The sequence below is a fragment of the Podarcis filfolensis genome, assembly GCF_964270895.1.
Source record: "Podarcis filfolensis genome assembly, chromosome: 11".
NCBI classification, from domain to species: Eukaryota; Metazoa; Chordata; class Lepidosauria; order Squamata; family Lacertidae; genus Podarcis; species Podarcis filfolensis.
The window spans coordinates 20778757-20850845 of NC_139613.1; the positions used below are offsets into that span (position 1 = coordinate 20778757).

Sequence of the window (72089 nt, forward strand, 5' to 3'; positions counted from 1 at the left end):
AGACTTATTTACAAAAATATTGTAATCTGGCTGAGTGCTGAATAGGATGCCAGTGCAGACAATTGTCTACCATTAAAATAGATTTAAAGTTGAATTATATGTCAAACCAAATTAAGATTATTAATTAAGATGAGTTAAATGATAATTTGCTTGAAAATAATTTAATAATGATGTAAGTGTATGCGGGAGGTGTGGGGGAGTCCCATGTAACAATTGAAAGATGTTAAATGGACAACGATAAGTGCTTATTTGATATATGTTTTATTTGAAAACTTTAATAAATATATTATAAAAAAAAAAAAGAAATGTAGTCAAATCATTGGGTGGCATTCAACTCAGTTTCACTCAGAGTGGACTTCTTGAAATTAACGGCCCAAACTAAGTCGTGTTAATTAATTTAAATGGGTTTACTCTGAGTAAAACGTAGTTGAATACCATCCATTGTCTGCATGTCACTAGGACAAAATTTAAAATCTCTGCCCCATTCAGGGAATGTAGATGGTGCTCTTTCACAGTCGTTTACCAAAGTAAGTTTAACAGTAAAGACCACATATTTTCTTTTCCTTTTTTTAATGAAAAGTCTAAATTCCAGTTTTGGACTTGTGAGGCAGCTTTTAGGACTTTATTCAGAAGAAATGATTGCTTCTTTTATGCTATTGTAACAGACATTGCTTCATGAATATTTTGTTAAAACTAGGGGGAAACTACATACTTCAAAGCTTCAAATAATCTTGAAATACCTTTTTCATTTTTAATTCAAATTCAGCAGCAGCGTTTTAATAAAGTGAAGTAGTTCCTCCCCTCCTCCTCCTTCAAGACAAGGAGCATTTGTACTATGTAGCAGAGCCAATGATAATAATGCCTGCTAAATGTTATGTGGAATAAGTTCACTATAAAAGGGCAACTGGATTAAATCACATTGATGTGGTCTATTCAGTAAAGACCTAACTAGGCATTACATGGCGCTTTAGGGGTGTTGTGGGAGCTCGACTGAGCTTGGCTGAGATACGAACCCTGGGGACTCAGGATACCTACCGCAAAATGAGAACATGAAGACATAGGAAACTGTCTTATACTGAGTCACAAAATCATAGAGTTGGAAGAGACCCTATCTAGCCCAATTCCCTGCAGTGCAGGAATCTCAACAAAAGCATCCATGATAGATGGCCATCCAGCATCTGCTTAAAAACTTCCAGTGAAGAGCTCAGTATTGTCCACACTGATAAGGCTTGCCATGCCATAAGGAAAATTCCTGACATATACTGGTTTTGGGGTGTAAAAATTGTATCGGGGAGAATTCTGCCGAATACATTTTGTGGTCTTCCTAAATACTTTTTGAAATATGACAACCCTAACCCTGATTGGCAGTGGCCCTTCAGCATTTTAGACAGAGGATGTTCCCAGCCCTGCTTAGAGATGTTGGAGATTAAACCTGGGTAAAGCTGTACCACTGTCCTACATCCTTTCCCATTATCTCCTAGCTCCCAAACTCTAAGCACCCTAGAAAGCAAAGCACCGGCCCTTCTGCCTGTCTCCACTACCAACACCAAGTCGGCAAGCCATAGCTACTCTCTTCAACCTCCCTGTAATCCTAAGATTTTTGCTCACTGAATTGAATAGGATTTACACTCTGGTATGTTCCTGATTATTCTCAGATGATGATGATGATGATGATTCTCACCTTTCCCCCTGGCAGGGACTCAAGGCAGCAACACAGCTAACATTTTATTTCATTCCATTTATCTGTGGAAGGTGTTGCACATGATCCCTTCCCTTGCACATTTTTTCTTTACAACAATCCTGTGAGGTAGATTGGCAGAGAGTCGTAATTGGCTCAAGGTGACCCAGGGTAGATGTGCAGATGACGTCTATGTGTGTGGTGAGATCAAATGTGGGAGAAGCTTCCTGGCGTAGACTAGGATGTCCCTATTTTCATTGGAGAAATGTTGGAGGGTATGGGATCTGCCTGGCTGTGGGTCCACTTACTTCTGCTCTAACATTTCCCAGTGGGCAGCAGCCACCGCTGAAGCCATTAAAACATCCAACTAAAATAAACACAAAACATCTGTCTTGGGTGCTTTCTGAGATTCCTGCATTGCAAGGGCTTGGACTAGAATTAGATGAACCTCGGGGTCTCTTCCAACTCTACAATCTATGATTCTACAAGCATCATCTGTGTTCCAAATGCAACCGTTATGCCAGCAGGCTTCTTTGCTCCCAGATACCCATTTCCTCTGCCATACCTGTACACCGTCCAGAATCCATCCATCAGTTTACTTATCGTGTGACTCCAGTGGTGCACCTGTCTCCAACTGCCCCTAAGCCCCATTGACTTTGGTGAGACTTAAACATGTGTATCTGGGTGCCAGATTGCTACCTAAATGAATTATTTACTGTTTAATTATTGTCTTGACCAGATTCATTGCAAGGTGGATTGGCCGCCTGAAACAGGATGCGTAGGGGGCGCTCAATTATTAATATGCACTTTGGGACAAGAGAAACAAAACCAAAGAACAACAACAACAAAAGCCCTGCAGATTTGAATAAGTTAGAAACAGCCTAACAGCAGAAGGGAACATCTGAATAATGTTCTTAACAAACCGAGCACATTCTATGGCCCTTCACAGGAGCCTGTGACCCAAGCCTGCTCATTATCACCTCATCTCTGCTATGCGCTCCCAACCCATTCATTTGAAGTGACCATTATCTGCAATGTGCTAACTACTCATTGTGTGAACTCCAGTCCCTGGCACCTCTAGGCCTTGTCTCTAACAATCCTATTCATGTCAAGTAGCTACTCCCATCGGCTCTTATCGGCTTGCCCCTGCCTTTATCAAGCCTATCAGTTTGGCCTAGCATCTAAGCTGACTGGCCAGAATGAACAGGGTGATCCTGCTCCACACATCAGGCAGCTCAGCAGATGAAGCAGCCCAATATTACAACTCTTTGTAGTCTGATGTCAGAAGAGAAGACCTCCTTGGATGTCTGGCCTTGTAAACTATTTTCATCCATGTTGGGGAAATTCACCTGAAAATTAGGCTGTAATCCTCTGTTCACTTACCTGACAGTAAGTGCTGTTGAAAACTTCCACTTTTTTTTGTTTTGTTTTTAAAGCAAGTATTTCTGTAATTATGAGGGAAAGTGCATGCACAGAGCTACCCATTTTGAAAGGAAGGAAGGACAAAAGAACAACCTTGCTGGATCACACCAAAGACCCATCTAGTCCAGGATTCTGTTTTCACTGTGACCAACCTACATGAATATAGGGAGCCTGAAAACAAGATCTGAATGCAACGTCACTCTTCTCACTCGTGCTTCCCAGTACCTGGCATTCAGAAACAATAGTACAAAACTGAAATTTCTCACATTTGGCACAATGACTAAGGGATTAAGCTACAAATGAGAAAATCTCTGGTTCAGATCTTGTCTCTGTCATGGGCTAAGTAAGTGGCCTTAATCAAGGCTCTCTTGGCACACAATCAGTGGCGTAGCGTGGGTTGTCAGCACCCGGGGCAAGGCAAGTAATTTGCACCCCCTAACCCGTGGATTTGCGCCCCCTAACCCATGGATTTGCACCCCCTAACCCTAACCCCCAGATGTTGCGCCCGGTGTGGCCGGCCCCCCCTGCACCCCCACACTACGCCACTGCACACAATATAACCTACCTGCCATTGTTCCATAAACTTAAAAATACCTCTCTCTCTCCACCATCTCGCTCTCCCTCAGCCCTCCCCCCCCCCCGATGCAGTATGGGGAGGATAACAGTGACCTACCTTACAAGGTTGTTGTATGGATCACAACCAAGTTTGTGTGTGTGGAGTGCTCCGAACACTCACCAATGTGACATTAATGTCAAGGATTATTATTGTTTGAAATATTGTCCTTGTGTTGCTTTTGTTCTATATAAAACTGAGCAGGTTAGAATGTGTGCAAGTGAACAGCGGCTCCTGAATGAGACAGGAGGGGCAGAAGAGTGAGAAAGGAGATATTGTCATCAGTCTGTTGTTGCCTTGCCAACAATGAATCTCCACAATTTTCCACCACCTTAAAGTTACTGTAGTCTACCTTTTGTCTGTGAACATAATGATGGGGTTTTTTTCTCCTTCTTTTGAAAAAGAAGTCTCTTTGTAAAAGCCTGTAATTAATCAGTTAAGGAACTGATTAACTACACTGGTGTAATTTGCTAACAGTTACATACAGTACTTTGAAACTGAAGCATTAATTACACTGTACAATGAAGCAGGCAGTGATACGCATATCAGCTGGATTGTATATTAAAACGAATCTGTCTTATTCTTTTACTCATTGTTCATTACAGTCAGTCAAATATATTTTCAGCCCTACAGGTGCAGGGCAATTCTAACCATGCTCCTTCAGAATTAAGAGTCCCTAACGACAATGGGGCTTACTTTCAGGTAAGTGTTCATTGGGCTACCTTCTGAAGTTGTTGAACTGCAGCCCCATCATCTCTGACCATCATCCAAGCTTCATGAGGCTGATGGAAGTCCACACCCACAAACTTCTGGTCACCACTTTCCCTAAATTACAGCCCTAAATACTACTACTACTACTACTACTAATAATAATAATAATAATAATAATAATTTCTTATTTATACCCCGCCCATCTGGCTGGGTTTCTCCAGCCACTCTGGGTGGCTCCCAGCAGAATATTCCAACATTAAAAAGTTCCCTAAACAGGGCTGCCTTCAGATGTCCTCTAAAAGCCAGATAGTTGTTTATTTCCTTGACATCTGGTGGGAAGGCGTTCCTCAGGGTGTGTGCCACCACCAAGAAGGCCCTCTGCCTTCATAACCCAGCTGAGCTGAAATACTTGGATTTTAAAATATTCCTGCAACTAAAGATTACTTCAATAGGTCGCCTATTTTTTTCCCCCAAGTGGCAAAACCAGCTGATGATGCTGTTAAGTTGAAGCTCCTGTATTTCACCCAATTAGACAAATCTTCTCATTGTTGGTTTGAGCCTTACTCAATCATTCTAGATGGCAACCTTTGGGCATTCCTGGACTGAAACTCCATATGAAAGTCTAGTTGTTGAGGACGGTCTCGAACACTTTTCACTCTGGGTGCTTCTAGAAGAGGGATTAATTTACAAACGGGTTGTTGAGATACCACAAACAGCTCACTGGCAAAAGGTTTGTGTTGTTGTTTACTCATCAGTTTTCTCCCCAAAGGGTAACTCTGCATTTTTGTTGTTTAGTGATCTATAGACCATTTCTAGTCTGCTTAATATATAAAATAATATATAAAATAAAACAAAATATTGCAAAGATATACATTAAAACCATCATCTCAAACTACTAAGAACAGCAATAAAAAGTACTGAAATGCAATAAAGCAGAAGACAGAGTCCCACTTCAACAATCAGAGAAAGCCTGGAAAACAAGGTGTGTCTTCAAAAGATAACTGAAGCAGGTAACTGGTAGCAAAAATAGAGGCAGCATCATGCTATGCATTGTTTTGGGTTTTTTAAAGAACAGTTTATTAGTATTTTCCATATCAAAGAAAGACAAGCAAAGACACAATAAAAACACAGAGCACAGGCAGCTATAAATTTAATTACAGCACACTTAAGAGTAGTCAACAGAAAATCTCCCACAAATATGCAATCCACAGTGTTTATTCATTTGTGTGCTAAGTGTTAACCAGAAGCAGCTGCTTAGTAGATCAGATACAGAGGACAATGATCTGAACCTTTAGCAATGAAGAGAATGAAAACAGTTTCTGAAGCTGTGGACCAAGAACGAGGGTTTCTCTTCATCTTGTTTCTTCCCAAAAATTGAAACATGAGGATTGACTAAGGCTGGTTAAGTAGAGTGGCAAGGCGAAAAAATGGAAACAATTAAATGGTAAAGTAATACATTTTGTTTAATATTTTGTTTCGCAGAAAGGCTAGATGATTAAGGGGTTAAGACCACAGAGCTCTGTTCCTAAACCATGCCCCCTCCTGTCCAGGAGGGAGAAGTGAAGCTGATTCTCTTCTCTCCCTTTCTGTCATTCTCTTTTCACCATGTAATTGACCAAGACAGATGTGTCTGAATTTGCTTCAAGTTTAGATTGCATGTTTGAAGCTATATGCTGTATTTTGCACCCAAGAGTAATCTGTCTGTGTTCTCCTTGCTGCTGCATGGAATAACACATGAACCAGGCCTTTGGATTTAGTAAGTAAATCACTTTAAACTTACTTAACAATATGTGGTCTGTTCATTGCTAGAGGTGTAGGTGGGCAAGTATTTTTAGGTAGACTAAACAGGATATGCAAAATGATTTATTTTTTTGCTGAGGGCCCTTTTCCACTAGAAAGAGTGCAAAATCCTGTGATTTGAAACTAGATGTCCAGCCAAGTCTTTGGTTAATACCCCACACATGGGTCAGATCTATTTTCCAACTCCCACACTTATGTTCCCATGACATCACAGCAACTCAACCAATAGGTACAGACAACTTCCAGCATAAAAGGCAACAGCCAGTCATATGTGTTTACCTTCACTTTTTCTCAAATTCCTTGTGGTTTTTTTAATAGACATGTAATTAGGAAAATTGCTATTGTTCCCAAGAGGCACCATATTATGGATGCTCTAGCCATAACTTGATAAACATTTAGATATCCCTGTATATTTCAATCACAGTTAAAATCCTTTCCTAGTTTATATATGCCTGCCCATTTTAGATGACAGCCACACATAGGAGTCTAGAACACTTACATGTTTCTAATTAGCCACATGCCAGCCCTTCTTAATCAAAGCAAATCTCTCCTACGCACAGCTTCATTGTCTTATTTTAAACTTCTTTCCATTCTGTATCTTCTAATTGTTGCTGCTCTTCTATCTCATTTATAGGTGTAACAGAATGAATGGGGCTGGCATTACAAAGAACTGCAATTAACATTTATGAAATATTTTTCAGTTTGCAGATTTTCATTTTATTAAGGATATTGACCTGGATTTCCTGACCCCCTCTTAAATGGAATTTATGCCCTTAACTTGATCAGTTTTGGCTTGCATTAAGCATGTCTTTCAAAACTGCACATCTTTCGTAAGATACAGTTTGAAGCTATCAAGAGCTAAAGTTGAAAGTATGTAGCAGTGACGGCATAATGCTTTGGAATGTGGAAAATTAATTTTAAAAATGTGTGGTGCTTTACGTTTCCTAAGGTAAATTCACACATGCATGTTCATTACTAGATGTGATTTCAGTACATTAAGACTTGGCTTGTGAAACACACATTGCAGATCAAGTGCTTCTCATACTTTAACAGCCAATGTGTTGTCAGACTGGATAAACCGAGGTTCAAATACCTACTCAGCTATGAAGGACGCTGGTTGACCTTGAGCCATTCACTCTCTATCAACATACCTTTTTTATATTTATTGTTAACAAAGGTGCATTTTGCATAATGCCAAGGTTGACTAGAGCCAAAGAGTAAACAACTAAAAGCCTGCAATCCCTGTTTATATTTTTATGTGTATTAGATCCTATATCAGTTCAGGGATGGCTAGTGATATGCTGAAACCTGTCCTGCAATTTCTCAAAAGATTTCTTGCCTTGGGAGGAGGAAAGAGGTTTATATAAGGTTACCAGATTTTTTTCAATGAATCCAGGGACACGTTAATTAATTAATTAAATACTACACATTTGGGATGTTGATGCTGCAGCGATGGCAGTGGCCGGGGGCGGCCACCGCCTTGACCTCAACCACCATGTTTCCCCTTCCTCCGCGGCTTCTACCTCCTTTCTCCATGAGCCTGGGCATCCCCTGAGTTGTTGGTTCTTCAGTGGTGGTGGTGGGGAAGCGGTGTACGGTCAGTCAGGCATGGAAGGTGGAGAAGGAGGACCGAGAGCGGTGGCGGCAGTGAGGCTCAGGTAGCGCGATGCCTCCCTTCCCATCAGAGCAGCCCCAATCCCATTCCTACTTGCGTGCAAGTAGGAATCCCTCAGCTGGGAAGGGAGGCTTCACACTGCCTTTCGGAGCAGCCCCATCCCAACTCTTACTTGCGTGCAAGCAGGAGAGGGAGGGGATCCCTCAGCTGGGAAGGGAGGCTTCCCGTTGCCTAACTGAGAGATCCCTGCCCCCTCCTGCTTGCACACAAGCTCCGATAGGCAGCGTGAAGCCTCCCTTCCCAGCTGAGAGATCCCCGCCCCACTCCTGCTTGGACACAAGTAGGAGTTGGGAGGCTGCTCCGATAGGCAGCATGTAGCCTCCCTTCACAGCTTAGTTGCTGGGGTCAGGGAAGGTGGAGGTCAGCCCGGAAGCTGCATCTTAGAGCCCCTGCACCACCATCATATGGGGACTTCCGAGCAGTTCCTGAAGCCAGCCAGAGCCAGCTGCTCTGGGCTGCTGAAATTGCTGCTGCTGCATTTCCCGGGGACATCAGATGAAATCCGGGGACATTCCAGGGATGGAATTTGCCTGGGACTTATTCACAAATCCAGGGACTGTCCCTGGGAAACAGGGACGTCTGGTAACCCTAGGCTTATATGTTTGTCCCTTAAGCTTAGAAGTTAAGAATAGCTTCCGAATTTTGGTTACAGCACCTGCTGTGGCTGCAGAGGAGAGATATGTTTTGTTGCAGCTGGGGCAGGTGAAGGTGTCTAGTTGTGCTGCACCTGGTGCACCAAGGCATTTCTTCTCTCTGTGCTCCTCCCAGTGGTCATCTCTTCTCTTGTCTCCTCTGGAAGAGCTCTGAAACACTCAGCTCCTGCTTGTGGGCTACCCATTTGCTTCTGGTTGGCCTTTGTGAGAACAAGATGCGGGCCTTTGGTTTGATCCAGTGGAGCTTTTTTATGTAGGGCAACAATCAATCAATCAATCAATCAATCAATGCTGTTGCCTTTGACACTTTTTTCTATCTCTAAAACCAGCAATGCAATCCTGTGCAAGTTGAATCAGAACTAAATCCCATTGTGTTCAATGGCTTTTGCTCTCTTGAAAGTGTGCTTAGGACTGCAGGCTACAACTGTGTACAGCTATGTTAGAATGGCACCCTTAGGTATTTGACTGAATTTACATTGATTTATGTTTAAATTTAATAAATGCATAGCCTGGGTTTTTTAATAAAAAAAAAATCTGCATGAAACAGCATGCAGATCAAATCAATAAAATACAAGGCAAATGCAATTTAAAGTATCTTTTTAAACATGCCGTTCATAATACTTAGAAGAAAGTCCCCACAAAACCAGAATAAACTAATTGTATTGTATGCAAGTCACCGTCAGTTGGAGCCAAGCCAGCCCTATTTTTTTTCTCTTGGTCATCTTAGAACATGACAAAATGCTGGGAACAGAAATAAAGTTTATTTCTATCACCCTTTGAGGGGGGGATGCAAAGTATTTCAAATAATTATATGAGGGAAAGTATGCCCCATTTCCCTCCGTAACATTATGTATTCCATGCTCAAGAACAAACTTGATTTCACCCCACCCATCCCCCACGTCCAGCTGAATTCTCATAGTAGACCAACTGAACTTAACGGACCTAAATCAGGTATATCCATTAATTTTAATGACTTTGCTCTGAGGAGAACTTAGTTGGATACAGTCATATGTTTTTATTTGCCTTCTCCAACTGGTGCCTTCTGACTGTTTTGGACTACAACTCCCATCAACCCCTGGGACTTGTAGTCACATCAACTGCAGGGTGCCTGGTTGGGGAATACAGTGGTACCTCTGTTTACGAACTTAATTTGTTCCGGAGGTCCGTTCTTAACCTGAAACCGTTCTTAACCTGAGGTACCACTTTAGCTAATGGGGCCTCCTGCTGCCTGTGATTTCTGTTCTCATCCTGGGGCAAAGTTCTTAACCCAAGGTACTACTTTCAGGCTAGTGAAAAGTGTTTGTAACCCAAAGTGTTTGTAACCCGAGGTAGCACTGTACTGATCTAGTCAGCTATTTGTTTCCATGCAGCTTGTATCTTCATTAGTGGTCAATAGCAGTCGCCAGGCTAGGTGGTGCTGGCAGTCGTGTCACTTTTCATGCATCCACCACAGTCTCATATAAACGAAGGGGAAGCTTACTTCAAGAGTACCAGAAGCAGATCAGCAAGGCTCATCATCACTGACTCTACTTTCCCACAGTGTATTCCTCCAAATATTTATCTCTGTTTCTGAGAATTGTAATGGAGAAGAAGAAGAGAAAGCAGAGAACTTGAGGGAGGTACTGCAAGTTTAGGGGTTGGGAGGCATTTGGTGCTCTTATGGCTGCAAACACACTTTACATTTAAAGCACATGGTTTATTCTAAAAGATCCCTGGTAACTGCAGTTTGACCCTTGCAGAACTACAATTCCCAGCACCATTAGCAAACTATAGTTCCCGGGGTTCCATTGGGGGGGTGCTATAAATGTATAGTGTGTAAAGAGTCTATAAAAATAAGCCCAATGCTCAACCCACCCCCTACACACACACACACACACACACACACACACTTTACTTGTTCTTCGAGGAAGCATAACAGTTAATAGCTACTTTGTGGGACCCTCTTCTTTTGTTAAATGTGTCCTGTTCTATTTGAAACGGTTTTACTTGTTTTATTGTTGTAACAGTTTTATCTCTTTTTATAAGTGCGTATTACAGCACTGCAACTATGGTGAATGGAAAGTAAGAAATCTTATAAATAAATAAACTTTGCTCTCCATGAATTTGTCTAATTGTTATTTAAAACCATCAAGGCTGGTAGCAATCAGTACATCATGTACCAGCAACTTCTATAAACCAAAACAACTTATTTTTGTCTGCCCATCTCCCACCAGTGGGTTTCACTAAATGGTCCTAGGTTCTAGCATTATGATAAAGGGGGTGGAATAAGTCTCTCTTTTCTTTCTCTGCTCCACCTGTCTCCAACTGGTGGATCGGATCCGCTAGTGAGTCGCAGCCTGATCAAAAGTGGGTCACAACAGCGGCACTACATCCATGGAAATATATGGCAAAAGATTAAGCAATGAGTCCCCAAAGGCAGGTTTGGATTGAATGTAGGTTCTGGGTCTGAAAAAGCTGAGCACTACTGGTCCAGACCATGCCTACTTTTATAATTCATAACTAAGGTATTAGGCATCATCAAATCCTGTTTGGCCCTCTGCTACCTGCCTTGCCGAAGGAAGAAGTTCATTGTTTTGATAGTACAGTGGTACCTTGGGTTAAGTACTTAACTCGTTCCAGAGGTCTGTTCTTAACCTGAAACTGTTCTTAACCTGAAGCACCACTTTAGCTAATGGGGCCTCCTGCTGCCGCTGCACCGCCGGAGCAGTTCTTAACCCAAGGTACTATTTCTGGGTTAGTGGAGTCTGTAACCTGAAGCGTATGTAACCTGAAGCATATGTAACCCGAGGTACCACTGTAGTTTGACTGTTTACCTACCCAGATATGGATAAAAGGGTGAGTTAGCACGCAGCAAGCAGCAATGTGAATTCAGGGTGTGTCTAAACATACACAATTTTAGTAGTGATCCAGCTCCAAAAGTGCTTTCACCACATTTTTAGTTGATGCACAAGCTTCTCCTCTGAATTCTCTTCCGATTCTTCTCATTTGCAGCCAAAGGGACTGCAAATCCCTTTACACCTGGAATCTTACATCAGCTAATTCTCACATTAACACTCTCCTATCAAGTGCAAGCTTCCTGCCATTTAAATTACCCACAAGATCCACAAGTTAGTGCTGCTCCAAGCATTGTGGGAAATTTAAATGGCTCCCAGAGCAGCCTTCCAGTGCAGATCACAAGTGCACCAGGGATGTACCTAGGGGTTGCTGAGGTTGGACCCTGCCAAGGTGCAGCCTCAGGGGAGCACTAAAATTGCACCTCTCCACTCTAACTCAAAGGTCATGGGTGGTGCTGTGGGTTAAACCACAGAGCCTAGGACTTGCCGATCAGAAGGTCAGCAGTTTGAATCCCCATGACAGGGTGAGCTCCCGTTGCTCGGTCCCTGCTCCTGCCAACCTAGCAGTTCGGAAGCACGTCAAAGTGCAAGTAGATAAATAGGTACCACTCTGGCGGGAAGGTAAACGCCGTTTCCGTGCGCTGCTCTGGTTCACCAGAAGTGGCTTAGTCATGCTGGCCACATGACCCGGAAGCTGTACGCCAGCTCCCTCGGCCAATAAAGCGAGATAAGTTCCGCAACCCCAGAGTCAGCCACGACTGGACCTAATGGTCAGGGGTCCCTTTACCTTACTCTAACTCAGAGTGGCTAGGAGCCCATCTGCCCACCTGCTCCCTAGGCCACTCTTTCACTGCTCCAGGTGACTGGGCAAGATGCACAGGCTTTTCTGTGCATGAGTTGATCATCCAGTGGGGCTCCAAGAGTACAAAGACAGGGGCTGCCAATACAGCTCCTTGCCAAGGGTGCCTAAGCCACCTCTGGCCACCACTGCTAGCCAGTCAAGGGGGGTGCAGCAATTTAGATAGGGTACCACCAGAAGGCTGTTTACTAGGGACCCACCTCAGCCCTTAGAGCCATCACTGCTTGGAGTTGTTCAGTGTAAGCAGAGTGGGGCCAGACCTAGCCATAAGAAATGTGTGCACAGGAGATATTAATGGAGAGTGAGGCTCTACACACATTTTGTGGGCTGGATAGTGGTCTCGTAGATTAGGTGCATTACTAAGCAATGGAGGCTGGTCCTTTGGGCAAGTTGAACAACTGGCCCTCCTGCCTGCCTTTTTTTCACTCATTCATTACAAGGAGCTCAAGGTGGCACACATAGTTTCCCCCTCCCCATTTTTATCACCACAACAACCCTGTGAGGTAGGCTAGGTTGAAAGACAGTGACTGTGCCCAAGGTCACCCAGTGTGTTTCATGCCTGAACAGCGATTTGAACCCTGGGCACTGTGGGTTAAACCACAGAGCCTAGGACTTGCTGATCAGAAGGTCGGCGGTTCGAATCCCCACGATGGGGTGAGCTCCCGTTGCTCGGTCCCTGCTCCTGCCAACCTAGCAGTTCAAAAGCACGTCAGAGTGCAAGTAGATAAATAGGTACTACTCCAGCGGGAAGGTAAACGGCGTTTCCGTGCGCTGCTCTGGTTCGCCAGAAGCGGCTTAGTCATGTTGGCTACATGACCCAGAAGCTGTACACCGGCTCCCTTGGCCATTAAAGTGAGATGAGCGCCACAACCCCAGAGTCAGCCACGACTGGACCTAATGGTCAAGGGTCCCTTTACCTTTACCTCCCAGGCCCTCCTCCAGCACTCTAACCACTACACTACCCTGGTTGTTACTTCTGGCCAGTCCAGAGCAAGTGCACTGCCTATCGACTTCTGCCTGCTTAGTCTCAGAGTTGCCTTTGTAGAGCTCCTCAGCAGGGAGAAAGAGGGCAGGGGGATTAGACTCTGCTTGCCATGGGTTCTGACTTCGCCCACTATTGGTTTCCCTGCTTTACGCCCTGCCAGTCCCGATGGGCACCAGCTACTGTTGGCGATCGGGGAAGCACACCAGGAGTTGGGTGTGGGAAAGCTGGTCTGCCCTCCTTTCTCCCCCTGGGTTCTCCCTCAACCCAAAGAAATCAAGGTTCCTCCTAGCAAGGGCACGTGCCGGCTGCGTTTGCGCTTTGCACAAGTTTCTGCCGCCCTGAAGCAGCAAAGCGATTCACGCCAGCGATATTGTCGCATACCGCACGCGTAGAGCACCTCGGCAGAGGTCCAGAGATCTGGCGCCGATCCTGCGCGCTTCTGAACATTCAAACATCCCCCAGTGCGCGGAGATTAGAGGGAACGCGCATCTCCAGAGCGTCAGAGCGCGACCTAAGGCATTTCCTAATTGATTTCTACCTCGAAATTATAGAAAATTTCAAGCAGGCAAAGTGAGCCGCTTTCCTCCTTCCTTTCCCTTTCTGCACTTTTGTTCTCGTGGTCGGAGCATCAGCAGCAGGCAGAGAGATCCGCGACGCGACGCTGCAAAAGAGATCTGAGGAGGATCTTTTCGAACCTTGGAGGGAGAAGTTCGGATGCGTTGGCCAGAACGGTTCTGCGGCAACTCGCCACTCCAAAGGCATTAAAAATGTCAGTCTCGATCCGATGTTCATAATGTATACTGACCGTTGCCTAAATTGGGACTCTGAAGAGGGTAGGGTGGATCTCTGCGTCAAGTTGCGAATTTGTTCTATAAAGAATGACAAGTAAAGAAAGCACTTATTATGCCCACAAGTTGTATATAGATAAATCTAACAAAAATAAAAGCATAATAATATCTCTCTCTCTCCCCCCCCCTCTCTCTCTCTATATATATATAGAGAGAGAGAGAGAGAGAAACACACACACACCTTTCCCTACCATTTTTTTCACCCCGAGCCGAAACACAGTTACCAGAAAAGAAGTCCAAGTGAGGCTGCATTCCTCCCTTACCTGGGAGGAAGTCCTACTGAATTCAATGGGACCTACTGTTACGTAGTCGTGCACAGGATTGCAGTGTAAATTGTTTAGGATGCCAGCTTCGATTTAAACGCAATCCCGCGTCAGATTCAACACCGTTTGGTCCGCGACGAATATCAATCTAATCATCTGAAATAAACATATTTTAAAGAAGAAGGAGGAGGAGAAATGACCCAGGAGTCAAAACATATCTCTGGACAATTGTTGCCTGCAAAGCCCCTTTCAGAATTGTTCCCCTTTCTTGGTTTGGTTCCTGTCCCAGACGCGCTGTTTACTCTTCCTTGAGTTCAGAATGAAATAGTTCGCTTTTCAAAAGAAATGAAATCTGTTTTCAAGCGCAACGTTCCTTCCCTCGTCATCAGAGACGCGCCTACAAGTTGCAGACCTCTCGACGCGGAGAGAAAGAGAGGGTCTGGGGAAGAGAGAGGGTTAACCTGGCTTCTCTTTCCCTCCCCCCCCCCCCACCAAATGCGGAGACTCACACCAGGCGCGCGCCGGCGCGCGTACACGCACACACATACTCCCACCGCGCACTCCAGAGCACGATTTAAAGAGAGAGCCGGAGAATCTATATTGGTCTGTTGCCCCCCCCCCCGCCCATATAGGTGTAAAAGCTGCACTCTTCCCTTTACACCGGAGAAGCCTATCGGGCTTCGGTGGCACTACTTCTAAGTAAAGGACTTCTGGCTGTTCTCTCCCTCCGAGTCTCCCTTACGCCATCCAGGAAAAAGGCAGATGGGTTTCCAGCCGAGTCTCCGCGTTGCCCGTCGTTCAATTTTCTCCAGAGTCTTCTGTGTCATAAACAAGAAATCTTTTCATTTGCTCTAAATGTAATTCTCTCTTCCACCCCCACCTCTTTTACCTTAACATTGACAGCGGCTGTGTTTTCCGTTCCGTTCCCTTTTTTAAAAAATAAAGAAATAAATAAATAGAAACCTCCTTTCCGCTGCGCCTTTTGGCAAACAGACAGATCGGTAGCAGAGGAAAAGGGGAGGTTTGAGGAAAATCCCTGCCTAGATGCCAAAAAAAGGAAAGACCTCCTTTTTCCTTCCTCGCCCCAGTTTGGTGGGGCGGAGACAGGTCCTTGCACATCACTGAAGAAGCAGCCACCCACCCACCCTCTCCAGTATTTAAACATACAGAAATAAAAAAAAGGAGGGAGGGGGGCAGAGAGGAAAATTAAAGCAGACAGGGTAATTTTCTAACAACGGGGATAGGCTGGAAAAGTCAGCAATAGTCTCCTGGCTGTATAATTCCCATCGAGGTTGGTTAAGCCAGAAAGAATGCAGACATTTCGGGGCAAGAAAAGGGGGGGATCACAAGGGATTTGCAGAGAAATAGCCCATCTATTCAAATCTTTTAACCCCCGTCGATTTTTATATTATGATCGGGCGTCTTATAAAAGTTATACGAGTTTCCCCCCTTCTTTGCTGCACATAAAAGCCTTCCATTCATGTGGCCCACGAGGGAACCTCATTAGTCTAGAGCGCTTAATTATGTTTGGAGAAACGGGAAGTAAAAGGCCACCAGGATTAGGCTGGGGTGCTCTGACATGACACCGGGCGGGGCGTTCCGCATTCGGGCACGAGGGGTCGCTGTTGCGATCGCGTCGGAGCAACGAGCAACCCCGCCGTCCCTCCGCTCGCTTCATCAGCATCGAATGCGCTCCGAGTGGATGCATATTGCTGGTGTGCCTACACACACTGCAAATGTCTAGAATGGGGATAGGAAAGGAGCAATCCAGAGCCATTTAAACCAGGGGGTGTTCTGCAACTGATTAAAGGGCATGCGGACTGGAACCTTTAAAAAATCCATGTAGAACCAATATGTGAGGTGTATGTACTGGTTGTTTTTTTGGGGGGGGGTTTGAATTATTATTATTATTATTATTATTATTATTATTATTATTATTATTATTATTATTATTACAAAGAATGGGATGAAAGAAAGAGTCGTCACACGTCTGAAAACCAGTATTTAATGCAGTTTTATTAAAGGAGGAAAATTTGTTAGTCACAACACGGAAATTCGTGTCCAGATTAAGATTTCTTTTAGGAAACCATGCCAAATTTATACCTTACGCCTTGCCCCAATTATATATTATAAATGGGGTGGGAGCATTTATTCCATTTTCCTGCAAGTCTGGGAATCTCTAGCCAGCTTCCACCGACCCGGAGGAGTTTCCCGGATTTGTGCTTACGGAATTTCGCCTTTTGCATTCTGCTGGTCAGGGGCGACGAGAAACCGAGGCTCTCTTCCCCTCCGCGTGCTCTGACCGAGACAGGTCTTTGGGTGGGATCTCTTCTTCTCGTCAAATTATCTACTGGGAGAGAGAAGCCCTCCTTTCCCGGTGGCATGCCAGCCTGCTCGATTTGGCATCTCTCTCCAGAGCAATTATTCCTGGTAATTGCTTATTGGTGTACAGAGCTAAACACTGTAGATGGAGAGGAGGGTTGCTTCTCTCTCTCTCTCTTTCTTTCGGATTCCACCAAATTTCAAATGCTTCCCTCCATCCATCTGCTCCAGTGAAACGTGAAGTATATCAGTCCTGTCTGTTTACAAACCCAAGTCTGCCTTCTGATCTTATCAGGAGATCTTTTTTCGAGACATCCAATTGAGTTATCTCCCCGGGAACGTTAAAAAAAATAATGCGATATATTTATTTACTTGCTGTAAACTGGAAAGTGTATATTTGCCTCTGCTCCTTGCACATCCCAAATACTACTTCTTCATAACAACAATAACTTTCTGTTTCGTCCTTCAACGCCCCCGGTTTGTTTTTGTTTGTTTTCTAGTGTGTTTAGAAATCTGTGTGTATTTTCCCCTTAATTCAGGGGCGTCGGTAACCAACCGTTGAATTCCAAAGTCATTAAGGCTTATTATTTATCGTGCTCATGGTGACTCCGCTGAAGGGCTTTGAATGGGCGGGGGGGGGGGGAGGTTATCTTCTAAATACACTTCGGATCTTTTTATTTCCAAATGTTAGGAGTAAAATAGAAGCGTCCCGCCTCCCGTCAATCATGCTGGGATCCTGGCACATCGTTTGAGGAAGGAAATGCCGCTTCCTATCTAAAGGCGCAGCCCTCCTTCCCCCCCCCCACCCCACAGCAGCAATCTCTGCTGAAGTGAATGAGCGAGGGGAGGGGGGGCAGAGTGAGCTGGTGTAGCAGCCCACAACCCTTGTGCCTGGGAGCTGAAGGAAGCCTGAAACTGCAAACACGGACTAGGTGATTCTGCCGTGCCATAATACACAGTGAACTGCTAAACAGGAGGATGTTGCCCCGTTGAGGTCAATAGATGCGTGGTCCTTTTATATTTTGGAAGAGGGCCGTTTTACATGGGGGTTTCAAACAGGCTTTGCTTTGACTCTGAGGAAGCCAAGCTAACTTTGGCGCAATCAAGAATTAGACGAATGCTCTATTTCTCTTCCTTACTATCTGCCTATTGCCTGATCCGCAACTCGAGTTATCTTCGCTTTCTTGCTGCTTGAACTCCGAAGAAATCACGACAGGCGTCTTTTCCATCAATGGGGTTTACTCCCAAGTGAATGTCCTGAGGAGGAGGTGACAGCCATGTTAGCGTAAAAACTGAGGGTAAAGTCAAAGATTTCGGGCTCCCGCTACTTTTGTAGGCACCCAGAGGCCTTGCAATGCCTTTCCGTCTGTCCAGAATGAAAAAAAAACTAGCAGAAACTTTCACGGGAACTGGCAGCTTGAAAGTGCTTTTCAGTTTCTAGTGGTGGCAGTTAGAGGAAATGTTATTACTACTACGAGTGGTGCGGTGGTAGTGATTACATTTTCGTTACTCTTTCTCTAGCGATTTCACAGCAGAGTGATAGTGGTGATTAGATTCCACCTCCAACTCTTTCTCCACAGAAAGTCATGGCAGCATCATAAAGAAGCAGCTATCAGTTTTATTTTCCATATACCACAGAGGAACACTAGCAGTTTCCAAACTCCTTTGCTACTACGGCTTACACAGAAACTCCACTGAGCCGTAACTTCGGAGTAAAGCGCTTGCAGCGTCCTCCTACCCGTCTGGTGAGAACTACATCCCCTTGAATTCAGTGTGGCTTACTCCCAGGTAACTGAGCGCAGTACCGAAGCTCTAAGATCGCAGTGGCCCTCTATTGCTAAACTCCTGCAAGCGCTTTGCAGTCAATAGTTCTCCGAGAATATATGTCACGAATTTGTCGGGGGGTGGAGCGGGAGAAGAGGGGACACAAACAATTCTTTTCGAGTGGGGGGAGGGAATGTAGAGAGCCTTTATAGACAGCTCCTACCCGAGGTCAACGCCTCCATCAACAGAAGCCTCGCTGGCGCTTCGATTCACCGTCTGAGAGAATAATTATATAAAAAAAAGTACAGCTTGCGAAATCTATCAGCAGCTAAGCCTTTATTGCCCCCCTTTTGGCGGCATAACACAGATTTGCATGGCTTTTAATCCATCCCTCCTCCCCCCCCCACTCCCCCAATATTTGACCGCATGCCTGATCAATTTCCTTTTTCCGTGGGGGCGGGGGGAATAGTTAAGAGAAACCAACGTTTCAGTTCTTCCTCTTTCTTTCTTTTAAAAAAGGGAGGTTAAAAATCACTAAAACCAGAGAGCGCTGAAAGACAGCTGCCTGCCTTAGGGTACCAAAAGAAGGGGAGGAGTGTGGAACCGAAGATGCAAAGGGAGAGTTATAAGTAGGAGGGGGGAGGAAATCAAATGAGGAGTGTAAAAGTTGCCTCTGATTCTCTCTCCAAGTCCAGCTTTTTAAAAAATAAAATAATAAAAAAATTCTGGCTCTGCCCGGGTTTTCTCCAAGCACCCCCTCCCTCTCCTCTCAGCAAAGGCTACAGCAGCCACTGAAATATGATAATCAGAACAGCTGCTTCTGTGTTCCCTGCGTCCAATCAGAGGCGAGCTGGTTTGACGTCCCCGAGGCCTACGTCGACCAATGGCGATGGAGCTGAGTTGGAGCAGAGAAGTTTGAGTAAGAGATAAGGAAGAGGCTGGCGGCCGCTGCGCGCTGAGTCCCGAACACTGCAGCGCCTCTGCCACTCGCTTCCCGATCCGGTGTTGGCCTGTGCGGGTGCGCGGAGCGTTTTCTGCTCTCTCGCTCTCTCTCTTTTCCCTTCTATCTCTGTCTCTCGCTCCCCGACCCCGACTTTTTTTCTTTTAAAAGGCTCCTCATCAACATCACCCTAGTAATAAAGGAACCAATTTGATCCCAGCTCCTTGGACTGATTCTCAGAGCGACTGATCAAGCAGCCTCTCTCTTCCTTTCCATTTGACAGCATCTCCCGCTTTCCAAGAAGGCGCAGCTTGTCTCCTTTTTGTTTTGTTTTTTTCCTGTGTGTTTGTGTTTTGTTTTTTACCTCTGGGAAGCTCCATCGCAACCGTGCACCATTTCACTGTGGACATTATACCCTCTTACAGATATGGGAGATATGGGAGACCCACCGAAAAGTAAGGAAGACGTTATTCGTTATTCTTGAGCAGTGGTCATATGGCAAGCGGGAGGACGAGCTCTTTCTTCCCACGGTGGCAGGCGGGAGCGGTGGAGGACGCAGCCTCTGGCGGGCTGTCGCTTCGCCTGGTGGGGCGTCGGAGCCTCCGGAGCGAGCTCGGTGGCTTGGGAGAAGAGCCTCCGGCTTAAAAGTCGTGAAGGAAGAGGCGAGAGTGTGGAAAAGGAGGGTGGGGGGGTAGCTGACATGGACGGGGGTTGGGCTTCAGAGGCAGCGGTAGATGACTCCCGTTCAGGGCGACCGCTCCGGTGCTAAAATCCTGGACACATTTGCTGGAAGTCGGTTTCCCTTAAAATAAAAAACAAACCCCCAAACAATAGGATTGGATTTCCTTTAAATGTATTGAGGAATCGCAGAGGGGGGGGGTGCGGCTGGGGGCCAGGAGTGCAACTGGATCCATTCATACTCCCGTAGCAGATGATTTAAAGCGTGGGAAGTGTGGGTTGCTACCCTTTAAATAAGCGCGCTGCTTTGGAAAGGAATGGGTTTCTTAGCTCGGCGGGGTTCCCTCCCAAGCAAATAATGCTTCCGATGGAGGTAAGCACCCAGCGCTCCAGGTCTGCCTTTAGGACCCCCGCCCTACAGAAGTGAACAAACCTTTTAGCGAAAGAGGGATTGAAATTGACAAAAGGAATGGAATTGACAAACCGAAGCCTGCCGGTTGCATCAAACTCCTAAGAGCAGAGCAGAGAGAGAAAGCGTCACCGGCGTGTTCTGTTTCCCAGTCCACTAGCTTCCCTCTTTTTCTCCTATTCAGAATCTGGAGGTACAAAATTAATAACACCACACACATGCCTTCATTCCACCACCACCACCACCACCCTCCAAAAGAACAAATTGTCAAAACGGAATGTTTTGATTGCGTTGGAAGGTGCGTAAAATGTGCGCGTTCTAGAATTCTGCCAGCCTTCATTTGAATGTGCGTTCCGCCTCCTCTCTAAATGAGGGAAGCCTTTGATGGCACACACTCCAATTACCATCCTAAAATGCTACACACTCTCTATCTTTCTCACACTCTCTGCGATCATTCTCTTCCTCCCCCCCCCCCCATATAACGCCACAACAACAGCAGCAGCAGCAACAGCAGCAGCAACCCGCTCCCAAAGAGTAGCAGCCCTACGCGGGTGATCGACACTAATAAAGTGTGTTTATCGCCGTAGGAGAGCAAACGGTCAGTCAATCATGTCTTTTATTATTTGCCTTTCAGAAAAACGGCTGATTTCCCTATGCGTCGGTTGCGGCAATCAAATCCACGATCAGTATATTCTGCGAGTTTCCCCGGATTTGGAATGGCACGCGGCCTGCTTGAAGTGCGCGGAATGCAACCAATATTTGGACGAGACTTGTACGTGCTTTGTTAGGGATGGGAAAACCTACTGTAAGAGAGACTATATCAGGTACGGAGTTTGCCTTTTCCTCTCCTCCGCCCCTTCGGTCGCGTTGCAGTTAGAGACGGTTCCAGTTGAGCCTTGTTTATTTTCTATCTGTATAAGGTTTGGGAGAGTAAAAACAAAAACAAAAACCCCAATTCTTTAAATTCCTCTTCCCCGTTTAAAAGAAATTAAACCGCGATCTCCTAAACACGCTTACCTGGAGGTAAGTGTGTGTTTTTTCCTATTAGTGCCAAGAAAATGTGTTCAGGGGTTAGATTATTTAGGCTTGTGTACAAGCGCCTAGTTCCGTTCCTATCGAGTGTCAAGCCCTACTGAGCTCAGTGGGAAATTAACTAGGATTGTAGCGCAAGCTCACTGGGGGGGGGGAATGATAATTGCGTCTTATCACTGAGTACATACAGTTGAGAGGTAAATTCTTCTGCCCCTCCAGAAAAAAAAAAAATTCAACTCTCTCTTTTTTTCCTAAGTAAGTTTGGGCTGACACTTGTGAGCAAATGTGTAAAATAAATAGTCTGCGAGGGTGCAAATCTAAAGTACCGGTAATTTGAAAAACGGGTTTCCTTATCAGATAGACTTGCTTTTAAGGAAAGGTATACAGGGTCGTGGGACTTTTCAGATCCATACTGGCAAATTACTTGCAAGATTTCTCAGTAATCCGCCGATCTGACCTCCAGGTAAAGATCTTAGAAGCTGGGTGCCCCTCGGCGGTAAGGGCTGTTGAAATTAGTGGTAGTGCGTGTGAGATCTAGGTGTGAGTACCTTCTTCGATTGTTGGAAATGTGGTAATGTGTGTAATTTATTTTTTTTTTTTTGCGGGGGAGGGGAGCCGCAGCGACAATATGTTGCCATTTAAGATGGCTCAAACTGCCTTTCTCTAAACTAAGCGCCCCCAACGCTTCCTTCATTCAACTCTAACTAATAGCAGTATAATTGAAATTAAGTGGTGGTGTTCAGGCCTGCTTGCTTCCCAGCTGCATGACTGCGTGTACGATTTACATATAGATTTAAATTTACATTTATATATATATTTTAAAAAAAACTATGTTACAACAGGAAAATAGCAACACGGGCTCAGTTAAAACAGGCCATTCCTACTCCTCCTCTCACGCCAGCCCATGGCTCCTTAAAGCATGGTAAACAAATGTGATGATGATTATTAGTGGTAATAATAATTAATAGTCCCCTTCTGTTTCCTGAATGCAGGGCGGTTTCTTCGACTGGGGGGCTTTACAAAAACAAAAACAAACCCTAAACATGACATTTAATCTTTTAAAATATTAACCCTTTGGGCGCGCTCGGACTGACTCTCTTTCCTTATCTTATCTGCCTTGATGAATTGGACAGAGGAGATCAAATTGCCCCTCATCTGTGGGCGAACAATCGGTACATTTAGATAATGGAGCGGCTTCCTACCTAGCATGAAAATCTGAGAGCTGATTACACACACACACACACACACACGTGTGTGTGTGGGGGGGTACAATTGGCCATTGCTGACATTATAAGGAAACCTTTATTTCTTTTTAAAGAGGGGGGAGCAAAGGGGAGGGGCTACTTTTTTGAACAGCTTTTTTTTTAGGGAGTCTGACTTAGACGGCGCTATGCTACTGTGTCCTTTTTGCTGCATTTGATCTTTGCAGAGAGGGCAAAGGTTGGGCAACCCTAAGCCCGGGTGAAGGGGTAAGGGGAGAGAGAGGATCCACCTGGAAATTCTCCTGCGTAAGGTCCCTTGGCAAGGAAATGGCAAGAGAAGTTTCCGCGCGGCTTTAGGCGAACTCAGCAGCAGCAGCAATTTCTTGGGCAGTCTCTTTTCACTCAGCCAGAAAGATCCTTGTGAAGCCCTCCGCGGTTCTCAAAGTGCAGCTTCCTAGTCGGAGGCCAGTCCTCCTGAAATCCGTGGGGCTTCCTGGCTGAGGAGACAGAGTTGCCCGGCTGCAATCCTGAGAGCCCGCCCCACTCCCGGGAAAGTCTGGCAACGAGGCGAGACCTAGTTTCTTGCTGCTTTGAATTCGCCTTTGTCCAGCAGACCCGGCTGTTCAGCTGGCTTCGGTCTAGAGGCGGGATCCCTTGGCAAACCTGATTCCCAGCTCCCCGAGAATCAGGTGCTCGGAAGTGAAAGCATGGTGAAAGATCCCTCTGATCCCATGCTCCCTCCCCCTCTCTCAATATATATATAGAGAGAGAGGGGGGGAACGCTAGGACCACCATGGTACTAATACATAATACTAATACTAATAATAAGAATTTATATTATATATTATTTGTTCACGCGGTGATCCCTGCACCCCGACTGTAAACCACTGCGTTACTCAGAAGTAACCGCCATTGTCTCGACACTGGGGCTTTAGTTCCCCAGAACGTGTGTTTAGGATGGCAACTTTAGATAGAGTAACTTGGAAAGCAAATCCCATTGATGGGCATCAGGGCTTCCTTTCATGCAAGTCCGTATGCTAAGGGATCTCAGCCTTTTGCTGCTCGCCGTCTTTCAAACAGGATTTACTTGCCTTGGCTCAGAAGAAACGCTTTCCCGACTGGCGCCTGAGTTGGCCCTTCGTGTCCTTGTCTAGCTGGGGCAGAAGCGAGTTCCGGGGTGTGTGTGCTTTGATTCTTTAGCTAGATCTTGAGATACTAATAGAGAAGCGGGTAGAATTGTGGAATCATAGACTCAGGGTAGAGCTGAGCTTTTAAAACTGAGCATTTTCCTCCTGCTATTTCCGCGCCGCCACCTCTGTAGTCTTCTTTTAAGAGGAGGGACTTACACATCAACAACATATGTACATTGTCTGTATGTGTACATATGGGTCCAATGTGAAGCCATATCAAAGCCTAGCCGTAGACTCTGTCTTTATAAACTCTGAATTCTACAGAAAAGCGACCTCCTATTCGTGGTCTGCGGGAGCTTTTCAGCGCTACTGAGAGTTCTCTGTTGATTTGTTGTTGGTGATTCTGGAACAGAAGGCGGACGTCGCCCTTAGGCTGCAATCCTGCACACATTTCCACGGAAGTAAGTCCCACTGAACTCGATTGGACTTGCTTCTGGGTAGATGTGCATAGATAGGCTCGCTCTGCCCCAGTCTTACTTTGGGAAACTTACTATTCTGAAGCAATTTCTCACTGATATCAAGATGGCTCTTTCAAAGATCACCAGGAGTTGCTGGCAGCTAAGATTATTGGGGGGGCGGTTATATGGGGAAGGGGCGGGTAAAACAGCTGCTCAAGCGGTCCAAATAAAACCATTTAGAGCTGCGGGTTTATTCGCGGCCACGCGCCTGTTCCTTCCCGGGAAAATTTCGTCTCTGGGAAAAGCCTTTGCAGTGCCTAGTAGCGATCTGGGAGAGTGTCCCCTTGAACTTGACTTACACCCAAGTAAACTGGCAGAGCCGGGAGCGTAAAGGTGCGGAAGCAAAGGCAGGCCGAAGGTTTTGCCTCTGAATATTGCCAGTGGGCTTAGGATATTGGTGGCCGCGATTCACTGACTCCAGATCCACTGTTTTACTCCTGAGTTTTGTATTTGATTGTTTATATTTTAAGAGTCGAGTTTAGCCTTTTCCTTCCTTTTTGATGAGCGGTTTTTGGAGGGCAGGGTTGGTTCCAGCATTGCATTTTAGCCCCCAATAAACTCCCAATAAAAGTGGACGCCCCCGGAATAAGTTTCCCTAAGCGTCACGATTCCTCCTCTTTTCATTGTATAAAAGGGTAAGCTGCCATTTTCTCTTTGGGAATATTTGGTTCTGTTTTTGATGTGACGAGACACAGAAGCGGCTTTTTAAAAACTGCAATCTTTTAAAGACTCTTTTAAAAGGAAGGGAGTCAGTGGGATTTTCTCCAAAGTCACCCTGTCCAGGACCGGGATGGGTTGCGTTATTATTTATCTCAGAAGTATATATAAAAAAGTGACTCCAATGCTGGAGGCGTTTACTCGGAAGTAAGCACCGTTGCACTCCACGGGGCGAACTCGCGGGATTGCAGCCCCCGTTGTTCATTGACCCCCCCCCCCACATCTTGCTGTTCTAATTAGACTTTCCCCTTTTCTAACCTGGTTTTTAAAGGTTGCTGTGAAGTTTCAGCCACCCTCGTTTCTTCCATTCTGTGCATAGGGTAGATTTTCTCCCCTCCCCCTCCAAAAGAGACCGCGAAAGAGAACAAACAGAAAAAGCCCCACCCTTCCAATAATAATAATAATAATAATAATAAACCAATCAACACCCAAATGCATGTACGGTTATTTGTTTTTTAAAACACTTCCCCTTCGCTGCTGCAAGGTCCGAGCGCGTACACGGTACAATTTCAGAAGCCACTAGGATTGGGAAGTCGGTAGGAACCGAATTCGCTCCGATTTCTATTTTCGCGAGCTTCTGGTTTGCCAGAGGTAGACCGGGCGACCTGGAAGGCCCGCTGGGCTTGCTGTCTAACGTGGGAGGCTGGAACGTGAATGAAAGAATGACTGGCTTGATTCGACGGGGCTGCCGGAGTGAAATCTTTCTCTCTTTCTCTCTCTCTTTCTCTTCCTTCCTCACCCCACCTCCGTATTCTTTTCTTTTCTCCCCCCCCCTTTATCCCCAATCCCACCCCGCACCACCCCTTTCCTCGTCGGGGCCTGGGCTCAGGCTATACGGCATCAAGTGCGCCAAGTGCAACATCGGCTTCAGCAAGAACGACTTCGTGATGCGCGCCCGCTCCAAAGTGTACCACATCGAGTGCTTCCGTTGCGTGGCCTGCAGCCGGCAGCTCATCCCCGGGGACGAGTTCGCGCTGCGGGAGGACGGCCTCTTCTGCCGGGCGGACCACGACGTAGTGGAAAGGGCCAGCCTCGGAGCTGGGGACCCCCTCAGCCCCTTGCACCCCGCCAGGCCGCTGCAGATGGCAGGTACTTCCTGGTCCCCCCTCCCAGAGACTTCGAGGAGGGCAGGGGAGGGCAAGGGAGGGAGGGTCCCTCCGGGCCTTTGTTCCATATATGTGTTTTCTCTCCCACTCCAAGCTCTTCTGCCGTTGCCTCCCCACCCGCGGTTCCCGGCCATCAGTGGCTAATAATACCTCCTAGATGTGCCCAGCCCCGTATTCATTTTGATACCAGCTTCGCAGAGGTTAGTTTTGTTTTTTTGCAGAGGTGAGAGAGTTTTGGAGAAAAGGCTCACGAGATCCCCATGCTTCCGATGGCAAAATGACACTAAGAAGCAGAACCACACACACACACACATGCTCAAAATCTGCAGACCTCTGAACACTTTACTCCCGAGCAAACATATAAGAGGATGCCGCTTGCGGGGTATCTTACACCCACTTACCTAGGGGTAAGCCCCATTGAACTCGGGGGAGAACTTACTTCTGAGCAGACGTGTAAAGGATTGCACTCTTCCTGACTATCTCCACCAAGCGCAGCTCAGCAACAGAGATGAGCCCTTCGTTGAAATAAAAGGAAAGGAGTTTGCTTAAATTTGCTGGGAGATGATGCCCAAACCGGTAGCGAGCTTGTCGGAAGTAAACTCCCTGTAGCGCAATGAGACTTCCTGCCAGGATCCTAAGAATGTTTGCTCAAGGTTTGCTTACTTTTTTCTCTAGTAGGCACGCTTAGGATTGCAGCTTCCCACCTCTTTAACTTCCCCTTGATTGCAGCCATTAACTCGCATGGTCCAAAGGGTTTCAGTGAAACTCACTTGCTTAGAATCTCCTTTAAAATACCCCCAAAACTCTACTTTTGCAAACATCCATTGGTAAAACAACTTTGCACCCTGATCCCTAAACCTTGGCATGCAGCTCAGATTTATCCATGTTCATTCAAAAGGGTTCCACTAATTTTAATGGAACAGATTTCCAAGTAAATATGCATAGGAATTCAATCTTAGTAGGAACTTCCATTGATATCAATGGAGCTTGTGTATTTAGGTCCAAGACATGAGTGTTGTCAAGAGCAAAAGCAGATGAGTGAATCCAATCAAGGCTCTTGCCCTAAACCCCTTCCTTGAAATGCATAGAGCAATCCTCTGCATTTCTATCCTGAACTAAGTCCCACTGAATTCCATAGGATTGACTTCTGAGCAGACATGTTTGGCACCGTTAGGCTGCAATACTACACACTTGAAGTGTGCATAGGGTTGCATCTTTAGGGAACAATCCTATAGTGGGACCCTCTGAGATGGGTGGGGTTAGGATCCAGGGGTTCCCCAGCTGTGCCAGTGTAAGGCCTGAAAAGGGGGCATTCCAGAAGGGGGTGGGACCAGAAAAAGGGGATTTAGAATGGACCCTATACCCATCAAGCTCAGTCACATGACCTGGCAGCCTGGTGTAAATTAAACCAGCAAAAAGGGTGGTTTAACCCATACTTTATTGTTTTCCCTCTGCCAGCTTTAGGGCCATCTCGGCCAACATTAGCCCCACTCCTGAATGAAGTTTGGCTCTGGTGTATTTTATCCTAGCTTAATTCACACTGGCTGGCTTTATGCCAGTTTCTTGTGTATAGGATTGCTCCTTTAGTACCATTAAACTGTGTGGGGTATTTGTTTGTTTTTTACTTCTAAGTAAACATGCTTGGGATTATATTGTTAGGCCGTCCTCCTATGCCCACTTATTGGAGAGCAAACTTTGTTATAATCAGTGGAAGTAAGCTGGTGTATGGGCAGTGGCGTAGCGTGGGGGGTGCAGGGGGGGCGGGCCGCACCGGGCGCAACATCTGGGGTTAGGGCAAATCCATGGGTTAGGGGGCGCAAATCCACGGGTTAGGGGGCGCAAATCCACGGGTTAGGGGGCGCAAATTACTTGCCTTGCCCCGGGTGCTGACAACCCACGCTACGCCACTGTGTATGGGACCACGTTGTTTTATGGGAGATAATTCCTCCTCTCCTTTGATCTGAAAAAGATATGAAGTCTGCCACAGTACAGAGGGCAGGCAGAGTAGTGTGCTCTACTACTACTGAATTGCCAAAGAAGTAATATACTTTCAGTCTCCTGGTGGCTTAATATAAATAAGAAATATTTATGTATATGTTGTGTATGTAGCTTTCACTGTCAGGTATGTGCGCTGGGTAATGACAGCAATCTATCTTTCCAAAGCAAGAGGAAGGAGCAGACAGAGAAGTACACAAAGATCACAACAGTAGAGGTGGGGGGAAAGAGAAGATAACAGCAGTGTACCTTGCGTTGCAAGGAACTTTTACAGAGGGCACAATTGATTCAGATGTTGTGTCCTTTTGTTGCACTTAGGTCTTTATTCTAAGTAAAGATGCTTATGATCCTGCTGCCCCGTTAGAAATGTCCTGAGAAAATATGGAAAGCAAGATAATTAATGTGGGAAAGAGGAAATAAAAAAAAAATAGGGCAGGGGAGAGCAAAGAGGCAGCAATGCGTCCCCCTATCCAGTTGAGGCAATGCTATTCAATGAGTTTAGGCTCTTCCCAGCAAGGCATATTCTGAATGAAACATGGGATGGGGGGGTGGTTATGCAGTGTGGAGGGGGAGCCAGCTTCCAAAAAGAGAGACTAATAACTACAGGCACCACTTCAAGCTGTAATTTAAAACTGTCAACAAGCTAATCTTCAGTAATTGGCCTTCTAAGGGATTCGGCCTTCTCCTCCTGAAGCTTTCTGTGGTTTGGGTGAGAATTTCAAGCCGAAAACTTTAGTGTCGACCCATGAGCTGGCTTTACTTTTTCATTAGGATTACTTTTGACTTGAAACATTGCAGGACCACTTCTTTGCTGCCTGCCCTGTCTAGGCTTCTGGGAATGGGCCTTATTTGTTTTTCCACCCTATCAGGGCAAACAAAACAAGACAGGCTTGGAGAATTCCCAGTCAAGAGCTTGTAACTTTTAAGTCTTTCTGCTCTTCTCTCCCTTCTGCCCTATCATGGGAGTGGGGACAGCAGGAACACTATTTACAGTGCCAGTCTTTAGTAACTTAATCCAGGGTAGTCTTTTTAATAAGAGGTTTAAGCATCATCGTTGGACTCCTAATTCAGAGTCCATTGTTGCACTTTACTTGGAAGCAAGTCCCATAGTCTTAACTAGATTTCAAAAACATTTCCTTCCAAGTAATAGATGAGAATGAGCAGTAAGGGCTTAACAAGTTGATGTCTTGTGTGCCTCCAAATCTGAAATCACACTTCTTGTAGAGTCTTCCTTGCTATACCAAATACAAAACAGTGACTAATTTGAAAGGGGAGAAAGTGTTATGAAAAAAGCAAGTCAAAAATGTGGAGCACAATGAAACCATCAGATTATCTCTGCCCTCCCCAGTAACTCTGCATTTCTAGATACAATCCCATAGAATTCATTCTAAAAATATTAGCTCAAGTGTTTTGTTTGATACATGGTTGCATTTTTTGTATTTTGAATTGTGTCTTTTTATATGTGTTGTCTGATATTGAGGCAAAAAAAGAGATGGGGGATGTTGAAATTATTTCAACATATAAATGTTCAGAAGGAAGTTCTACTAATTTCAGTGGCACCTGCTTCCAAGAAAGCAAACTTCAGAATGCTGCATTAGAGTACATTTTTCTCAACACATTTATTTGGACTTTTCTGCAAAGGAAGTAGCTCAGGTTGCAATCTACTGTGTACTTACCTGAGAGTAAACTCCATTCACCAATGAATGGCACTGCAACCTTCCTTCCAATGAGAGAGTGTTTTTTAGAGCAACCTCTTTGGCTGTTTACTTGGAAGAAAGTTTGACTGTCTTCAGTGATGTTCAATCTCTGTTCATAGCATTGTAGCCTTAAGAGTGTCAGTTGCATTTTTTAAAGGAGAAACTGTTGGAACATTTATTTTGCTCTGGATTTTCTAGCGGTGTGTTCTTTTGACAGCGTTCACAGACTCACCCACTTTAAAACTATATAATTCAGCTAACTCACTTTCCCCGTCACTGCTTATTAGTACACACGTTTATTAGTTCTCATTTTAAAATTCGATATAAAACCCCACCGTTTCACATTTTAGGCTGCAGTTTTGTGTCCATTTAGATCTGGATAAGCAAGCCCCATTGGCTATAGTGAGGTTTCCTTCCTTCCACCTAAACATGCCTAGAATCGGGCTGTTAAAAGCAGGCTTTTATGCAGCTAAATTGGGGGGGGGGGGAGGCGTTGAAAGTCCGGAGCTGTAGAAAGAAAGCCTGTGTAATGGTGCATGGGACAGGAGGAGAATCCAGGAGGTGCTAATAGCAATAGATAAACAGGACCTGGGGGAGAGTTTTCGACGGAGGCAATTGGGTTGTTTGCTGTGGCTTGCATTGTTGTATCCATTAACCCGGAAGTGGCAGGTGGTTCAGGGTAGGTGAGGGACTAGGTGGCCAATTGATCCGTTTGAGCTTTAAGATTCTAGTGAGTGGCGCCAGAGAGGGAGGGAGGGAGGTCTTGGTGGTAGCCGCCTCCGCGCTCCTTCCAAAGCCCTGGTGATTCTTCCTCGAGAATTGCGAAATGGCGCCCCCAGATTATATGACTATCTGCTTCCTTTCCACAATCCAAAAATATATTGAAGTGGAAAAATCGACGCCACTGATTTTTTTCCCCAGCTGAATTTCCTTCCCCCGTGCACGTTTGAGAGCTCAGCCATCCTTTGCGCGCTGAGGAAAGACCCTTAGAAGCAGTATGGGGAACGCGGGGTGGACAGGGAGAGAAACTACCGGGTTGCGCAGGTGTTCCCGGTGAGGTGGGCCGGCAAGACGTCCCACCGAAACTGGACGACTGGCGATTTCCTCCAGTCAACAAAATAGAATGAGTATTGCTCCCTCACCTCCGAGATCCGAAGGCTTGAGGGTCCCAATCGTCGCCGCTCATTAGAGAGCGCCATATAGAGTACCTTGGACAGCAGCTCCTCCGCTGACAGTCCCCTGTCCGCGAGGAGCTTCCAATCGAGACAATGGGGAGAACAAGAGAGGCGCTTGTGAGAATGTGGAGGATTAAGGGGATCCATAAAAAGTGGAGGGGCTTGACAGAGAGGTGTCCCCGATTCCCATTGTTTGCAATGGAAAGCGTTGGTTCCTGGAAAAAGGTGGATGGATGGATGGGCGTCCAGGTAGTGATGATCCCTGCGGGGTTGGCCCCCCAGGAAGTTGCGTGTCAGCATCTTCTCGCCCTCCCCCGCCACTTACGGGATTCCTGTTCCTTCCTCTTTTTCCTCCCCCCACCCACCCCCCACAGCAGAACCTATCTCTGCCAGGCAACCGGCTCTGAGGCCACACGTCCATAAGCAGCCGGAGAAGACCACCCGCGTCCGGACCGTCCTCAACGAGAAGCAGCTCCACACCTTGCGGACCTGCTACGCCGCCAACCCCAGGCCCGACGCCCTCATGAAGGAGCAGCTGGTGGAAATGACGGGCCTCAGCCCCAGGGTCATCCGGGTCTGGTTTCAAAACAAGCGCTGCAAGGACAAAAAGAGGAGCATTATGATGAAGCAGCTCCAGCAGCAGCAGCCCAACGACAAGACGGTGAGTGGCTGCCGCGGTCTTTCCTCCTGGCCTCTAGGTGGCGCCAGTTCCCGAAGGAAAAACTTTCTTGGTTAGTGGGCGTGCCTTGGCTGTTCTCTTGCCTTGATGCTTTTGATTTGCTTGGGGTTCGTGCGCATGTGTGTATTACTGTCCAATGAGTGTGTCTGTCAAGAACGCCAATTAGCGGGGCTCCCTGTAGCCAGCAGAAAAACAGAAGGTCCCCATTCTTCTGTGCCTTTCACAGCAATCGAACAGAGAGATAAGGGGACGCTTCACCTGTTGAATGCTGGCCTGTGGAAGTAGCACGCTTCTAGAAAGGGATCTGGGTTTTATTGGGGCAGGGCTTCAATAGCTTGCTGGGTTTAGGGAACTGGCCCGTGAACTCTTGATTGTGCGCGTTTATTTACTTTTTGTTGCCAAATAAATCGTCCAATTGTAGGGAGAAATCCCACAACAACATCTCGATATTCCACAGCACCCCCGTTTTAATTTTTTTAAGTACATGTTACAATGACTTTACAAACTGCCTTACTCTAGAGTAGTTCTACTGAAGACGCTGGGGCTGTTCCAGAGACAGATATCAGTCTGTGGGTAATTCCTACATTCTTGTGGTCTAAGATACATAACAGCAATGTGGGGGTGGTGGGTAAAGGTCGAAGGAGGGACGGCATAGATCCCTTTTTTAAAAGGCTCTCAACTGACTTGCCGGATGTAAGACGATTCGAATAGGTGTACTGAAATCAATAGAGTGGGCTTCTATAGTCCTACCTAGTTATTGTCGAGTTCTGGCAAGCAGATTTCAAAGAAAAATGAGATGAAGACCAATTGAATTCAATCGAACTTCGCAGTGAACTCCTACGTATATTTTACTCGAAAGTAAATCCCTCCTACCTTCAATTATTACCTAGTAAGTGTGTGCATGTCAAAACGCCATAGTGGTGCACTCGATGGAATTAAAGCTTGCTCGGGAGTAGGTCCAACTGGAACCCCCTGAGGCTTACAGCTTAGTCCTAATTATGACTACTTAGAAGGAACCCCTGTTGAATTCAGTTTGGCTTACTCTTAATATTAACATTAAGGTTAATATTACAGCCATACTCGGGGTAACTGTGTGTAGGATTGACCTATTTTGTTGCCACACTTTTTGGTTCTAGACCGGAAAGTCGGGCGGACCAATCCTATACATGGTTTACTCGTAAGAAAGAAAATTCTGCTGCTAGTTGCCTAGGCAGTTATGTGTCCTTCCCAACTACCGGATTTCACCCAGATACTCACGTAAGGCTCCAATCCTACGCATGCTCACAACACTGCCCAATACATGTCTACTCGGAAGCAAGTCTTACGGCATTCAGTAGGGCTTACTCCTAGGTAAGTGGATCTAGGATGAAGTCTAGCTGGGCGGAACGAGAATTACTTGCGAGGAAACAGACTTAAGGTCTGGTTTTTAAAATCCAATGAGATCGAACTTTAGCACTAGCGGCACAACAGAGTTTCGGCAGATGAGAATGACGAGGGAGCAGATATTCCAAAACAACCGCTCTCACCCCATCCGTTGCCTTTTAGGCCTTGATGATGCCGAGGCCATTGTTGTGTTGCTTAAAGGAACAGCTATTAATGTTTGTTAAGACTGCTTATCTGCTTAAGTGGAAGTTTAAAGCGTTGCGTATTACCGCGGTGGAATGTAATAAACCCCAGTTTGAAGTGTTTTAAGTTGCTCCGACTTAGGAAGTTATTTTGGACACAAAGCCTTTAAAATACCTGCAGAGTTTATTTCTCCCCACCCGATTCGTTGCCACAAAGTATAGTGGTGGTTAGCCAGGAAAGGGTGAGCTCAGTCAAACCTAAATAAGCAGGGATCCTTGGAAATGATCCTCGTTCCGGATCACGTTTTCCTGGAAAGTTCAATCTCACTGGAAGACCATTTCAATGTCTTGTCGATGCCGGGGCGAAAAGTGAGGCGAATCTCCCGAACTTTCTCAAGAGGCTACAGTTCTGTGAAATGGTTGGACTGGGACCTAAACCAGTTGTGTCCTTAGGAAGCGAGTGGAACTGAATCGGCTTCTGTCCCAATTCTTCTGCTCAACTGGCCTAGGGATCCCGGTGAACGATTGCAGTCGCACCTAAACTTAGAGGATCAATGGTGCCTAGGCATGATGTTTACTTGAAAGAAAATGCCAACTCCGGATCATGGGCTTACTCCGAAATAAGGTCCGCTTGAAATCTGCGACGTTGTAGAGCAACTCGGCTTGACTTTTGTCAACCTCCAGGAGTTACTTCCCTTAACCACGAGGAAAATACCTGGAGTGTATATCACCACTACTAACTATTCACAGGAAAGGGTTCAGTCCTAACCCCACTTACCTGGGAGTAAGCTCCATAGCGCTCAAAGGGACCTGAGCAACCCTCGGTGGCATTTTCTCACGCGTTAAGGCAGGCTTCGACGCAGGCGTGTGTGTAAGTAACTCCCCTTTCAGTCAGCGAGACTTACCCCTGGGTAAATATGAGTGGTGTGTATGTAGTCCCACCCACACTGTGATCCTGAAGGCCGTCAAGCTGCTGGCTCTAGAGTTGTCCCATGCTCTAGTCTAGGGCTCCTATCTCGTGCTCGGATCTCCAGCTTTTGCGCTCCGGACGTGAATTCCAGCGCTTAAGCAATCGGGGGAAGAAGTGTGTTATTCAGTGTGGCGGCGTTAGGAGGGATCAATAAATAGATGTGGAATAAGTCGTTGAAGGTGGGGTACCAGTAATGTAATTAGCAGTTGGGGGGGCGTGCTATTTGTCCGGGGTTGTTCGCCTCCTGTCCTCCTCTGTGGCGTTCCCACGGAGTTACCCGCCTCTTCCTCATTGGAAACCTTCAAGATAACAAGGACAATCCAAAATGTCTTGACTCAAAAACCCCACTAAGATCACTGGGCTTTGCTGCCTGAGAGAGAAGCAACCTAACATGGAGTCCTAGTATGCACCTTTCCTACTTGGAAATAGACATGTTTCCCCTGCGTGCGGGAGGTACACATATATATATATTAAAAACCCTTGATCAGGACTGGAAACGGATCCTAATCTACTTTGCCTAATCGACTCGGCAAAGAGAGGTGTGGGTGGTGGTTTTTTTTGTTGTTGTTTAGTTTTTAAGAATGATAACACACGAAATTCCGCGAAGGGCAGATTAACAAAGTCAATAGAGTCGAGCGTTTGATAAGCCCGAGAAGGAGTTTATTGACTCTCTGCGCCGCGAGACAATCGCGGTTTGTGCGGCGCGGCCCCTCACCGCCTCTGCCTGCCTTGTTTACAGAACATCCAAGGGATGACGGGCACTCCCATGGTGGCGGCCAGCCCGGAGAGACACGACGGGGGCTTGCAGGCGAACCCGGTGGAGGTGCAGAGTTACCAGCCGCCCTGGAAAGTCCTCAGCGACTTCGCCTTGCAGAGTGACATAGATCAACCGGCTTTTCAGCAACTCGTAAGTGTCAGTTCCCGGCTGCGATGAATGGGCCACTGTGCGCGCAAAGGCAAGCGCGACGCTCCTCTAGATTATTCCTGCAAAGTTTTTGTACCCCCGCGCCCCCCTTTCTCTCCCAGCCCCAAAGTTTAAAACACCTGGAGGTCAACTCACGTCCCCACCAGAGATCCTTCCACTTCGATGCTTTTAGGCTGCAAACCCTAAAACCACATCCACTCGGGAGTTAAATCCTGCTGGATTCAGTCTGGGTTTACTCCCGGGTAAGTGGGGTTCGGGTTGCAGCTTGAGGCTTTGTATGAGATAGCAGTGCCCATAGATTACCCCTATCTGAAGCCCCTAGACGTGTACCCATGTGCTGGAAGGAGTCAGGAGGGAGCCACAGACGGCGATTTGTGCTAGCCTCACAGTTATCTTTAAGCGCAGAGCTGCTTGCTCTGTGGACATTTGCTAAGAATCATACATATTGATGATCTGGCTGGCTATTATCAGTAGCAGTGGTATTAGCAGCAGTAGCTATATTGGACAATTTAAAAAATCAAGGTAAAAGCAGTTTTTGATACTGCAAGTGAGGTATACCCAATTACTTGGGAGGGAAAATGTCCCCTTAGCTTTAACTCATTTCAAAGCAGGTTGCAGGCATCCCTGCGAAGAGGCTTCCTCCCTTCTGTCACGCATGAACAATGGATGAAATGCCTATTTTAAGATGGCCTATCCTGTGACAGAAGCACACATTATCTAAAAAATAAAAATGGAAGTATGCTTTCCGTCCCTTCAAAAAAGCAGTACTTTATTCACAGCCATATTTGCAGGACATATGTTATAATTTAGTAAGAAATCATAGGATGAATTTGTCCTAAAGGCTCCTAGTAATTTTAATGACTAGGGCTTTATAAACCTTAGCTGCCATCCTACTCACAGTTAGGAGACTTGTATTCCACTGTTGCCAGTGGCATTTAAGCAGTCTAGCTGTGTGGTGGTTTGCAACCTCTTTTCCACAGTACACAAAGTGCTTTCCAATATTCATCTAATTTTTAGTCTGCGTTAGAGTGAGAAGGCACAGGGAAGCCTCCCTCTCTCCCACTTTTGACCTTTATGACCAGCTAGGCTTCCTTTATGGCCTGGGTTTCCCATAACCAAATTCAGCCATTTAACCACAATGTCAAACGCCAAGTTTATGCCCAAGATCCTTAAAATGCTTAAGTTTATTGGCATTTAAACCAGCATCTGCAAGTTGTCACCAAATTATTATTATTATTATTATCATCATCCTAACAATTAGACTAAACTGAGTGAATAGGATCCTGGTACTGGGTGTGTTGCTTCTACTGGGTTGTACATTGGGGCTGAAATATGGTGGTGAGAGTCTAATAAATTGAAAAAGTTATTTGAAGTATTGTTTGGAGGGTAGCAGTGTTTAAAATGAACACGCCTTTCTAAATATGTACACTTCTATAAAATATTACAAAGGTTAGCCCCTGCTTTTTCCTGTGAAATGCACATTTCCTATTTACATAAATTATTTTTGCATATTGTAATGTTAGCCTTTAGCACGGTTTGTGCAAATGTATATTTTAGCCCGATTGTCTGCATTTTCTTTTTCTTTTTACATGCCATGGCTAGCATATATTTCTGAACTTCCATGGATCCTTTTGTCTTGTTTTCATGATTTTAAAAAATGTGGTTATATAATAACGTGCAACAGTTGCATAGTATTAATGGGCTGGCTTTCACCAAAAAGCCAACAGGAATTTACCAATCAATTCTGTTCTTAACTCACTTCCTTATGCCTACATCATTTGGCAGCTCATATGGGACCATATCATCTGCAATACTTAAGCCCAACCAGGTGATTTAAGGACAGAAGTTCAACCTTAACTCAATTTCCTGGCCTAAGTGTGTTAAAACCAGATCTTAAAAATAATAAGGTATGTTATGAATGGTTTTTCAGTGATTAAACTTCGTAGTACCGATGATAGAACATCTAATGATTGGGTGCACAAAGTGTCTCCCAAAAATATAACAGTTTAAATATTTGTTTTGGAAAATATATGTTGCAAAGTCCTTCTTTTTTTTTTAAAAAACGACAGCTTTAACTCTTCTAGAACAATGCCCAAAACAATTCCACCAAGAATCCTTGGGTCACAATTTATGCCATAACTCATTTGGTAATAGTCCAGCCTGAGTATCACTGAAATTGGGGAAGTTTACTTCTGAGTAAATGCCTTTAGAGATCTCCAGACTTTCTTGTTCTTGAAAGAGAAAATACAATGGTGGTAAAAATTGATTAAATCCAATAGTGATCAGTGTGCTGTGACCATGCCACCTTGGATGGGCTACTTAATTCTGATTTAGGGGCTGTTTTCTTTTCCTGCTTTGTTCTGGGTGTTGCCTGGTACTCAGGCAGAATTATCCTGCTTTAAACCATTCAGTGCAGCTTTTAACAATAGAGGAGATGGGTAGACTTTGTGGGAGGAAACGAGTCTAGGGAGATACAATGGAAGATTCTAGGACATGATACGGTGTGGAAAAAAAATTACGTCAGTATGACAAAGATGGGTAAAAGCGTAGGGTGGAGAGAAAATTGCATTTGGAATGATTTTTATCAGGCATCTGCTAAAGGAACTGAAATGAAGTCTGGAGGCATTTTATGTCCCCATGCAGGGCCTCAATACAGAGCCTAAAATCTTATTATTACCAATATTGAGCTTTACAGACAGAAACACCTAACTGGGCTACACAAGCAATTGCTTGGAGTAGCAACATTATTAGGGGTGCTAAGCAAGCGGTCTGTGATGAGAGAGGTGACCCCCCACACACACCCAGAATCCCTTACAGTGCTGCAGAGGATTCTGGGACATGACTCTCAGAATGTGAGCAGCTGCAGTGTTGCAAGGGATTGTGGGACATTCCTTTTGGATTGCATGGTGCAGCTGCTTAGAAGATGAAAATGTATTAGGCTGGCCCTGATCCTCACACCCGATAGAAACCATCAATTCTTCTTAATTCCCACTGTGGGGTGTTGGCTTGCTGAAGTTTGATAGGAGGTAGATTGCAGTCTGTTTTTAAGAGAATAGAAAGCAATTTGAAACTGTAATTCTCATAAGCAGGCTTTTGTAGTGTTCAAACCAGAGGTGAAAATGGGACAAAAGAAATACTTGTACATAGTACCCCATTGAAAGCCATGCTTCTTGTTCCTTCTTTTTCTCAGATTCAGTGATTACTCACAGGCAAAGGATTAGTTCCATCCATAATAATATTCCAGTTTCACTGAGCAGAGAGGACGTCTATCCATGTGCAAAGAGCCTCCTCATTCACTTCAGTGTATAGGGAAGCCCATTCTCACAGGAGCTCTGTGTGATTAGTGGAGCACACACAAACAGAGGACTCTGAGTCTGAACACTGTGCAGAAATAAAGTCTGTTGAGTTTAATAGGATTTACTTCTAAACTATGTGTTTACTACTGGGGTGCAAAGTAGAAATCTACTGCAACACACCTTAAATAATCAGTAACACATTGGGAAGAATTAGCCAGCATCTAGGATGAAAATCTGTGGAAGAACTCATATTGGATTTAATGGGTTTGGACTCCAGCCAATGTGGAAAATCTTAACCAAAAGAAGATAGCAGTTTCATTAGGAACCTAACTGGGACCCAGCCCACAGATGAGGGTTACTTGGATTTAAACTAGTATGCACATTTTCTTGGAAGTTAGCCCTATAGAATCTAATGGGGCTTATTCCTTGGAAAACAGGGATTGCAATCCCTACAATTATCTGTGCTCAAGCATTTAGGGCCGTAGTTCAGTGGTGGAACATCTGCTTTGCAGAAGGTTCCTGGCACCTCCAAATAGGGCTAGGAATGTCCTATGTCTGATTGGCAGCGGTTCTTCAGAGGTTCAATGTAGACAGCACTGAACTTGGTGGACCAATGGTTTGACTAATTATAAGGCACTTTCCTTTTGTTCCTGTATTTCTTAGCACTAAATTCTGCAGGCGTCAAGGAGATTCAATTTCAGTTTGGATCAGGGCATTGAACTGGAAGAATTTACCTTGACTGGGATCCTTACTTTTTGCTTTATGAAGGGAAGGGGCTTCTTCTTCATGGAAAGCCAGTTCTGGGCATGGAAGACCATGGGGCAAAAAGTGAGGCTCCAGTCCATTGATTTTAATGGCATTTCCAATTTGCGTGCCTCTTTGAAATCATAGAACAAAGTGTCCAGACTTTTCCTAGTTGTATCTGAGCATTTTTACTATTTTGTTTGGTTGCGGCAACCCAGTCAGTTGGGCAGCATGTTATTTATTTATTTATTTATTTATTTATTTATTTATTTCAAATCTGAGTCCTTCAGAAGTGGTGTTTTGCAGCTGGGAACTTGTACCCAACTGCAGAACATTTCATCACTGGCTGCTTGGAGGGTGGATTCATGTGCTACAATTTTCATTCACAAAGTAACTTTTCTTGGGGGGGGAATCATGTGGTGCTTGTAATAGCATTTATATAAGTGTGACCCCAAAACGTTTATCTGAAATCCTTATAACAACTCTCTGAGGTAGGTCAGTATGTCACCATATTATTTTTGAGGGACTCAGGCAGAGAAATATTGGCTTATTCCCCCCCCCCCCGCTGCCCTTAGAGAATTTTGTGACCAAGGCCTTATTTGAATTGGGATTTTCCTGTTTACAACTCAAGCCTCTTGCACCACAATGTTAGGTATGTTTACTCAGAAGTAAATTCTGCTATGTCCAGTGATGCTTACCAGCAAGGTAGGATTGCAGCCTTATCCATTACTTGACACTAACTCTTCTTTGTGTAATTATTAATATTGAACGATCCTGTTTGCTTTGAATTTATTTGCTGCAGCTTCCCTTCCCAAAGGTTGTATACTGGGTGTACATAGGAAAACACACACACTACACTTATATATGTAGGTCCACAATTGCTTTATGTATATGTTATGTTTCTATTCTGCCTCTCCTTCACTGGGCTCAGGAAAAGCTATTTAGAAAAGGTACACGTTGATTTCACTAGAATTGTTTAGAGCTGCCTTCTAGTTTACCATATTTTCTGGTGAAAATACCCAAGCAGTGCTAACCTAGTTGTGTTTACTCAGAAGCCAGCCCTATTCATGTCAAAAGGGACTTACTCATAGGTAAGTATGTATAGGATTGCAGCCTTAGAATAGTCTTCACTGACCCTGATCCAGAGAACTGTGAATTGCAGAAGATTGCTTAATGGTTCCAAGATCTAATCAGCACTAGAGAGAAAAAACCTCCCAGAGCTCTGATCAGCTCTTACCTAGAGAAAGAGCAGATAAGAACATGTATTGGGCCTAATGTGTGGGCTCCTTCTGAGCTGAGCCATCATAATACTCCCCTGTTGGCTCATTGTTAAGGGATGACTGAGGTTACCTGAGTCAACAGGTCTTCTGCACCAGGAACTGTTGACGCTTTCTCCATTCTGCACCGAAATATAATATTTTAGATATGACTTTGCTTAGCAGCTTTCCCTCTAAAATTTAGTCTAAATTTGCACTTATCTGTATATACAAGCATATGGAAATTTTATGCAGAATTGTTTATTGGGTTTGTGCCCCAGAAAACATCTATTTAAGCTGAGCAGCAAACATTTCAGACAGAACTGATACAACTGTACACTGCAAATTCTTGGGGAAAACAGAGGCCCTCCATTAAAGTACCCACATACCAAAATACAAATTTTGCCACTGCAAACAATGATGATAATTCTGTGATCTTTTCACCCCAAATTGGATTGCTTGCTCAGTGCTCCAAACATATGAGTACTATGAGCTCTAATATAATATAAAATACAGTTTTCTGTAGTATAGTGATAAAAAGTGGTAGCTAGAATCAAAAAGATAAATAAGTAAACCCGACTTCCAATTCAACCTCAGATCTGAACTGTGCTAGGGCTGTGGCCATTAAGTATACACTTAGTTGGGAGAAAATGTGAGTGAAGTCAATGGGGTTACTTCTCGGTAAGCATGTATAGGATTGTGCCTAACCTGGTACTCTGCAGCTGTTGTTGAGCATCACCTCTGACTGTTCACTTTGCTGTCTGGGGCTGATGGGAGTTGGAGTCCAACAACATCTGGAAGGCACCAGAAGGTTGGTGAAGACTCTTCTATTCAGTTCTTTGTTCTTCCTCAGTCTCTGTTGGAGGGTGAGCTTAATACTGACCTTACATGATTGCTGTAGGCAAAGTACACTGAACACTAAAACTCTCTCTTGCTGATATAAAATGCTGATGTTTATTATAAATAGCTCCAGTAGCCCAACATTTTACAAAAACCAAAGCTGTTCCAAGATCTCACTGGTAAATTCCTTGCTTTTCATTCATGTGGGATTTGTTCAACTTTAAATTCCCCATCCATTTTTTAATTTCAGAACTAATTGTCTAAGTGTCCCAAATGATAAATATCCCATTTGGAATGTTCGCAAATCTACTCCGAGGCAATGATGAACTATCAGGGTGACACCAGAGTCGATCCTCACATGAATTCTTGCAAATATGTCTTATTTCACTGTTCCCGCACTGTGGTTGCAAAAAGTAGAAATGGCAGGCTGCTATAAAAATCGGTAGAACATAAAATGATGTTACTATTTGAGTTACTGTTGTTAGTGATAGTATTTATGTATATAATGCTGTCACAATGTACACCAGAAGGTCTCTGCCCTTCAAGAAATGCAATGATATTTTGAAAGCCAGAGAAATGGGCATTTTCTTTTCTTTTTGTAAACCGTTTATTCTCTCTCTTAAAAAAATGTTTTGCAGGTTAATTTTTCAGAAGGAGGCCCAGGTTCCAATTCCACCGGAAGTGAGGTAGCATCCATGTCCTCTCAACTCCCGGATACACCTAACAGCATGGTAGCCAGTCCTATTGAGGCATGAGGAACATTCGTTGCGGTGCTGAGGTCCTCAAATGTTTTCGCCCCCTGCTGAAGAGAGTGGGAAAGCTATCACGTTTGGGGACTTGGAGAGAAGGAGAAAGAGAAATTAGAAAATTAAAAGAAGAAGAAAAGTATTTAAACACAACTGTGTTCATGAACCTTAAAGAAAAGAAAAACTCCATGAACTGTCTGGGGAGTCTTTGTTCGTTCGTTTTTGTTTCGTTTTGCAATGATAAGGTAGCAACACTGTGAAGACAATCATTGGGATCTTACTAGAATAATACTCTTACAAAGCAAATGAAAATGCTTTCGTTCTTTTTTAAAAATAATAATAATAACAGTCCACCCCTACAGAAGGACTGTAGGGAGATCAAGAAGGATTTTGGTTTTTTTGTTTTAAAGACGTTTGTGAAACGCAAGAGGATACGGACCCAGGACCGCCAACTATTCCCAAATGGCATCGTTGAGTGACTGCACACAAACATCGCCCAGAAAACGCCTCGTGTGACCGTCCAAACTCGAATGGTGTTCTTCCTAGACCTGCCTCGCCCCTTGCCAAAAAAACAAACAAAACCAACATTTAAAATTATATATATATATACATACACATATATATCTTTGAAAGGAGCTCTGATAGATTGCTTTTCCAAGATCAAGGAAGGACACCTTCCCAACCATCCCACCACAGAACGAGCTATTCAGATGGTTGGAGCTGCGAGCGGTTTGGAATTTCTCTGTTTCCTCCCCCCCCCCCCAAGAAAGGTCTTGGAGCGCCTGGGTCGTCCCTCCAATAGCATGTACTGTAGCTTTGGCCTCTCCTCTTCCTCCTCCTCTTCCTCTTTCTTTCTCCCTTTTGCCCGGGTGGGTCGGTGGGTTTCTATCGAGATCCATCCTTTTTCTCCTGAAGTCTCCACTCTCCAGTGACTCTTTTTGTTTCGTTTTGTTTTTGTTTTTAATTTAAAGGAGGGAGTCGGTTTTTAAAAATATATAAATATAAATATAAATATATATCTATCTATCCCAATTTAAACCTTCATTCGCAACAAGGTATACCTCTTTTTTGGCCACACATGAAAAATGAAAAGGAAAAAAAAACCGAATCGTCTTTCGGGGTTCTGTTTTTGACTGGCATCCGTTCAGTAACATTCCCCTTTCCCCAAAGATGTGTATAGTTCTTGGGTTTTTTATGTTTTTTTTAAAAAAAATGTGTGCTTTTTTTTTTAATGGACTGGGGTTTTTTGCCCCCACCCCTTTCTCTCTCACTCTTTCTCTTTCTCTGGAAATAAAGAGGGGGGAGGAGGAAATACTTTTGTTTGTTTGTTTGCTCTCGCATTGCAAAAATTATAAAAGTAATTTATTATTTATTATCCAAAGACTTGCCACTTTTTCCATGTCCTGATTTGTTTTGCTGTTGCTGTCGTTTTTTGGGTGTGTGGGTGTATGGTGTGTGTTGCTTTTATTTTGCTTAAAGTTTTTGTTTTTTTGCGGGGGATGATCCACGCTGTGGGCAGTTCTTCTTTACAAGTCATCTATGAATGGATGGATGGATGAATAAGTAGAGTAATACATTTCTTGCGCAGGAGAATGTACGTTGGATAGATCCCCAAAAAAGAACGAAGTGGGAAAATAGTTTTTTTTTTCGGGGGGGGGGAGGCTATGTCTCTTTTTCTTTAGCGTGGTCTTTGAAATTTCATGTCCATATCTATGTGGGGCTTCCCCTCCCCCCCTTCACATTTTGGCATCTTTATTTCCCACCCCCTTTCCTTAAGTATGTGAAATAAAAGCGCAGTATGTAGAATGATTCTCTCTTCAGGACTATTTCGCTAAATAAACAGTTTGGTATAGAGAAACAATAAAATAAGGAAGGTAACTGATCAAGGTGCCCCTTTTAAGATATATACGTATATATATAATAAATATATAAAAAACAGAGAGAAATTTTATTATATATTAAAAATACCAGACGCATTTACAAGCTAGCCGCTAAATACTTGAAGGAAAATATTACACGACGAGCAGGTGCAAGGAAGAGATGTGATCTCGTGTCACACGTATTATAAATGTCATTTTCTAAGGCTTTGCGGCGACAATAATCCAATAAATACACCTTTCTTCTCCTCTCCAACCTCCAGTAGGAATCCAGGGCTCTGGGGCAAGCTGGAAACATTTTTTTAGGGGTGAAAACCACCCCGAACTACTTTCTTTCGAGTAAATCTCCTGAAGCTTTTTCCAGTGGCACGTTCAATCGGCTTCAAAACTCTGGGTTGCTCTGGAAAGCGTAGTTCTAGCGAGTCAAGCGCAGCATTAGGAATGTCTACTCAAGCAGAAAGTCCCAGCGAATTCAGCGGGACTTACTCCCAGATAAAGGGGATTTAGAACTGCAGTTAATTCCCTTCCTTCCATCCATCCGTACGGCGCATTTCAGGGCGAAGCTGTCCCAAACGTGGCGAACACGTGTTTGCTACACGGGATACCAAGCCTGGGATTCCTGCCTCTCTTAATATGTGAATGTCTCCTTTCCCACCAAGGGGTGGGTGGGAACATGGAGGACCCGTGTCGTCTTGCTCCGCCCCAAATTAACAGCAACATACAGTGCTCTCACAAACGCACATTCACACGTGCAGAATTTCCCTTAAGTAATGCTGTATACCAACGTCTCCTCTTTATGATTGATTGAGCGATCTCTGTTTTGTTTTTACTTGTGGGAGAAGGAGGAAGATAAGGAGGGCTGCATTTTGCTTAGCAAGTGAAGGATGACTGTTATTCATCAGGGTTTGCTGTCAAGAGCATTTGAGAAATGCTGCAGGGGGATTCTGGCTCGAGGGGGCTTTGGGGCTATCCGTGTTTGTTGTTTTTCTTTCGACTTCCGTTTTCGGCTTTGGAAAGGAGGGGGACGCTAAGCGCTGGTGAAAGGGGGAAGTGAGGGGGAGAGACTAATAGCCGTATTATCAGAACAAAGGTGCGATCCACAGGCCTTTTAAAACAGAGAAACCTCCTGAACTTGGAGAGTTTCCGAAGCTACGCCCATTTGCTTGGAAGCCTGCTCCGATCCAAGCGGAACGCCTCTTTTCCAGCGATCCTCGTGGCTACAGGATCGGGCTGCGCCAGAGACGCTTATGAGTTTCACTTCCCCAACCCTGGAAGTGAACCCGACTCACGCTTGTGTTTAAAAAACGCAGTTCTGGCCTCCGCCCCGATGTAGAACTGTATTAATGGGAAGTGGTTAAAATAAACACGCCCCACACCCCCAATTAAAGTATCAGCGATCTTTTGGAAGATTGATATGGGGGAGGGGGACCCTCTATTGGCGTCCTGCAGGCTGTTAAGCCGCAACTTCTCCATCCTCCTGCTGGCATGGTAGGGAATAATTGAGGTGGGGGATGCTTAGGATCGCTTCGTTACTCAAAGCATACTTAAAAAACAGGCGCACACACAGTCGTGCATTCAGATTCCGGTAGTCTGTTTCTTAAGGAGTTTGGGGGGGGGGGGAAACGTAACTTCTTTATTGCTAATGATTGTATTTATATGGCGACGTCCAATATAGGGGTTGTTGTTGGTTTTCTAGTGCGTAAAGGCTGCAATGCTTACTTGGGAGTAAGTCAAGGGAGGTTTGAGTTTTGAGTAGGCAGTGCTTAGGATTGCAATGAACGCCTGCGTTCTTCCAAGCAGCCAAGTCCTCTGGCTCCGAGAGGTTCACAGTCTCAAAGTCATGCAGGAGAAGGGAACCAGAACAGAGAAATTTCACGGAAAGGGAATCGGTTGTTTAAACTCAAGCTTCATTCGTGGCAATCTCTCTCTGTGTGGATATATTTTCATTTTTAAGTAACAACAGGATATAGGAGCCATTGTATCACACAGGAGGAAAGCGAAGATGAAATTGGTTCTGGCAGGATATCTCCTTCTCCTTTCCACTTCCTGAGCGGAATAGGGATCGGGGCCGTCGGTGGTTGCCAGCTTTCTTTTTCGGGGAGGCTTGTAAGCCCCCTCCTTTTCCGGGAGGGGCAAGTGGTGTGAAAAACAATTTTGTTAGTAGTGTTTGCTGCTGCTCCTTTTCTGGGGAGTGAAGTTTCTGAAGGAGGTGGACTTTTCAGATAATCATAAGGCTTTGTTTGTTTCTCAGAGACGGGCGTTTGAAAACATCGGCGTTATTTGCTAACTCGCTAGTAGCCTGCCGGATATGGAAGGGGCAATACGAATTCATAATACACACACGCATGAAGCGCAGATGACCCGTCCTAAGTGGCTTGGATCGCTCGTAAAGGCTCACTTCTGGGGGAAGGGGGTAGTTTTAAAAATAGTGGCTTTTAAACATAACAACTGTTGCCTTAACATCCCCTCTTTTTGCTTCCCTCCGGAGCAAATTAGACGTAGAAAACCCGGTTGGGATTTTCGGACTGGACTCTTTAGGCGCAACTTGGGGGATGTAAGTCTTTGAGGGATACGTTCTTGTTTCAAGTTCAGATGCAGGCAGCTGGGCTGTTGGGCCACACACGAAAAAACAAACAAACCCCGATATCATTTCCCACGTCCAGTAATAAGCCCCCATGATGAAAGCAATTCGTATTTACTTCTGAGTAACCTGGAATAGGATTATGCTGCAAGCAAGGTTGCAAGCCCCACTGCTTATAAACGCGTTTATTAGCTTCCGCTCCACGGCCTTCCCCGTCATTTAAAAAAGAAACACAGAACTCTTTTTTGATTATTTAAATATTAATAATAATAATAATAATAATAATAATAATAATAATAATAATAATAATAATGAAAATCTGCATTCGAAAGAAATAAGTGTCTCAAACCTCACACTTATATTTCTATATAATGAGGCCGATTAAGACATGTTAAGGGGTGTCTTTTATGAAGATTGTTTTCCCAAACAGATTAATTCCTTTCATCGCACCAATCAGAGATGTTTGTTTCGTTTGCGGCTTCTGTTTCCTGCTAAAACCTCTTCGCACTGTTGCTTCCGAGAGCAAACTAGCCATGGACAAGATCCGGCCAAAGTCAAGCCCTTTCTAAGGCTGCAGAGCTATCCCCACTCACTTGGGGGTAAATCCTGTGTGAACTAATGGTACTTACTTCCGAGTAAGCATGGCAAGACGTGTCAATAGGAGAGAGAAGCACTTGTGGAAACCCTTCTCGGATCCTGCGCGTGCTTCCGTGGGGGTAAATGTGAATAAGTTCAGTAGGGACTTGTTCCTGAGAAACTATGCATAGGATTGCGGCGCCAAAACGTTTCCTTTTGACTGGATCGCCACCTCCAGTTGTGGAGCATGGCTGCGATCCTGCGCGCCGTGTCTTGGAAACGCATTCTATAGGGATCCGTTTGGGCTGACTTCCAAATATAAGGCTCGAGGCTGCAGTCCTAACCCCGCTTGCCTGGCAGTTAAACTCACTCAGTTCAACAGGACTTACTTCTAGGTAGACATGCTTAGGCTGGCGCTCTCATTAGTCCCAGGAAAACGTAACTGCCAGTTCAGCTTGTCTGAACACACTTGTCTGAACATAGTATCTCAGGGTAAAAGCCTCTATGATCGAGACTGCAACTGTGTCTTAAGGAGAGGATCTTGTTGAGCAAGATCTAAGGCGTCACACTGAATTGTGACTTTAGTTGCGACAACTTTGTTACTTTGGGAGGAAAGTTGGAAATTAGAAATAAATGGTCCGGCTCTAATGCACCATTCGACAGCAGACAATTAAAAACCTCAACTTTCTTCTACTCTTTAGGCTCAACTAGAGCACCAGAAAGGGGTAACTTTCTGTCCCCCTCTTTGCATTATCTTTCCACCTTTTACGCTGGAGTAGCCTGACGAGGTGCCTTATAAAACCAAGGGAGTAAAAGTTAATGTAATTCGGCGTAATCCTCACTGAGGTCAGGATTTACCTCTGCAGTGAGCCGCTGTTCCAGTGGCTCGGGATTTGGACTCAGCACCACGCGATCCTCGCACTATTTAGGCTGGAACATGCGGACTGAAGCGAGTTCCGGGATCCCAGCCTTATATGGACTCGCCTCGAAATCATGGGACTCGCATTGAGTCTTACTGTTTTCCAGGGAGGGAAGGTAGTTTTGTGCCACCGCCCCAGGGAGCACAGCGGCACTGAAACATGGGTGGGATGAGGCTGCAAGGCTGTAAATCACAGACGATTTACAGCACGAGCTAACCACGTCTACTCGGAAGTAAGCTCTATTGACTCCAGCGGGGCTTACTCTTAGCTAAAAGGGGCTCAGACTGTAGTTTGGTGAGAAAACATGCTTAGGATCGCGCTGTTAAGGGATGTCTCTAAACAGGGACTTCTCAACAACCTGTTCCAATACTTAAGCCCTCAAGGTCCCTAAATGGTTTGCTGCCACTCGTGTTTGAAAATAACTAGTTTGCATCGTTGCCCTGTCTCTATGTACATTGTTGCCGGCGCAACTGCAATAGTGTTCGGAGACCATTTGAGTTCCATCCCGCTGCGTAAAACGTAGACTTTTTTTTAATAATAAAAATAAAAAATAAACAAACTTTTGTATTTGTTTGCTAAGGGTTTCCTTTGTTGAGAAGCTGAAATAATCTCGGCGGGTGCTGAAATCAACTGGAGAGACGATGCCGAACACACCCAGATTACGCAATGGTCCTTCGGGGTGCCGTGGGAGCCCCATGCGTAAAGACGAGGGCAGCTTGGCTTGGCTGAGCGGCAGGGCCTAGGAAGCTGGTCACCTTTCCTTTTCCGTCTACAGACCCTTTGCTGACCTCCTGGACTGGGGCTCTTTCATTTCCGCTTCCTCCTCCTCCTTTTCTTTTTCTTTTTAAGGTAGCTGATAAAAGGCCTGGTTTAAAAAACAAAAACAAGGATCACTCAGCCCATTTGAGGGATCGTAGTGAGAGTAGTCTTCATATTAATTTTTAAAATGAGATAATTATGCTGGGTTGGAGCGCTCAGCCTGAAGATGAGCAGTTGCTAGTTTTCTGGGACTCAGCAAACAGATGTCAGGAGACTATTTGTTTAGCCTAGAAACTGAGAATGAATCAACTTATTAAAGGAGAAGAAAAGCAAAGGAAAAGGGTAAAGGAAAACTCTCTAGCCTACTTCACTCTTCCTAATTCGCTTAGGGGTCCATTACTCCTCCTCCCTGCTACATCAGCTAAAAATGATTGAGTTTGGAGAAACCAGACTATCTAACAGGGCTTCTGGTCGCTTGCAGCCTGATTCTGTTTACTTAGAAGTAACCCCCTCCCCGCGACTTCAGTGGGCTCTTACATTCAAGGCAGTGCACATAGAATCGCTGGCTAAGGTTTCAGCCGGGAATGTACTCAGTGGGGAGAAAGTTCTTTTTAATGTAGTAGGTAACACTTATAGATCTGTGGTGTTATTATGAATTAGTTACTCCTTAACTCATTTTAAGCACTCTTCTACATACAAAATCAGCATTGTTCAGGAGTGGCTCAGCGTCTCCCCCACCTATATTCTTCGGGGATTCGTGTGTGTGTGTGTGTGTGTGTGTGTGTGTGAGAGAGAGAGAGAGAGAGAGAGAGAGAGAGAGAGAGAGAGAGAGAACCTCCTCTATTCATTTTAGCATCAGAAGAGCTTACAATAGTACATCACCATTAAAAATAATAATCAGTCATATGCAGGCTTATCATACACAGGACTGCAACACAATACATGAAAACAACTTTTTTTAAAAAACAAAACCTGACCTATAAAAATAGCCCAAGTAAAGCATATCAAGTTTTTACTAGGGAAATCTATCTCTTCAGAAAATTCCAAAACTGGGCCCACCACCGAAAAGACCCTCGCTTCAGAATTTTGGTTGAGGCCAAATGTAATTACTCTACATTACTTAATCAGAATTAAGTTGTGCTACTTTATATACATTGCCCCTGTTTCCTTCCAATTGTCCATGCATTTCTCCACTCCACCCCCTGCCTTATTACCTGTTTTATTTCAAGGACTCTCTCTTCAATTATTCAAGGCTATTGTTAACTATAATAAGTATGATTCATCATGGGCTACATTAGTTTCCAGAAAGACACATGAAACTCAAGGGGTATCAGTCTTGCCCTGTGCACGTGTATTCAGCTGAATTTACTTCCAAGTAAGTGGGCCCAGAACTACAGCTTGACTTGGGAGTAAACACAATTGAACTTGAGGGGTTTTGCTTCCAGACTCGTGGTTTCAAGATCTGGATAAAATTAACCGGATCTCTGAAAAGCAACAAGTCCTGTAGTGGTGTAAATTCAGTAACATCTTTTTCGTTGTAGCAGGGCAAGCGTGGCCAAATAAATAGTAATCCAATTGTGTTGACGTTTGGTCTCTCAGCTCTGCAATTGTTTGACTTGGTTGTTTAAGATTCTCTCCCCCGCCCCCCGCCCCCGGAAGCAGCAGGATTAGAATTCGGGACTCTTCTCTGCAAATAAGGGGGGAAAGGTGATGTTTGTATTTGCAAATCACATTCCAATTCCAAGCTAGTTTGAGAGCGACAGAGCCGGCAAGTCAGTGACAGAGTTCCAGTTTTGCATGCACAAGGTCTTTCCAGTTCAATGAAATATTTGCTTCATCCAGTTAAAGGGTCTTAGGCGCAGAATTGGCAAAAGCTTTTTCTTTCTGTAATTTGGGTAAAACTCTCTGTTTCCTACCGTGGAGCTAGCACATGAGGCAGTCCAGTTTCCAAACTAGCTGTCATCCTGCTAAACCCAGTGTTTGGGATTTAATTAAAAGGGGTTTAGATTTCATACTTTTTGTTTCCATTCGACTTCAGTGGGTCTGTCCCACACCCAATTCTAAACCGATTTTCTTTTGAGTGAATCCCAATGATATGCGTGTTTGTGTGTTTGTGTTATTTTTTAGGCGTGTGTGTTTCGGATCTCACGCACCTAAGGATTAAAAACCAAAGTACTTTTGCTTAACATGGATCCTGCTGAGAAATGGCTCCATTTTTGGTTCAAGCTCCTCCTACCTAATTGTATTTCGGGCTACTCTGAATTCCTCGATCATTATTTTTTTTAGTCAGTCAATTATTTGATAAACTTAGCGAACAATCCAGTCAAAGTGAAGTCTTTTTCATTTTCATTGGTTTCAGTAGGTGATAATAAAGTAAATATTGGGGACTCCCATTGAAATTAATGGGACTTTGGTTAGATTTCTTTTTCTAGGTTGTAACGTGTGACATTGTCAATACATACTGTCCCTTACTTGGGTAAATTACATCCAGTCTTCTTTCTCATTTAAAGATAGCAACCCATATGTAACAACCTCAGCTGCTTTTGGGGCGCTGGTTATAACATTAGGATCAGTGCCTCAAAAGAAGTATTCGATCTGATACATTTTTGTGATTTTTGGTTTGGGGAATATAAATAATTCAATTGGATTTAGTTTAAAAGAATGCTACTTTCAATCTTAACACGCGGAATCTCCACACGCGGAAAACATGATGTGGGAACGCCACCCGTGGCTGGATGCTATATAAACGTGTGATAAACATCACTTTGCCCAGTCGAACTGCCAACTGCCCTGAAGCCGCAATCTGATAGCTACCGACATGGGAGTAAACTGCGCGGAACTCGGTGAGGTTTACTGCAGAGTAGTTGTGCACAGGATTGCACTATAAATAGATCATTGCAGAGAAATCCCCTAATGGCAGCATAATCTTGCGCAAGTCCCGTTGAATTCAGTAAGCTTACTCCAAGGAAAGTGTGTAGGGGATTGCTGTATAAGCCTGGTAAGCATTCTCGGGTGCAAACGTGTATGGTGTTGGGCAGTGGACAAGGGGTGCTCTGGAACAGATCCGGTCCGGTCGATTTGTGTTTTCTGTCTTGTTGTTTTCTTGATAACAAAGCGAGCCACTGAATGGGTGTTTGAGTTCAGGCGCCACAAACATCAGCCTAACCCTGAACAATGTCCCAGCCGCTGATGGAGGAGAATCTCTCTTCACCTCCCGGGGCCCTGGAGAGGAGGGGGCGGGCGGGAGTGGAGACAGAAGGTGGCTTACAGGAGGGAGCGGGGGTGGGAGAGAGGAAGAAGGCGATCCAAAGGCGAGAGAGGAGCGGGATCAGGGTGAGACCCGCTTTGTGCGCGGATCTCGCACTCCCGGGCCATCTGCACCTAGGCAGGGTTTTGAGCTTGGTGGATTTCACAGCCGGTGACATTCGCGTTAAACGTAACCAGACAAGCAGAGCGCTGTGTTTGCACAACGCTTGGTCAAGGAGATTTCTAAAGGAGCCCTTCGGAAAGGTGCACACACACACACACACACACACACACACACACACACGAACGGTGCTTATTGTTGTGCTTCCCACTATCTTGCTTTACTAGGGGCCGGGGCAGTGGTGCGCGCGCGTGTATGTCACCTTAAATTTAATGCTAAATGAGGATTTAAAATCCAAGAGGTCTGGAGCAGGTGACATTTCGCTCCAGTTAGGTGGCATTAGACCCTGGACTTCATAGCTTTGCGCCGGGAGGTGGGGCGGAGTCCCCTCCCCCTCCTCAGAAAGCAAATGTGTAGCATTTAACTTGTCAAGGAGATAAGTAACTATATAACCTTTAGAAGACATCTTTTAATGTGCTTTTTAATGTGCAATGTTTTATTATGTTTTTATATATGTTGGAAGCCGCCCAGAGTGGCTGGGGCAACCCAGTCAGATGAGCGGGGTACTGCTACTAATACACTTAAAAATGTGTTAAGGCAGCCCTGCTGGGCTTGGGACCCCGCTGCGCTTTATGGATCCCCACCCAGGTAGCCTTTTCGACTGGAAACCAGCGAAGGAAAACACATTACAAACTTTGGTATGGTAGTATTTCTGCCTTTGAATGGGGGAGCCTCCCGTTCATTCTGCTAAAGGGACACCCGGACATGTGTCCCCAGAGTCCCGCCTGACGGTCCCTCTGCTCTCTTTGGAAGGACCTCCGGGCTCCTACCTACGAGGCGAAAAAGAAGCGGCTGCCTTTGCCTGGCTATATATCTCTGTTTTTAGCACGTCGTCAGTTTCGTGGCAGAGGAGCCTCGCTGCTGGCCCAGGGCGAAGAAGCAGTAGGAAGGAAACGGGGGAGGGCGAGAGACCCGACCGGTGGGGAATGCTCAGCTCTGCCAGACCCTGCGCGATGCTCGTCTCCTTGCCAGGGCCCACACAGCCCCGGGAGGCAATAGGAAGCGAGCAATCCGAGGGGCTTGCTCAGGTTGGTCGAGGCCGGCGAGGCTAATCCAAACAGCCCCGGTTGGGCTCGTTGTGAGGTCCGCAGTCTAGACAGAGCCGGTGACTCCGGCGGCTTCTTATCTCTCCTCGGGATCGGCGCTCGGGGAGACTTTCTTCCCAAGTCCCCGGCAGATCTGGCAAGGCCGGGGGGTGGGGTGGGGGGAGCCGCCACACCTCACAGACAGCAGGACAACAAACGCACCACCTGGAGGCTTTAAGGGCCGCCTTTATGGCTTTCCAGGGGGATGCGCAGCGGGGGCATGTTTCCAAACAGGTCCTACCGCCTGGCTTGGCTGCTTTGCTTTCCTCCCCTTGGATTGGTCTCGTCTCCAGGCGAAAGGGGTGGGGGGTGGGATTGGGAATGGAGAGATTAATTAAAGAGGTTTGTCCTTAAGAGGATTCTAAAAGCGGCGCTGTTAATTTGGTGCAAAGTCACACCCGAAAGGACAGATCCGTAGCAGGCCTCCCCAATCTAAGGGGGCTGCTCCCCCCCAAGTTGATGGGAATTGCTATTCAAATAGTGTGCGTGCACCACGTCTTGTGATCAATTATGCAGGGCGGGACTTATCGGTCCCCCAATATTTTAAGTTGGGACCCTTGCCCCTCAACAGTGCGATCCACGGGCTGCTTAGGCAAGCCTCTTTAACCCCTCTTGGATTTAACCTCTGTTAAGTGGTCGGGGAAGTGTCACCATATAGCTCAGTGGTGGGGCAATTGCTCTGCACGCAGAAGGTCCCCATTTTCAATCCCTGGCATCTCCAGGTACGACTTGGAATATCGCCAGCCCGAAACCCCGGAGAGCCGCTGCCAGTCAGTGTGGACAATACTGAGCCCGATGGAGCAATGCTTCCTACGGTCCTGTGTTAAGCTGCGCTTCCTGGAGCTGCGCGCATTTGAGGCGTTGCGTCTATTTAATCCTACACACCCGGGGCGGCGACTCCCCATTGGAGTCCATCATCTCTGACTACTGGCCATGCTGGCTGTTGCTGATGGGAATTGGGAGCCCAACCACACCTGGAAGGCCACAGGGTCCCCAGCCCCGCCAGTGCACAACTTACAGGGGAGTAAGAATAACTGCACTCAACGCAGCTGAGTTGATATATGTAGGTAGATTTCCTCCTAAATTCATGGATCGGGTGCCACGAGGCCGATTTGTCGCTTAGTGGGCAGCGCCGATTTAAGGACTAATAAATAGATGGGAGGGAAAAGATCTGGGAGGAAAGAAGACCGACCATAGCGCCTACCCCCCGCCACTTTCTTCAAGCACACAACCAGGTTCTCCTCCCTCCCTCCACCTCTTTATTTTCCTTTCTTGGTTTCCTTATTTGCTTTCAAGTTTTGCTGAGGGAAAGAAACGTCAGCTCCTCCTTTTACATCATTTAAGTGGCGATCGAAACAATTCAATTAAGGGAGAGAGGACGTCCGGTTAGAGAGAGAGCTCTTCTCTGGTAACTGGAAATTGCGTTTCTCTGGATGAGCCTCTTTTATCCTGAGGCTGAGGATATTGCAAGCTGCTGAGTGCGTTGGAAGTAGATGAGATCAATAATAACATATTTGGTTTGTCTTGTCTTGCTTTTTTCCTTTTCTTTCTGACTTCAGTAGCAGCGTCGCCTTTGACCAAAATAATAAAAAAGAGATTTTTAAAAAATAATAATAAAAGGACTGTTTGGGTGATTTGATAGAGGAGTAGCACAATGTGCTAAGATTTGCCTCTCTGCCTTCATAGAATCATAGAATTGTAGAGTTGGAAGGGACCAGGAAGCCACTACCCTTGGGCTTGAACCCTTAGATCAAGAGTCGTATGCTCTACTGATTGAACCGTTCTAGTCAGGTTATGTCTCGGTAGCATCTGGCAATGCCACTGTGCCAGTTTTTGGGTGTCACCGAAGGGTGGCCAATGCTTCTGAACATTGGTAATGAGTTCTATCCAGACTAACAGTGTGATCCTAACAACATCTCCTCAGAAGTAAGTCCTATTAGATTCCCAGGTAAGGACCACGGCATGCACTGGTGATGTCACAGTGAAACCAATGGGACAAGACTTTAAGTCCCATTCATTTTAATGGGATTGAACTATAACTGAGATGGTGTACACCAAACTCTCATGGAGAGTCAGTTTGATTTTCTGTTTTAGACACCAGTGTATATGGTGGACACCAAATAAGCACCCCCTTGTGGGGAAGAGAATGGTAGTGTTTGTTGAAAAAACCAGAGAGATTGTAGAGGAGGGGAGAAGGTCAGTACCAAAGCAGAATGTAGCCCAAGGTGGTTTTACATGCACCTAACACAAGGCTGGGCAACCTTTGATTCTCTTGAAGGCTGCATTTGCTTGGGGTCAATTAACTGGAGGCTCTATGCTGGTAATGGAAAAGCTGAGGATGGATAAAGTCTGAGACAAAAAAAAAGTTCCAAATTAATTAATTCAGAACAAAGATTTTCACCTTGAATTCCCAACCCTATGCAAGTCATCTCAGAATTATTATTATTAGGTTGTTTTCAAGTACCTTCTACTCCGAGGTGATCCACTGAAGTTAATAAATATAAGTTAATAATGCTGATTAATTTCAGTGAGTCTACACAGAGTAAAAAGTGGCTGAAAACAAGACACTGAAAAATAGTAGTAATAGCAATAATAATTATTCCATTTATTAATTGCTTGCTACAAAAGCAATCTCCAAGTGACATACAATTTTTAAAGAGCATAACATAACATACAAAAGAGGAATACAGTATAATAAAAGTCAAACAATAACCCATAAAACAAACCCCACTAAACAGCAGCAAAAACTTCAGCAACAAAAACATATGAACTGTTGACAGCAAAGTCAGGTTTGATGGAGTTAGTTTCAAATAAGCATTCAGACTGTTGTTATGACAACAGTACTGGTACAACAGGCCCATACTAAGACTGTTCTGGAAAGGTAGTAGAAGAAATTCCTTTCAGATTTTTGTGTGCTATGCTCGCACGCACGAACACACACAAGCACACACACTATGTTTGATGTCTGCCAATTTGTTCTCAAACAACTGGGACACAGAGTCATACAAGCAAGTTGTACAATCAGGGAAGAAGTAAAGCAAACAATCATTTACCAACATGACACTAACCTAGTTTCATTCACTAAAGGCAATAAAATAACGGAAAATTAAATTGATGGCAGAGTTATCAAAAAATGAACCATGTGGTTTGAGGGCACATGATCCGGCCAACTTGCTAGAGCTAAGCAGGCCTAAATTCAGTCAGTGCCTGGATGGGAGATGGCTTTTGGCTATCATGCATGCTGCCATATGTTTGAGAAAATTAGGGTCCACCATAGATTATATTCAAATCATTGGACTGCACCTCTTCAGACTTACCTGGGAGTAAGCCCTATTAAACACAATGAGACTGACTTCTGAGAATAGGACTGTGCTGTTTCTTCATCTTGTACTTTTAAATCCCACTATGAGTTCTATGGTGGAATAAAATTAGTTGGCATGGTAAAATCCTGCCTAAGACTGCAATCTTATACCCATCTACCTGGAAGGATTGAGCTCAATGGTTCAGCTGAATATCACCCATCAAAGGACAACAGTAGAGGATGGTTATTGCCTTCATGTCTTTTAAAACATATTTATATTTTATTGAAATTGTTCAGTGGACAAATAAAGTGAAAGATATGCAAAAGCAGAAACGAAAAGGTGCTCAAAACTAATGCAATACGATATATAAGTAATGTTATTATTCCATTAACAAGTCACTATATTGTTTATAAATGCATTCCAAATATCATTATATTTATCCATACACAATCTGCATATATGATGGCAGGTGATTTGGAGCTCTGAAGTCTGGAAGCTGGGATGTCAAAGCACCTTGCAGTTGTAGTCCAACAACATCTGGGGACCCACAGGTTAAGAACCACTGTACTAGAGGATACTGGGTTTTGCTTCTGTCTCAATGGGTGTATGAATGAGCCCTGGACCTGTGTGTTAGGTTTGCACACCAAAGGCGCTTATCATAATCAATGAAAGGGGGGGAGGAAATTTTACAATGTTACTCCAGTTATTATGAGATGCAAAAAGCAAGCAAATGTAATATTACAAAATTATTATTATTATTATTTTGCAATTTGAATATATCCAGAGCAGACCCCTGAACCTTGCTGTGCACCTTTGCCCACCTGAAAAGTTAGCCTCTCCCCTGAAATCTGAACTGGTGTCTCTGCTCTCAGTTTAATGAGGTTGTGAATATAGCTGTCAGGTTTTGATAGCATTCTAGTCACAGAAAGCAGAGCTAGTACATTACAGCAGAGCTGAGTAAGGGCAGCTTGGCAGAGACCAATTGCATTTGCCTCCAGAATTTTATGTACTCCTTAACTGCCTTGTTAAACACACACAAAGTCACAGAGCCAACTCTTTGAAGAGAGAAGCATTAATTTTTCCTAAGGAGAGCGCATATAGCAGAATCTCAGGCATATTTGCTCAGAAGAAAGTTTCCCTATGTTCAAGCGACAAGTGTGCCTGGGATCACACAGTTATAAAACCATTTTTTTTTGCTATGCCACAGCTCATTCCTGAAAGATGTTGCCTTTGATAAGAATATAACATTTCTGAGAGCATGCGAAGTGTCTTTTCTTTCTCGAGTATTGAATGACCACAGCCAAGCCCTCTCCTCAGTATAATTGATAAAAAGTGTGGGACTCCATGGCAAATGGGCATGGGATAGAATTTGCTGCAGCTGCTAAACAAGTGAATATTCTCTTAAGGTGCATTAACAGAAGCATGGTTTTCAATAGAGCTGTGCATAGGTCCCCCCCTCCCCAGTACAGTTTGGAGACTGGTCTGGACTTCAGTTTAGTCTCAGCTCTGGCTGATCTGGTGGTCAACCTAACCCAGATCTGGGCCCTAAATCAATTTGGAGGGTGAGCTGGTGAGCAGAGAGTGCAAGCCTGCTGGGTGCTGCTTTGGTAGCACCTTCCCATGTCACTTGTAGAGGCTCCCTGTCTCTTTTTCTCTTTTTCTCCTTCTCCTCCCACTACCTGATTGCCCCACTTTCTGAAAGCCCCAGATTGCTCTGGGTAGCATGACCTGGTGTGATCTGTAATGCCTCATTTGGACTCAGCCAAAGCCCAGTTCTGTCTCAATCAGCCTGATTCAGTTTAGGCTTGAGCAGTGCTTTTCCCCTCTAAAAAATGTTTAGGGGTGCTCTCATTTTGACTCAAGAAAACCACCATTTTAGAGTTCAAATCTGGGAAAATAAATACAGTAAATGGACAAAAGTACAAAGAAGATGCATTACACCAGGAAAGGAAATGAAGCTGCCATTGGAGGTGGTAATAACGAAACTGACCCATCACCGTGCTAGATTCCAACTCCTGCTTAACACATTAAACACTCAGGAAACACAGTGATAGGAAAGGAGGCTGCCATTGAGGTAGCAATGGAACTGATGATTCACTGTGCTAGAGAAGAAACTTTTTTTTTAAAAAATAGTTTCTTCTCCCGTTAGATTCACAAAATGTTTAGGGGTACATGTACCCCTGCATCCCCCCAGAAAAAAAGCACTGGGCTTGAGCTAAATCTGGTGCACAGATTTAGCTCTGCTGGTGCACTGCTCTTCAGTTCATGAGAAGTAATTGTTGTTCCACTCTGTTGGGTTGGGTGAGATGACCTCCAAGGCTGAAATCCTAACCCCTTATTTCTGAGCAGACATAGTTAGAATTGCACAGTAAGGTCCATTCCTTCCAGCTGAAGCAACGTTCTATCATTTTCAACCAGGAACATCTAGGCAGATCAGAGGCATAGTCCAGTGAGAAATGAAAGATTGTTGTGCAAGAACAGAGGGGTGGTTGTGTTCTTGCTTCCAGTACTTCTTTTTTAAAAAGAAATTTTAAGAGTTAAGCTCATTTCGAAATGAAGGAAAATGACTCTCTATATGATCTGAACTCAACAACTATTTATTATTTGGATATATCCTCTAAAGAGATTGAAATATCCACTCATCTTTGAGAGGAATATACTGGAGTGCAGGGGGTGGGGATGGAGAGAGCAAATGATATGAAACCTTTTGAACACACAAGAATCCAGACCACAATCCAACCGAAGTTATGCACTTTTAGGCTGAAATTCTACATGCACTTACCTGGTAGTAAGTCCCTTTGAACCCAGTGGGACTGATCGCTAAGCAGAATCATAAAATTGTAGAATTGGAAGGGAACCCCAGGGACATCTGGCCCAACCCTGCAATGCAAGAATCTCAACCAGATCATATATGACATATGACTATCCAATCTTTGCTGAAAAACCTCCAAGGAAGGAGACATGTAGAGAGCTGCACTCTGAAAGTCCCAGATTCAATGGAAGTTAACCACATCTTTATATCATTCCCTTTGGGACCAAAAGGACTGAAAAGTCTTTAATTTTGCCTGAGAGGGGGCTCAGTTTGTGTGTGATCTCCTCCCTTCCATAACATTTAGCTGTATAACAAAATCAGGGCTTGAACCTTCAGGAGTTCAGTCCTAGTGTGTCTGTTCCAAGATCCCCAACCAATCTCAAGCATTTATTCTCACCAATATGAAATCATGAACCCAGCGTAGTGTGAGGTCCTGGTTTTGCTATGCTGTTTGGTGAATTCCTGGTGTTTCCATTTTCTTTTCTTTTAAGATATACAGTATTTTATATCCACTCAAGTTCCATTTCAGAGCTTTCCTGAATCGCCACTGTAAAATGAAATACTTCTAAAACTGACCTTTACCTTTGAAGTTGTGAGGATATTTAAGGAGATGGTGTAAATACAGCCTTGTTTCTTTTTCCCAAAGAAAGTTTCTTTCACGGTCCCTCTAGCCCCAGTTTCCCCCTCCTTTTTCTCATGGGTAGAACTTGCTGTTTATTTTGATTTGTCACAAATACTAGGTGTTGTTTGAAAAGTGTTAAACGTAGCAGGCCTGTACAGATAATGTGAAACAGGTCACTGGGCATGATAAACAGTAAGATATGGTGGGAATTAACCTGAAACGTTTAGGGAGCTTCCTCCCCCCCGCCCCACCCCCACCCTTGTCTGCAGCCCATCAGTTAAGGACACTGTAAATATAGGGCACAGTTTATAATTAAGACGATGCTTTAAAAATAAACCCCAGTTTGTAAGCCAAACATGCATTTGAAATGTTTCGTACCGAAAGCCCAAATAGGACTACCCATTCTTACAAGGAGCTAAGGTTACTGCACACATAATTTCATGGCATTCGCTGACCTACATGTGTGAATTGGAGACTGACCTGACCATAGAGGGTCAGCCCTGATTTGGGGTCAGCGCCATTCCAGGAGTGACCTACAAGTCCATTCTCCCACACTGCTTTCAGTATGGCTGGCTTTCTTTGGTGAACTTTCTGAGCAATTCCACTGCCCCAAAAGTTGAAATCCATCATGTGACAAGAAGATGTCATTTGTCATTAAATATACATATGCTACATATGGATGTAAATTTGAAAAAATATATATACTATAATTCAAATAGAAATGGAATGCATCTTATTATCATGGGGAAGACTATGACCTCTGTGCCTGTTCAGAATGTTGCCTAGGTGCTGACGGCTGATAGACAATGTGAGGGCCCCTGCTCTCTCTTCTTATGTATGTTTCTTTATCTTTAAACCAGCCCAGTTCAGACTAAGGCTGCATACACACTAATCAGTTTGTAGCACAAAAATGTAGTTTCCCTCAATCTAGAGTTGCTGGTGCTTCTCCTCAACACATTACTTTCAACCTAAATCTAGTCCAGATCCTGAAGTCTACAAGGGTAAGTATGGTTACCCTTCCCTTGACAAGCTTATCCATATGTGTTCCTCCTTGCACATACCCCAGGTGAATCAAGAAGGAAGCAGTGGTTGTGATCTTGATATGTGCCCACCCACACTGCAATTGGGCAGGTGTAGATGCCATTGCTGAGACCACCTACATCTGTTTCCATCTGTTCTCAAGTGGATGCACTGCAGGTTAATGCAGAATCCATCTGCAAAGAGATTTATTTTTTTTGGAATGAAACCAGTTTCTGAAGAAGCAATTTTCAGGGGCTGGCTTTTAATAATAACAACAACAACAACAACAACAACAACAACAACAACAACAACAACAACAGCAGATCTGGATTATGGAAGGACTGCAAAATAAAAAAAAAGGAGTGCTCAGTGTATGTGTGTTTTTAGTCTCAGGGTACATTGAGATGCGGGGAATATTGTGTTAGTTTTCCTGATCACAGTGCTAGTGCTTCTGTTCCAATTTTAAATACTCCTTTCACACTGCAGTACCTGTTGCCAGTGCCAGATTTATGTATAAGCTAAACAAGCTATAGCTTAGGGTCCCACTCTTTTGAGGGCCCCCAAAAAATTTAAAGAAAAAGAAACTGGATGAACATTCCCAAAATATAAGATAAAAAACAAATAAAAGAAAGCTTACATACAGCAACAGTGTTTTGTGTTGTGTAGGCTCCTATGATGTAAGTAATGGGCCCCGCCTGCTAGCCTGCTCCCTAAAATATCACTGATTTGTTCATTTCTACATATAGGGTGCCTACATTCTGCACTGACTAGTTGCATGGCAACGTGCAGATGGCTTTAGATACCTATTAGGTCCGTAAATTTTCATATAGCATATTCAACACACAAAAAACAACAATTTGTTGTTGACAAAGCACAGCTGGACATATAAAGGGCCCCATTACCTTCATTAGCTTAGGATCTCATCAAACTTAAATCTGGCCCTGCCTGTTTCATTATGAAACTGTGGCTTTTTGAGCACGACATGCTGGCATTTAGCATGACATGCTGGCTTTTTTACCAGCATGTCATGCTAAATTTCATTCACACCATTGGGTGTGGTGTGACACAAGAATAAACATCATTGGACATTGACACCACTCTATGCTTTCTGCTTATGTATTCTTTCCTTGATTCACCTATGAGAATGGCAGGAAAGGACTGTGTGACAGTATATGGCCTCATATTTTGTCACTTACTCATACCATTATTTTCAGAGTTGATAGGGTTGCAAATAGATTATATCTGGGACCATTTAATTTGGAAATGAGCACTAAACCTCCATTGTGTTCTGCTAGATTTTCAAAAGCACTGTATGAAAGCTCTAATATAATGCAGAAATTAACAGTTAGGGACACATTGGGGAAACAGAATACATAGCTGTGTGATTCCCATCAGCTTTTACTGTGAGTACATCACACTCCCATTGCTGGCATTTGAAGCCAAGTTCACATGGCGTGAGCCACAACCCATTTGTATCCTGTTGTTGCTACTGCTGCTGCAAAAAAATAATCCTCTTTGATGCACTTTACACAAAACCAACTTCCAATTGGTTAGAAAACAAAAGCCATGGTTATGCTCTGGTGTGAACAGTTCACGTGGATGAATACATGTGCGCACGTGACAGCTTCGCAGAATTGGAGTTCAGCACATGGAAACAATTTATCAGGTAAGACATGCCTGGCCCTACTCTAGTGTGAACAAGGATGGAAGAAAGGAACTTGAAAAGGGAGCAAGGGGGAATGACCTCACCATGTTTCAAGCTGTTAATGTGAAATACTGTTCATCAGTTTTTTCAGCCCCAGACTCTTGTCTGCTATCCCAGTTTATATTAGAGACTTGGCATAAGTAAAGGTCATTCAGGTTGGTGCTTCCAGCTAGCAGCCCATGGGCACAGGTAAGGATCCCAATGAGCAATATAGTGGCCTCCAAGAACAGAGAAGGCATTAAGTCCCAATCACACTTAACTTGGGACTCAGGGTTCATCCACATTTAACTTTTCCACTTCCCAGGCACTGATCCATGCTTTAAAGCACTGTGTCCAAGTCATATTCTTTTTCTTTTCTTTTCTTTTCTTGCTCAGTCGCTTTCCCCAGGAAAACCTACTCTTTAACGTTGAGTTTGAACAAATGGGTTTCCCTTGGATTGCTGTTTGCTCTGAATCAGCGGTAAAGAGCGTGGTTGTCAGAGGAAAGGAAAAAGGAAAAGGAAAAAGGGAAAGGGGGAAAAGAGAAAGCATGCAGTTGTGGTGCTTTAAAACATGGACCTGTTCCCAGAAACACAGTGTGAAAGGAAGTATGGATGAGCCCCAAGTCCTTTTGGGACATACTGGGACTTCCTTCTGAGCAAATTTTCTTAGGGTTGCATTGCACATCAATGTGTGTGAAGTGCTATGAACATTTAAAGGGAAGCCCTGTACATGCCAAATGAAACCATCTACCTTTTATTTCAAACCCATCGTGAGTCACCCTGAGCCTTTAGGACAGGTTGGACTAGACCTCTGAGTAAACAATTGAAACAAATAATAGAGTCTGGCTTTCCTTATGCCCCTATTAGAGTTGCAAAGCAGGCTTTTTGATCCTCTTAGACAAATTTGTCCCCTTAAATTTGCATAAAAATGTATGTCAAGTTTACATCTCAAACAGATAAACATGCCATGTCATCTAACCTTGTTGGCCAATCGGTACATTACTAAAGAGCAATTTGTTTGGGGGGAAGTAATTAGAAACATGAGCCAATCTGCCAAAGGACTGAAATGCTGTGGAACAAAACAGGTCCTGGGCTTCTGGTTTGTAACTCTCCCAAAGAGGCAATTGGATAAATTGGTGTACCACAAGCAACATATAAATCAGTGCATTTCATGCTACTTGCCTGCATACTGATTTAGAGGGAAGCTGAAAATCATTCTTAAGTTAAATAAGCAAAGGGAATCTGATCAAACACCAGGGATGACCGTGCTCTTTAATTTACATTGCAGGGTCAGTTCAGTCCAGGGGAGAAAACATCCCCACCAAACAGCTTGGATAAAGTCAGTTTATAAACCTGCCGCATGCATACTTTCAAGACTGATGCTACGAACTCTTCTATGCTTTGAATGCATGCTTTTTAAGTGGAAGAATACAATGAACTAGAAAAATGCCTGCTTTATTATAGTAAGTGGGCTGAGGCAGCAGTGCCAGCAAGAAGGAGCTGGAGCATCACTCAGCAGAGGGACCAGCAGAGTCCACAAACGCAACAGCACCAGCCTACAACATGTTAATGTAACTGAAGTAATCCATACATATCCACATAAAGATCTCCCTGCTCTCATAAGGTAAGTCCAGACTTGAAAAATTTACCTACACTGGCATATAGAAGGGGAAAAGGGAAGGAGTATGGCTGTATGTGTCCTGCTAACAAGGGCTCCATGGTGTGGGTGGAGGGGAGGGGAGGGGAGGTTTTGGCTTTGTCACTTTCGTGACCCTGGCACCAGAATCCCCTTCTGCAGGGAATGAGGCTGGGGATTTGGTCTGAGGGAAGGAATTGTCCTCATCGCTGGTCCCAGACATGAAGAACCCATCAAAAGCACCTGTACAAGGGACTGCAACTCTTTTACATGCGTTTTCTTTAATGCAGCAAAACTAAAAACTTTTGGAGCCACATCTTGGATAATATCAAACAAATAACCAGGTAGGAAATCCGAAAGAACCCATAAAATGTACTTTTAGATTACTCAGAGGGCTATATTCAAAATATAGTCATTGAAATGATGACTGTCCTGCTAAGAGCAACTAAAATGTAAATTTTAGCATATTGGAATCCTCCCCCCCGCCCTGCTGAGTGGTTTTGGGGACATAGCAACACTGTATAAACTTACTTACTTATAATATTATGCATTACTTATAATGTAATGCAAGAGAACTGTATTATATTAAAATAAATTTATTGAAAGATGGGTGACTTATTTTATTTTTGGAATGAGAAAGTTTGTGAGGATGTAAAACCACACTCTATTTGTTTTGGCTTAAAGGGAGGAGAATGTGTGTGTTTTACATATTATTTGTATCTTTTTTATTTTACTGTATTCCCTCCCTCCCTCTATAGACTCCTAAAGCAAGATCACCTCCTTTAAATGAAGAGGCTTCTGTCATTCAAAACAGGCTTACTCTGAGGATGACTGCTGCTGAAACAACATGAGAGCTGCTCTCATGGAATATCCAGTTTAAGTCCTTCATGGAGCTGTCCAGGGTACTACTGAAGTCTCACCTCTTCTGAGCTCACTAATCAAAACAGAACAAGCACAACAGTGTCCAAATGTAGTGCATTATTCTTTTCCAATAGGAATAAATGGAAACCCCCCAGAGGCATGCTCTGTCAAGCATGTGCACTGGCCCCAAGTTTTGATTATCGGCCAAAAAAGCAGGGAGAAAGTACTGCAAACAAACGTAAGCAAGAGAGGTTCTGCTGGATAAATGAGAGGGGAAAGAATTGTGTTTCTAGGGAACCTGCAAACTTTCACTGGGCATATAGCCCCCAAATGCTCGATCCTGTCTAAGAACAACAGAAATTAAGAGACATTCTCATGCAGATCTGACTACTAGGAGCAGAGGAAACTGCCTGTAGTAGTCCACATGTCAATGTAGCTCAGTATTGTCTGCAGCGACTGGAAGTGGCACTCCATGCTTTCAGACAGGGACATTCCTAGCAGGAGTGGAGATGCCAGAGGCTGAAGCCAGTACAGATGCTCTACCACTTAACCATGGCCCTACCCAGCAGTGGCAACTGGTAGGCCAATCCCTACTCTCTACCTTATTTATATTCTGGGAAATTCTGAGCAGACAATAACAAAAGGAGAAAGAATTGTAGCAAAGTCAGCTGAGATCAGAGAAGTGAGCCTAGGACTGGCAATTGGCCACCCAGTCAGCTGTCTTTATGGGCAGCTTTCCATACCTGTTTCTGCCATTTTGTGGGCATCTTTTTACAGATGGACAAGTTATGAAAAATGGATGGAAGCCAACTGGTCGTGCCCAGCAAAGTGATTCAGTGTTGCAATATAATTACTTGTGAGTGAGACACATCTCTGAATTGTCAGCATCACTTGGGAGAAGTAAGACACATTTTTGTATTTACCTCAGCTCATTGATTTCAGTTCTTCAGTTTTTTGGTTTTTTTAAATGCCCCAAACAAAGACCTTTCTTAGAGCTATTAAGTTATACCATGGACTAACTACATTTCTGATTTCTTTTCCATTTTAAAAAAATGTAGAGCATTAAAAGCATTTTGCGATATTAGGGGCTGAGGAATTTGTCCTTTAAAATTCCACAATGCAACCATGTCATGCAAGGTCTTAGGATCAGCAGCTTTTTAAAAGATGGGTTACATCATTTTGAAATGAATGAGTTTTGCTCTTTTCTGCTTTTCTTAAACATTTACTCAACAACATTTCTAAAACCCATGGTAAGGAAGGACACAGCAGTGAGAGACTGCTGCCATTTTTCTTAAACCAGTCCTTGCTTGGTAACTGTCAAATGCTAATAAGCGTTCTTTTTCTCTTTTTTAAAAAATACGAACTGCACTGTAGAGAAGAATTTTCTGCCTACAGTGATTCAGAGAATGATTTTCCTTTAAATCACCAGCCCATGTACAGAATACCAGTCATATTCACTGCATTGATTTCCATTCTGCACATGGGAACCAGCTGCACTAGCCCTCTGGTAGTTGCTTCTAGGACCCTTGAACATTACCCTCTCTGGGAGAACAGACCTTTAACCATCCTGCTGCCTTCAAGTCCAGTGCTGTTGTAAGAGTCAAATGCCAATCCAGTTGGCTTCTGTATGACTACCAGGATGGTGGGTTCCATCTTGGCTTCACATAGCAAAATGTCTTGGGACAGCCCTGGAATTTAGAGGTATACTACCTCTGTACAGAGGGACGCAGGTGGTGCTGTGGGTTAAACCACAGAGCCTAGGACTTGCCAATCAGAAGGTTGGCGTTTCGAATCCCCACAACAGAGTGAGCTCCTGTTGCTTGGTCCCTGCTCCTGCCAACCTAGTAGTTCAAAAGCACGTCAAAGTGCAAGTAGATAAATAGGTACTGCTCTGGTGGGAAGGTAAACGGTGTTTACCCACGTTTACCAGAAGCGGCTTAGTCATGCTGGCCACATGACCCAGAAGCTGTATGCCGGCTTCCTTGGCCAATAAAGCGAGATGAGCGCCGCAACCCCAGAGTCGGATACGGCTGGACCTAATGGTCAGGGGTCCCTTTACCTTTTACCTTTGTAACAAGGCATTTGCAAGCATTGCTAGGAAAACAGCCATCTCCCACTATTGTGCACAACTTCAGCACCTCCTTTTCAGAGCCTCTTCGCTGTTGTGAATCATGTCTCCAGCAAATTAAGAATTAAAACACATCCACACAGCTTATTTGTGACAAGTGTTAAGCAATCTTTAATCTTTCATATAAACATGCCAGGATTAATTGCTAGTTTCACTCAGGAGCTGTCAAATGTTTTGTAAGATTTTTTTTCCAATTTATCAAATTCAAGAATTAGTTCAGATACACTTTTGTGGGGCAAAACATCTGCTTCGATGCACACATCACAATCCCTAATGTGTGTAATGATGGGGTTGTGCTGCATTTATCTCACTAAGAAAATTAAACTCCAAAGCAACGAAGTTGGTGGCTGACTAAATGACAGTTCTTTTCCCCTCCTCCCTGCTTTTTATTTTTTATTTTTTTAAAAAACCTTACCATTTCTCCATCAGAAAACAAACCTAAGCAGCGAAATATCACACCAATGGTTCATGGATAGTATGTTTCAGCCTGTTAGCTCAGTCAACATGTTTGAAGTCAAAATAACTATAGAGGCAATGAGTGTAGAATTCTTCTCCATCAGTTTTACTTACTTTGAGTAGCCTAGAGGATTTATGGCTGCAACAACTCATGGCAGCAATTTGTTACCTCCACGCACAACGGCAATATTTATTGATTGATTTAAAATGTTATATGCCGCTTGATTGCAAACAAACAAACAAACAAACAAACAAAAAACAGACCCTCAACACAGTTTACAAAAAGAACAAAATAATGGAATGATCAGTAAAAACAATTATTTAAAACATTCTGAAATAATTAAAATGACCTGGAGCCCACATACCTGAAAGTGTACCCCTCTGTACTCTATATCAGACTACTTGTGCTCCAAGAACAGTGGAAGGTTTCTTCATTTCCCACCATCATTCAGTGGTGATATGGCATAGATTATTTTTTGTATGTGGCAGTTTCCCTCCCACTACAGGTGCATTGGGTTATTGATATCATGTTGGTGCCCAGAGAAAACTTATTTGATTATTCAGGCTTTCTTTAAGTGACCATTTTAGTCTTCTTCTCTGGTTAGATGTTTCTACTCAGCTTTTGTCTATTTAAAAGCAAGTCTCTGTGTGTAATATGTGTGTTTGTCTACATATATATAATCCCAATCTCTTCATGCTTTTGTCTGTTTTCTCTGGACTTGGTGACACCTTCTGCATCCAAAGAAGGAAATAAAAGGTAAAGGTAAAGGACCCCTGACAGTTAAGTCCAGTCACGAACGACTCTGGGGTTGCAGCCCTCATCTCGCTTTACTGGCCAAGGGAGCCAACGTTTGTCCACAGACAGTTTTTCTGGGCCATGTGGCCAGCATGACTAAGCTGCTTCTGGTGAAACCAGAGCAGCGCATGGAAACACCATTTACCTTCCCACCGGAGCGGTACCTATCTATTTACTTGCATTTTGACGTGCTTTCGAACTGCTAGGTTGGCAGGAGCAGGGATCGAGCAACAGGAGCTCACCCTGTCATGGGGATTCGAGCTACCGATCTTCTGATCTGCAAGCCCAAGTCTCAGTGGTTTACACCACAGCACCACCCGTGTCCCAAAGAAAGGAAATAGTCTGATCCTAAACCTCTGCTGCCTTGTGGGATATCTTTGGAAGAAAAGGCTAAGGAGTAAACCCTACACAAAGCTGTAGTAGAGTACTTAAAATGGTTGTATGCCTTGTATGCCTCCTTCTGGCAACTCCTGCAGCCAAGCTGATGCCAAACTTATTGCTCTGCTTTCCTTTGGACCCCATCAGTGAGGCCAAGAGGGGGGTATTGTTGTCTGGCTATGCACACGGCCCAGGCTTCTGCCCTGGGAAGGTCACTTCAGTGATGCTAGCACATCGGTTTGACTTCACCCCTGGAGGCACACTCCATTGCCTCTCAAGACAGACAGATGTCATCAACAGCCATATTGGACCCTGCCCTGGTATCAGTACTGATGAAGTGCAGGCTATAAATGGTTCAAGCAAAGAAATAAGTGGAATGATCAGAAAAACAAAGATATACTAAATATTTCAGTTTTTAAACTATAATACCTGAAACAAGAGCTTTGTGCCAGACTCACAAGAAGAATTCTGTCACAAATGCTAATTTCCAGCTCCAGGCAAGAGAGACACAAGTGAATGTCACTGGCATTATGTATTTACTTAAATGCAGAATTTATATCTTGTGTTTGTTCAAAGAAACCCAAAGCATGACATTTTGGGTTGCAGTTTCACTGTATTATGTTGGTCTTTGTTGAAAAGCCACATAAAAGATAGACATTCTAGGATATTTATGTTCCCCTTGACTTCAGAGTGCATCACAGAATGTAAGCTGCTCAACCTTTAATTCATTCTCACATGTGGACAATTTTTTACCCTCATGTGAAAGACCAGCAACATGGAACTTGGGAAGGTTGAGGGGATTATTGAATCAAAGAATTGGAGTTGGAAAGGACCCCCTGCAATGCAGGAATCACAACTAGAACATGCATGACAGCTGGTCATCCAACTTCTGCTTAAAAACCTCTACGCAAGAAGACTTCACCACCACCTTAGGGAGCCTGTTCCACTGTTGAACAGCTCTTACTGTCAGAAGGTTCTTCCTAATCTCCTTTCTTGTAACTTGAATCCATTGGTTCAGGTCCTAGCCTCCAGAGCAATAGTTTTGTGCAATAGATTATAAAAGTACAAAATGCTTGTTGGTGGAAGGGTGTTGAGAATGAAAACATTCTAGCTCAGCATGCACATGTAACACATTTGCTGAATGCCTGATTAATTATGTCAGAATTTTCGTAACAGAATCTAGATATACTGGAACCACAACCTGAATTCCACTTTTTTTGGAGGGAAGTCTAGCACAAATTGGTACCCTCTAACTCAGGAGTCAGCAAACTTTTTCAGCAGGGGGCCGGTCCACTGTCCCTCAGACCTTGGGGGCGGATGGCGGACTATATTTTGAAGGGGGAAAAAAATGAATTCCTATGCCCCACAAATAACCCAGAGATGCATTTTAAATAAAAGCACACATTCTACTCATGTAAAAACACCGGGCAGGCCCCACAAATAACCCAGAGATACATTTTAAATAAAACGACACATTCTACTCATGTAAATACACGCTGATTCCTAGACCGTCTGTGGGCTGGATTTAGAAGGTCATTGGGCTGGATCCAGCCCCCGGGCCTTAGTTTGCCTACCCATGCTCTAACTATTTTCGACTACAACTCACATCAAGCCCAGCCTGCATGGTCAATGGTCAAGGATTACTGGAGTTGTAGTCTGACAATATCTGGAGGGCATTAACTTGGGGAACAAATGGTCCAGTAGTACCCATGACTTCTCGAACCTACATTTGAAAGTCCTGATGAACTGCTGCAATATCAAAGAGAGCTTGAAGTAAAGAGCTTTTATTCATTTCTTCTACTGAGCAATTCTGATATTCTGATCCAATGGGAAACAATGCTCAAACTTCTGATTGCTTTACTACATAGACAGAAGAGTGTCCTTAGAGTATTCTTTGTCTCCTACTGTTTCGACATCTGTAGCAAACAGTGGGAAACTTGCTCATTTCAGATGCACACTTATAGGGAAAAAATAGATCTTCCATTTAGATGGGTCTTATTCTCAAAATTTCTTCCCCTACAATTTCAGAAATAGCTAGGCTTTTCAGGTGCTGTTGTAGCCTTTCTACAATTAGAAACAGAAATAGTTGGAATGGAAAGAATTCCTATTCTTCAGATCACTTCCCTCTTATTATGAGCTATGAAATTGGGACAATCTTCAAAAGCATTCTGTAGCTAACAGAGGGAAATAAGAGCTATGCAGAAAATGCCAGTATGTTTTATATTTTGGATCACTGTATTGACTTGATTATCAGTTCTGTTGGCTGGAACGCATCAGCTCCTATTAATTTTTAGGCCTGGGATCTTCTTTTCATGGGAGAAAGAGAGGGAGAATTCACACCCATTTCCACTTCAATGAAGCACACAAGCGTAATTTTGTTCCCCTCCTAGGAAGGGGAAAGTGAGGATAGCAGTGGCTGGTGTCCATTGGGACTCGTTGGGTGGAAGGCTAAAAGACTAATAGTAGGTAGAGCCAGACCCAATTACCGGCAGAGCCACCTAATTCTAGTTTTGTCCTCATATTCCTCCCTGCTGATTCTTACAAGACACAACACAGAGACTAAAAAGGAGGAAGCTGACAGACAGTGGTTTGCACTGGTCTGGTTATAGGTAGGAAAGCAGGCAGGTGGAGGTTGACTGAGGGTAGCTGGCGATTAGTGTGCCCTAATGAAGCAGCCTATAATTAATGAGGAGCAGAAACTCCTTTGGACCACCTCAGTCCCACTGGCCAGGTGCAGTAAGCTTTATGTTAGCCCTGTCTCTAGACCTGACCACTTTAGCACTGAGTGGCAACCCACTTGCCCACGGGTTGAAGAGTATTGGATTAGTCAGTCACCCCGACAGATTTGATTAGAAATTTTCTGGGGGGTATTTCCCTTCACCAACCTTGGGTCTGCCCTTTTTGCCTATTCCACACTCCTTTTGATTTTGGATAGTGACCTTTGTTTGGCTGATTGGCTTAATTCTCTCAGTCACAGCAAGCAGGCAATGTTGGCAAGAATGGGAAAACTAAATAGGCCATCTCATGTAGGACCCTGAGGCACCTACATGGCAAGTGTATGCTGACTAACCTACCTTGCATTGCCAACTTGCTTAAAGGACTGAGCAGATGAAGGTCCTT

At 44.3% G+C, this 72089-nt stretch overlaps 1 protein-coding gene across 2 annotated transcripts; it reads left to right on the forward strand.

Annotated features, from left to right (window-relative positions):
• The first annotated feature begins 19366 nt into the window (after window positions 1-19366).
• Window positions 19367-43422, forward strand: ISL1 (ISL LIM homeobox 1). 2 transcript variants are annotated; one of them, XM_083576255.1, is made up of 6 exons: window positions 19367-19822; window positions 21089-21278; window positions 25883-26142; window positions 31401-31687; window positions 34980-35147; window positions 41940-43422. In XM_083576255.1, the coding sequence occupies exons 1-6, from the start codon at window positions 19795-19797 to the stop codon at window positions 42054-42056; spliced, it is 1050 nt and encodes a 349-aa protein (XP_083432381.1). In that variant the 5' UTR covers window positions 19367-19794; the 3' UTR covers window positions 42057-43422. The 2 variants fall into 2 exon arrangements, with proteins under 2 accessions (XP_083432381.1, XP_083432382.1); XM_083576256.1 differs by having other exon boundaries at window positions 31404-31687.
• Window positions 43423-72089: the final 28667 nt, after the last annotated feature.

Coding starts and splice junctions, on each gene's coding strand:
- ISL1 (XM_083576255.1), top strand. CDS start 19,795: ATGGGAGATATGGGAGACCCACCGAAAA. Junction 21,279..25,882: donor TGTAAGAGAGACTATATCAG/GTACGGAGTTTG, acceptor GCCTGGGCTCAG/GCTATACGGCATCAAGTGCG. Junction 35,148..41,939: donor AACCGGCTTTTCAGCAACTC/GTAAGTGTCAGT, acceptor AATGTTTTGCAG/GTTAATTTTTCAGAAGGAGG.